We start from the raw sequence: 72,089 nt of genomic DNA on the forward strand, positions 1-72,089 counted from the left end.
TTTTTAAAGGCAACTGAAAGATATGTTGTGAAGACAGGCGATTCACTGGCTCGCAAGATGGAAATTAGACAGGGAAAGACTTGCTGCCTGTAGGAGATTAGCGAGCGACTAAACTGTTTGGAAGAAAGAGGTAGTTGGAAAGATGAGCTGATGGGGAAGAAGTCGCTGTCAAAAGTCATCACAGGGTGTTTGCCTACTGACTTTTACTCTCCCTGTAGCCAGAACTTAGACTTTTATTCAACTTTTCTGTACTCATAGCTGCTGGTTTTGGGGAAAAGAAAAATAAACCGACACATTAGTGTCAAAATGGGTTTAACAAATCTTTGAAAATAGAAAGAATCCTGCAAGGGTTCTAGCAAGAACAGCTGAAGCTTAGGCTACTTTTGATTATTTATTTTGGTGTGAATAGTTTTGAAGATGAGCACATTTCTGCTGTTATGAATGATGTACTCATACAAACAGTACATGAGATCACAGGAAAGCCTGATGCATAGAATAAACACAGAACTGTTTTATACGAGGATGAAAATCCCACCACAGCATCCTTGCTTTCACTTTAAAATGGAACATTGTCTACCTTTTTTTTAATAAGCTTTTATATATTTATTAATATTTATTACTAATTAGAAACATAGACAATAACTTAAGGATCACAATACTTTCATAAACATACTTTTGAGGGGTGTTTTTGTAATGAGATAATTTTTCTATTATGTAGTAGGTATGGGGACATGACTAGCCAGGGTACATAGGCTGGTTTAGGTAGTAGACAGGAAAATATTTCACTTTCTATGGTCTGGCAGTTAGAATAGCTTTATTCATATGAGTTAAGCATATGCATAATTTGATACCTTGAACAGTTTTAAAACACAGTGCTATACAAGTAACATCAAGACAGTACCTAGTATCAAATCAAATACTGGATAAAATACAGTGTTGGGGGGGGTCTCACTAACTCCTTCCTCTCAAGCTATCTTTCGGACCATTATGGAAAGCTCACTCAGAAATGTGCCCTTCAAGAAATCTCAAACAATGCCACTTTTTAATTTATAAATTTCAATAACTTCTAATGTAGCCTGAATTTAGAACAATTGCACAGCTACACACATTTGCCAAACCCAGAAAATGTTGTAGGTCTGTCTTCTCAGGGAAGCATGCTCAATAACTCTCCAGATATACCTGGCAAGCATTTCTGCATGAAGGAATGGAGAAACACCGATGTCTTTAGGGTACAACCTTCCTATTAAATACCTGTAGAACTCAGCAGCTACAGTGATACCTAGAAAAGCCAAGTTGTGCTTTGCTGGTGCAGTGCTGTGCATCGTAACAATTTCATTCATATCCCCTTTTAAAATGAATGATCTGTGAAGACAGAATATTTTACTTTAGGCAGTACATCTTGTACTACATGGAGGTTTGCAAAAGTAAAAGCCTAGGAGTTGCACTTAGGGATCACTAGTGGACTGCAGATCTCTATATTAATTTTGAATAATGTCCTAAGAATGTCAGAAGTACCACTTTTTTAACCTCACCTGATGAGAACTGGCTTATGTTTCCTGGCGGGGGTGTGATAAAAAAGACACAATACTTTCCAGTATTCAAAGGAGTTTCTGTATTTCACTGCTGAACTAAAGGCTTTTTTTTTTTTCTTTTCATTACAGAAATATCTGTCAAGATCAAATAACAGAAAAATGTAGTATGTTGAAATAATTATTAAAAAATTAAAGCAATAGTTGTGAATCTATGAGAAAAGTATAAACATAAGCTGGAAAAAATACCACAGACAATCATTCAATATTAAAATAGATATATTCCTTTTTATTGTGCCCTTGAAATACAAAATTCCTTTAAGATGTTAGATTACTAAAATAATGAAATTTCTATTTTCTTGCTCAGAAGTACCTTAGTTGATCTAGGAGCCTGAACAACGGATATTAACTGTTAAAATAGAACCTAGCTATTGTTCATCTATATACAAATTGTGAGTTTGCAAAATTAAGAGCACTTCACAATCTCTTGAATGACCGTTCAATAATGACAAAATAAAAGATCATGTAACATTCTACAAGAAAAATTCACAGACCAGTAATTATTCATAAAAACAGCAATGCCAAAAACAGTGACATGCAGCTGGCTTAAAAGCATAAAGAACAACTTTTTCATGGTTTTATATTATTACATTAGCTCATACAGATAGAGATATTAAAATCTAATTTGCAAACAGGTACACATATACTAGATGGTTTCCTAAATACTGGAACATTTTAAAAAGTTTACAATAGCATCTAGCAGTACTAAGTGCCAACATGAAAATGGAGAACATTCAATCTGTAAATTAAAATAAGAAGAATAATTAAAAAACTGTGTTTTAGCATTCACATTAGTTCATGATAAATTAACTTTCTTCTTGGGTGCTCTAAAGGGCCAGACTGACTTAAACCTATTTTTTTTTAATGAGAAAAAAGGTGCTTATGTTTTTTAATAGCAGAAGATACTACTGATACAGCCGCAGACATCAACAACTTACAGTCAGAGGCTGGTAGTGACCAGACGAGTCACATCTCAAACTGATGGGTGAGTGCACCAATTCATCAAGGAACAGCAGAGGAATTCAGGGGGTACCACGTGCTCCTCCTGCCTGATCCTGCACCTGCCAGGTCTGTGGATGCCCCCAGAAGGTACTGCTGGGCTGGAAGGGCAGACCCCTCTGCTGAAGTAGAGAGGTGGGAGAGGGAAGCCCAGGTCTGCCGCCTCCCAGCCTGCGCTGCAGCCAGCACCTGAATGCTGGCAAAGAGCACTGCTCTTTCTGCTTAGATGATTTTGCCTTTTGTGCTCCAGTGACAGACACCCAGAGCTGCACAATCCTGCCTCCTGCAGCAGAGGAGGTCATCAAAAAGGAAACATGCTCTTCTTGACACCCTGAAGCTAGCTTGGTTCCAGCTGGGACTTTTGGGGATGCTACACCCTGTTGTGCTGTCTCAGCTTATTAACCAGGAATACCAACACCACAGGCCTTTCAGTCCCGCTCCATGGAGACTGAGTCACTCCTGGTCCGAACAGCCAGTATGTCCCCTCCTCAGCTGCTGAATACATGGACCAGAAGGGCTTAACCTCCCTGTCCAACTCCGGCTCTCATGGCTTTACATGTGGGTGTGGTTTACTTCCTCAGCATTCGAGGTGTGCCAAAGTAGTGATGCAGTTCTTACCAGCTAAACTAATCTACCAGGAGCCTGGGTTACCAGGGACACAATTCCAGGCCAGGCTGAGCAGACCCTGCTTTGCATTTCATTATTTTGGTTCTTGAGCAAAACGAGCAAGCAACTTTTATCTCATCAGAATGCTGGCCTCTTGCGTGGTGCTCTCTAACTTTGATGCAAGGTCTACAAGCAGCTTCATAGAGGTTTCATCCAACTCCTGGGAAAGATTCTGACCCTTTTCTCTTTTCTTTTTTTTTTTTTTTTTTTTTTTTTTAAATGGAGCATATGATACAGATTTATGTTGCTACTTTGGAGACAATCTAGTTCTTCTTTTAATTTCAGAATAGATACTATACAAATTGATCAGCAGTTAATCTGAAACTACTAATGATTTGCATGTACTTTTGGCACAGTCCTATTATGCCCTATCAAATTACGCAGCAGCCAGTGATACTCTAATTCAAAACCCTAAAAATAGAAGACAATTATAAGAAAGAGGCTTCTGTTTAAAACAAATACCCAGTGTTTTTTTCGCAGTTGCTTCAGGTTTGTTTTAAAGTTGGATGCCAAAGAAGGAATCATCATAACTGTAGCATGAGACATTTTACAGCTTACATATAAGCAATAATGGAATACAGTCAACAGTGTAATGATATCAACATTCCCTCTCTCAATAAACCAGGCTCTAATGTCTAAACTGGATTGTGAGCTGCAGCTGAGTACAGAATAGCTTCTACAGAGTAACCACAGGAGTAAGTAACCTGAGTACAAGAATGTCTCCATAAAACCCAATTTTACTCTGTGGCACAAAGCAATAATCAGCATTTGCTGTTGATTAAATGTTGAAGTAAAGTTAAAGCATTTAATCAACCATAAAGTTCATTTAATGTAAGTGTACTCCAAATCTGTAGACATTATTGATACTATATATTAAGAGAAAATGTTTATCTAATATATCTCACAAAACCACAATTTCCTTCTTGGAGGACTTGGAATGTGGCTGTATCAATCTCTGAAAGTCTTCCTACTGATGCTGATGCTTATTTAGAGTATGTGCTATACACAAATGACTGAACAGACTTATACAAAAATAACAATACATAATTATTAGTATTTAGATATTAGTTTTCATCCATAGGCCATCAAGTGCCATATAGATTAGTAGAATTTCTGATTTTGAAAGACTTACTCTGGCACATCCCAAAGAGAGATGTTTTTTTAGGAACACAAGGCAAGGCCCACAGATGTGGCTATTCTGCCATTACAATTATCATCTTGGCAAATTGAGACTGGACAGCCATGGGAATCCTCATCAATCTCTGAAGTGATGGCTGGGAAGAGAGACAGGGTCTAAAATCTCAGATTTTTTGCACTAGGAAATTAATTTTCCAAACAAGAGCTGGGCACCCAGTGAGCAGGTTGGGCAGCCAGTATAAACTTCTGTGGCTGCCCAGGGTTTTCACTTGCTCAAATTTTGGCCCCAGGGAAGAGCCTATTTTCCAATCTGCAGATGGACAAGTCTGTTTCCAAACACAGGTCACACTACTCTGCCCATGCACAACTTAGGCAAGGTAAAACAATGTTAAAAAGCATTTTTAGATACCACACTTGCCCTTGAAACCCTCTTCCTCTTTTGCCTTTTCGGAGAAATGAACAAACATAAGAAACAGTCAAAATAAATGCACGAGCATGTTACTCAGAAACAGTGAGAGAAAGAGAAGCTAATTTTTGTGGTGATAGAATAATTTAAAATGGGAATATATTTTCTCCCTGAACAATATGCTTGGGGGGGGGGGGGGGGGGCTCAAAAGCCAAAATAGATAATTAGGCTTGATCAAGAGCCTATTAAAACTATTCAACAGAACTTCTCTTCTGACTTTAAATGATTGCAGGAAAGAAATCACATATTTTAAATTTTTGCACTCACTGCACCAAAAAAAAAAAAGAAAAAAAAAGGAAAAGGAGTAAGAAAGCAAAGCATTCACCCTCAGTACATAAACCTGAAGTTAGAAATGTGTCAGCAGTAAGACATTCTTGCAAATCACCCTCCACCACCCCACACAACTTCCATCACACCTCCCAAAAAAAGGGCGAAGACTCTCAAGACCATGAAAGAAATAAAGTAAATATAAAGTTAGGATAATAATCACAAGAAGCTCCTCCTTTCTTGTTATTATGCTTTTATGAGCAGATGCTGATATTCATGTAAGTGGCCTGGATTCATCTTTCCTGTAAATCCTGCTCATCTCACAGCCAAGAGTATGGGGATGCACCTTGTAGAGATGCTGGGCTATTTACTTGGCCAGACTCTTGTCACGTCACCTCACTTCTCGCAATGCAAGCAGGACAAATTGAGGTTGGACATCCCTGCATCTGGTCTCTACCTCCAGCCCAACAGCTTTTCTCCTTAGAAACAAAGAGGAAGGAGGTAAAAGCAGAGAGGGAAAAGCAATTGTTTCCAAAAATATAAGGCTGAGTGATGAAACAGAGCAAACATGGAGATTAGTGGAAGGCATATAGGCAGCTGCTCAATTTCTTAAGGACCTTAGCTTGTAACGAAAGGCAATATCAACGTCTGGCAGGAGGATACCAAGGCCCATGCGACTGTTATCAAGTCTGACAGCTTTGTTTTCTGCTAGTTCTACATCAAAATGAGACAATAGTATGAAAAGAAACATCTTCATCTCATTCATTGCAAGGAACCTCCCTGGACACATGCTGATCCCAGAGCCAAAGGGCATTAGGAAATACTTCAGTTTTCTTCCTGCCTTGTAGAATGTGGTTTTCTTCTTGCCATTCTCTATGTATCGATCGAACTTATACTCCTGAAAATGAAAGAGAAAGAGAGAGACAGCGTGATATCTAACAAGGCAGTTACATGAGCTGCTTTTTTGCACAATGGTAACGCGTCTGAAACCCAGAAAATAAGATAAAGAGGAAGACAAGGAGCTGACAGCTTCTTCTTTTTAGTTGGTTCCCTCAAGTTTCATTAACTCACATTATCTTCCCTGCAAAGAACACTCTTTAAATCCACTTATTTAGCTTAGTCCTTTTACATCAAGCTCCTTCAACTTCCTCATCTCATCCACTGAGTGTCTGGCCTATATTGATTGTAATTAGATTTTGACCGCTTTGTAGCAGGGACAATGAACCTTAGTGGAAGGACAATTTTCTTGTAAAGCATCATACACACTCAGTGTGGTACATACATCATGAATAAGGATAATCTGCCAAATTCTGCAAATGCCTATGAATAAATTAATGCATTGCACCAATTTTGGTCTTGCAAGCCAGAGCAAACCCTCTTTTGCACCGAATGGTGCAGATTATTCGAAAATTCCAGTGCTTTGCAGTCAGTTTTCCTTTCAGTTGGAGATGGTCGCTGCTTAATTTGCCACATCTTATCTTCAAATATTTTGCTGCAGAAGCTGTGAGCAAAGGAGGACAATGCCAGTGACTGGCCATTACAAAGAGGGTGTTTTCAAGTAAGGCTTGAGGTCACACTTGTAACCTACATTCCATAAATTGAACATATTTCTGACTATTTTTGAGTAGCAGGATCCCTGTCTAGAAATAATTTGTGTTTTTGAATGAAGGAGATCTGGCATCCTCACTCAGTCAATGGCAAATTAACCACTTACAAAACCCTCCTGCATGCTTTGAATAAAAATGACAGGCACTTCTTGCTTATGGTCACTCATTAGCATTTGTCCTGCTTTGCATACATCTGCTATAGCAGCAGCCATTTGGAGCTGGCTGGGAACAAGTCAGTCAGACAGAAACCGACCTCAACTGATTAAAAAAACCCCACACCACCATTAAAAATACACTGATACTGATCTACCCATAAAGGCTCTGAAAATCATGCACTCCAGATCTTGCTGCTGAGAAAAAAATGCCAGGGGAGGTGGTCAGTGAGAAAGGGAGCAAATACTAGGTGCACTGGAGGGGATGTAACTTTGGGTGCTGAAGAGCAAGAGCTTATTTCACTAAATGGCAGAGGCCTGGATTTTCCACAAATATAAAGGTGATTCTATGTCTGCTTCCACTGACAGGTAATTCTTTTCAGTCTCTTCGTACACCCCAGCCAAAGGGAAGCACGCCTTTATTTTTTTCTACCAGGAAGTTATTGCTTCATTTGGTGCAGCACAGTAACAAATGCAAGTCCAGAATACCATAAGATTTACTTCCTGAATTCTAAATCCTACTGGTTTTAAAAAGCACTGCTAAATATGAACTGCAATAGCTTAAAAACCCAACCCAGAGCTCTTCACTTCGCTCAAACATTTTCACAAGGTGCACTTCTGGTGTCTGGAGGAATTAAGAACTGTGTTATTGAACATACAGACACACTGGATCAAACCTTATGCTTTCTTTGTCATATTAAGAGCTTTCTGAGACTTGCAATTGCTTTTAACAAAAAATAAATTGCTGTCTAAGGAACAGGGAAAACAGAAAACAAGTGTGAGACAGGAATGCAGCCAATGACAGTAACATCAAACTCAGGGCTGCTGAAGCCCCTTGGGTTGAGTAGTGTTTCCTTAAAAGCTAGTTCACTGACTAAAAAAAGACTAATTTTTTTAAAAATGAAGGAATTTTCAGCCTTGCACAAGGTCTCCTGAAAGAGACATGGTGGCTGACAGCAAGGGAAAGGTCAGGATGCTGAGCGAAAGCAGGCAGTTAAGTTCTGTGTGGATGAGCTGCTCCAAGTATTATGAAAACCGAGCAATCTCCTGTGATTGATCTAAGTCTCCTTCTGTCACATACTGTATTTAGCTTTGTTTGGGAAGTCACCATAGAGGGTTTCCTGCAGGGTTTCCTGATACTTACTCTATGGGTTTTGCAGAGTTCATTTACTGAGCTCTATAACTAGCTGAGTTAGAATTTAGGGTTTCACTTATACACTTTATAGAAAACTGACTAATTTATTTAGGCCTTAATGGGTGGAGAAAGAGGTCAGAAATATATGCTTACACTTACACGATATGGTGCCAAAGCATAAGATAGCTTGAACTTAAATTTATGTATCCAGGAGAAAAAGCATTGCTACAAAATTATCTCATCAAGCTGCCTGTTTTCCCAGGAAAAGTTTTCCCTAAATACATGACAAGCTCAAGACTGCACCTTTCAAAAAATTCATTCTCCATCTCTATCTGATCCTCAGTAGTTATTGTTGAAAGCACACTGCATATTTTAAGAACCAAACAGAACAGTGATTTCCCCACTTTTCGAGAGGGGCCCATGTGCTGAAATCAATGTACTGCAATGTGTGGATTGCTCATTCACTATCAAAAAGATAAAATATATGAACTAAAGCTGTACTGTGAAAGCTGAGCAGAGCTGATACTAAGCAGATATATTCAAGCAATAGAAATATGGTAATATATTCTGCAATTATTGGATAAGGGAGGAGATCAGTTTCCACACTGATGCTTTTGGTCTAGGACCTAAACAAACAGATGGACTTTTGACAAATCAATAACGTTCTCCAAAATAAAGTGTTAAGGATAAAATAATAAAAAAAAGCTTATTTGTTAGCTGTTATCTATCCTTTTTAAGGATAAAAATATTAATCAACTATTTGCCAATAGATGAATTATTTTTAAAATCCTGATTTTCTCTGCAGGCTTTATCTTGCTTTTTGGGTGGGGATAGCCAGCAGAGCTCCCCTGAATATAATTTTCATTCTCATGGCTCCAATGTTCATCCCAGTGACTATACCTTACTCCTGCTGACTCCAACATGCTCCACACCTCCTCTCACTGAGACTGGCAGAGCTCCTACACAACGAAATGCTGTCCTGCACCAACGAGGCACTTGGATCTCATCTTTTCTTTGCAAGCTCTCATCTTTAAATTCCTGAAAGGGAGAGCTTCACGGAGCAACGTCTCTAACACGGGTTTTCTATAAACATGTAAAAAAATCCAGTTCCTTTCTTCTTTGGCTCAAATGCCAAGGATGGAAATCAGCATGGCTGGGAGACAGCCATTTGCTTAGGAAAATAGGGGTGAGGAATGGACGAGGTACAAGCTCTCGCCTCTCTTATCAGACGAGCCATTTAACAGCCTCAGCGTGCACCCTTGCTCCTTCTTGCTCTTCCTCTGTGGCACCCTGGGCTGGGGACAGCAATCCGGGGAGCAACCTAGCCGACAGGAGGACTATTCAATTTGCATGCAGGTGGTGAACTTCTGAAGCTGTATTACAGCTGAGGCAGGGTGGATTAATTTTGAGTCTTTGATATTCATTAACTTGAGCGTCAGAGAAAAATACAAGGAGATGACACAATTACCCTCCGAGCTTCGCTGCAGAGCAACAGCTTTACAGTCTCAAGTTCACAACACTCTAATTGATCAAGAAGGGGTGAATCCCTACGAAGGGAGGTGAAAAAGCATAAGGCTCAAGTAAGACACTGCTATTATAGGGCTTCAGAGAGTCAATGATGCTTTGCGGGCACTTAGCTAAATGGCCCACATTATTTGCTATTTAAACCACCTTCTATTATTCAGCCCTCCTTGGGTATCAAATGATCCACTGCCAAACAAAGCCCACATTTAGCCTAAAGTTTATGGTAGTCAATGTGCAATTGTCAATTCCTTTGAAAGCAGTGCAGGCAGTCTCATCACCATATTTCTCTCTTCAGGCCATGAATCCTTTGACCTGCAGGGCCCTAGAAAATACATCTGAAACTAGGAAGATTTGTTCCACAAGAAGGAACAGCAGTAAAAACAAAAAAACAAACAAAAAAAAAAACAACAAAAAAAAACCCAAAAAAAAAAACAAAAAAAAAAAAAAAAAAAAAAAAAAAGGCAAAACAACCCACAGATCACAAAAGGCTTGGCTGCTTCGATGTGCCTGGAGTGTAGGAAGAGTAGCACCAGCTGAATGTTTACCTTAGGATCTTCATAGACCTCAGGGTCCATGTGCAAAATCTGCGGGTAAAGGGCTATCCAGTCTCCTTTCCTCAAAACGACTTCTTGATTTCCTTCAAGCTTGAGAACAAAATCCTCTTGGCTGATGCGGATGTTCATGGAGGACGAGCACATTCTTAAACTCTCGTTTAAGGCACTCTCTGCGATTAAACAAAAGGGGGGAGGGGGGAAACATCAGAAATATGGGAGATGACTGGAAGTTATACATGGCTACAGCTGCTGATTCTCCATGAGTTTAGTAGGGCAGGCTAAAGGAAAGAAAAAAATGGAAAAAAACCACACAAGCCAAACCAAACATAAAGCAGAGACCAGGAGGAGGCAATACACAACCCCCCAGTGTTGGGGTGGGGCAGTTCAGGGGTGCTGAACCTCCCGAAGTGATTCTCCCTGATGGTGATGAGAAATCCTGTCAGTTGTAAGCAGCACCAGGTTTTGGGTGGAAAGTCATTATTCAGGCATCGTGTTGAAAACAACGCAATCAAAAGACATGAACGCTTTATGCATTTACATATATTTTGGCGGTTGCAAACAAGTACCAGCGAAAGCATCCATGGAGCTGTTCAGCTTGCCTTTTGAAAGATGTTGGATTTAATGGTAGGACTATACATTAGAAATCATTCTGCTTGTTAATTCTCTAGTCATTCTGAGAATTTTTAAATGCATTTTCTTTTCAATGCAGTATGCTGCCAAATTATAGTGTCTGTTGTGGTCAGAGTGAATGAAAGCAATTCATTATTTGCCTAGTAATTTTAAGAGAAAAAGACACTTCTAATTGGCCTAGAGGAAACAAAACATAGTCCTTTCAGGTTTGGGGAAAGCAAGATTTCTGTCTCCACCATCACATCCTGGAAGGCTCCAGAAGCTGAATGTCCTTGCTTTCCCAGTGGCCTTCACCTTTTGCTCCTAGCACGACAGATTTTATGGCTAATTTCCGGCAATTTATCCTGGCAGTTTGAGGAGGAATTCCTTTGGGAATAATATGCATAATTTGCATAAATCATTCTGATAGCATGTATATCAGCATGTAGCTCCTGTCTAGGGCTGCATCTCTCACTTTGTAATCAAAACTGACTATTTTTCCACCAGTGTGTATGGGCACTGTTATATGTGACTTGATTCCTTCTAATCATTAGTGTGAAAAATAGCCTAAAATAGGGTTTCATTTGCATGTAATAATCCATTTGTGTCTGCCTTTATGTTTTGTGATATCAAATAAGCCTTCTCTAAGTGTTCACCAAGGCACTGCAATTGCTGCACCCAAAAGGTTAGTTTATTAGAGACAGTAGCTACCCAGTGTAGATGTCTCTGAAAAGAATAATAACAAACGTTCTTTCACTAAAAATTAAATCTGGTGCAGCATGCATAGCAAATAAAGTGGCCCTGGATGCTTTCTTGCAGGAGGTTTTTCCTTAAGCATGCATTTGTCTAAAGAAATGAGGCTGCGGTCAGCTTTGTGTGGCCAGTGCCGTGATTCAATGTGACGTACAGTGAGTCTGTGCATATTCTTTTGGACTGCCTTCGTTACTATAATCAGGCAGAGTCAAATCGGCTTGTTGGTGACGAAGCCAGAAAAGAACCCTGGTTCCAGAAGATGGCCTCTACTGCGGATAGCCACAAGGCACCTGACACGATAGATTTCAACTGGCAGCGCTCTGGCAACAAAACTTTATGCGGTACAAAGGAAGGGTCCAGCCTCGGCTCCAGACTGCCTTCAACCTGCAGAAAATGAAGCTGGTAGCTTTGTACCAGTCCACCGTTTGGAAATGGTGGTGACATACATAGAGACAGCAGAAGTCAAATGAGGAAGAGGGAAGGAGGGGGAAAAAAAAAAGAGAAATAATTATAAAGTGCCGCGGCAAAATAGCAGCACGTTTAACCACCCAAGCAATGCGGTCACATCCTATCGGCGGACATCCTCCCAGAAAGCGCGGCTGTCCCTGCCCGCTGCCGGATCTCAAATGACAATTGGGCAGCATATCTTATGCAGAAGTTAATCACAATAATGGAGCACAAAGTGTGGCTTAGCGGTCAGATCGTAAATGACAAATCTGTTTTACCTTCCAGTACCAGTTATGTGTGGAAGGCGAGCTTGGCTCTCGCTCTGAGCGATCATGCCGATAATCATTAGATGACAAAAGTAATGAGTCACATTATGATCAACAAAGGAGAATGGAGCTTATATGGCTTTGCAGGCTCACATTAAAAAAATAGACAGTCAGCTTTCCACAAATGCCAGAGCTATACATTGAGAGGAATGACAACTGCACAATAAAACTGCAGCCTTTACTTGCAGTTGTCATAGTTCAGCAGACACCAGCCATCGCTGCTGACAGACCAGCTGGGTAGCTTGGGAGGCCTTCCATTCTGCACCGTGAGGTACAGTAAATTATCCAGCACGGTAGAGCAACATCTGTTTCTGTGCTTGTGCCGAACAAACAAGGCAATTTAAAGCATACCAAGGGATAACCAAGCAGCAAATGAACATGACCCTCATTTTTTTCCCCCCTTCTTACACACATGAGATGCTAAACTTCACTGTGCAAGCGCTACATAAAGAAGCCAGGCTGTTGTTTGATAAGGTGTTGTCAGAGAGATTTTACATCTTTTCTAGAGAGAGAAGGAGGGGGGAAGACAGAGATATATCTCATAGTATTGTTATTCTTAGAATCCTCCCACTTCTCTCTTCATTTCTCTTATACTAAAGCTAGCACTCAGCTTCCAATTCATTCTAGACTTTTTTTTTTTAAAAACTGTTTCAATATACTTATAAATATTCAGTCTTTAAACCCTAATTTGCTATACTTAGTTCACATGCCTTCAAGCATTTGTCTTCCAATTTCCACTGAATAAATGCGTACTAATGAGAAATAGAGCAAGCTGCTGAGGCAAAGCTGGGTGACTTGAGCCTGGCCTGCCACCAGCTTGTGATAGGCAGGCAAATTGAGTTAAAATGAAAAGTCTTGTCAGCTGAAATACAACATGGTAGCCAAACAGCAAGCTGTCAATCATCCAGCCAAAACAAGGGACTGCAGGTAATAAAAGGTCATTGCGAATCATAAGTGCATTTGGCTTTCGTAGGCAAGTTAATTTTAATTAAACATGATCTCTATCTGTAAATGTTTTATAAAACTTATTGTGCAGTAATGGATTGTTAATTTTACACTAACACAGAGCAGGTAATAGGGTGCAATAATTATTAGCGTGTATTGTAGGAAAATAGCTTTCGAGTATGCAAATATTTGGGGGGTCATTTACCCATGGGCATCACGGTGTGCCAACACAAACGATGATCTGAAACAAGTACATTTGCATCTTACCCAGAACTAAATGGTACTGCCCAGCCCATTCCAGAAAAATATATTTATTCCTTTCAATTCAACCACTGATTTTAATGCCTAGCATTTGTGTTACGACTACACACTCTGTATTAGCTCCTTTTGGGTCCCTACCCTTTCTTGTGTACAAAACAATTTTTCAAGCTGTGCTCTTTTTGCAGGAATATCTGGGATTCAGCAATGACCTGGGGCAAGAATACTTCACCATATAAATGAATGGACTAATATTAAATAAACGAACTGACTAAACATGCCTAGCATTGAAAATGCACTAAGTACATCTCTGCTTTACCCTTGGCATTTCCATTATAACCAGTTTAACTGACAGACCATTTTCATGTGTCCTTTACCGTATTACAGCTCTGTTATGAGCCACAATGTCTAATAATGTATGTTACTCTGTGCACACAAATACACACGTTTGGATTTTGGGATTGTATTGTGTTATGCAGACAATACAAAGGGTTCTGCCCCGGAAATGCCATCAGAAGAAGATAATCAGGGCCAAAATTTGCTAGTTTGATTTTGGGTTTAATGTGTTTTACATTTTGGTTTAGTTGATTGGTTGTTGTTTTAAAAAATAAAATAATCATCTACCTGAGCTTAGAATTCAGGAGTAAATCAGGCCATATTGTTCCCTAGACCCAACAATGTGACCATAATAACAATGCTCTTCTGAAGAAAGACATTTAGCAATATGTGCTTCTTCTCCATAGCATGAAGAATCAAAAAGACTCTTGTTATAGTAGGCCAAAAAGAGGACGGAGAATCAGAGCACATAAAACAGGAGAATGAGATGACAAGGTGATGAACATGCAAGCATCCCACCTGGTCTGCCTCATTTGAGAGCAGGGACACAATCCCAGTTTCCTATGCTCCGGCTTGGCACAGAGGGAACAGAAAGAGGAAAAGCTCAGTCTTGGAGGTTTGGGGTCAGTGGCCTTCCTGCAAGAGGGGAGGTCTTGGTGTGCAAGCAGTGCAATTTGGGACCTTTGTCCCTCCTACACATTTATTAGCAAAACATCCCTTTCCCCTTTCCACTGAAGCATGACTCTAATTCTCTTATGGTACAGATTTTTTTCTATATTATTATTTTATGGGACAGTATCCAGCCCTTTATGACTTAAGTGCCACAAGAATTGAAATCTAGCTTCTGTTCATATCACATTATGTTTAACATGATTATGAAATTTAACAAAAGTGTTACAAGAATACTACAAAGTAGGATGTGGCACTTCCCTCTCAACACATAAATCAAATGCTACCAAGGTACTTCAAGATTTCAAGAAGCAGAGGAATGACACAGTTAATGTTTTTAAACTGTTCATACTGTTTTGCACCAGATGGTTTTAGTGAACTACATGGTTTTATTTTCCTTATTCCTACACTTTTGGGGAGCCTTTTTTTTCTCCCCCTTTTTTTTAATTGGCCATTCCCATCTCAGTCTATAAATATAAACTAAGTTCTCTTTTGATCTTCTTGATGCTTGGTGACTTATTTATTAGTGTATGCTAGCTCTGATGTGAAGTGGTTTTACTGGTGCTCCTTAGAAATCCATTAAATGCTTACAAAGTCATGTTACTCACCAGAACTGTCATCCAATACCTGCTGTACTTCAAAAACATTCTCCATTGGTTAGAGATAAATCTGCATCAAAACAGCCATGACTCCGGAAATAACCAGCTTCGTAGACTCATGGTATGTAAGATTAATATTAATGCTCTAACACAAAGGAAATGCATCGGACTCAATTTTATACTTGTACTAATCAAATCAAGTTTGCACACAGATTCTTGAAATGTGCCACATTGGATGATCTTGGAGAATGGCAGCTATTACAAGGATCCAAACCAGGCACAGAATGCACTGCTCCACCACCATGCCTTGGCACAGCTTTGTTTAAGAGTAGAGCATCAGTTCAGGTCATGAGCTACCAAGACCTATGGACATTAGCTTGTTTTGAACACGGGATTGGTTTTGATATTTAAAAACAGAGGATTATTGAACCTTTAATCTTTTGTTCAGCTGTTGTCTGCCCTTGTAGCACTACTTGTGGAGATTCATAGGTGATTAAAAGTTAGGTACCTACCTGCTACACCATCTTTCATCCCTTGGGCTATCTTCACCATTTCTCTTGCCAGTGTCTATTCACTACCAAATGACGTGAAACCAAAAGCTGATGCTCTGAAGGCCTATACAGCTCCTGATTCAAACAAATTCCAGTGACCACTGGCAAGGGTCTCCCTCTGAACCCTGAATCCAGAACTCGAAGATGTATAGTTCCCTTAAAACTCCCTCTTTTGAATAAAGTACTAAAACCACCGTTTGTCCTCTGCTAATTTTTATCTTCTTATATTTTATGTGGAGGCATTGCCCAACAGAAGCCTGTTTTAGAAGCCTTTTTTGTTTTGTTAAAGAGAGAAAGAAAGAAAATGCTTGCAGATAAAATATATTTGCAGTTTAAATATACAATCCCACTTTAATTTCAGAAAAGGGTCTTTCTTGGCAGTGCCGTACAGGAGTATTTGAAATGCATTAACACTTCGGCAGATGCTCAGAATCAAACAACTTAATAGGCATCAACTTTTTTTCAAATAATTGCAAAGCTTCGATTTAGCCTTTTGCATACCTTGCATAGTTAATTACCTAGGCTTTAATGTTTACATGCAATGAGAGTATCTACAGCTATAAACTACATAATTTATAATTGATGTAAATGGGTGTTATTATGTCAATTAGGCAGCTGTGTCCTCCACCTTCTCAGTAAACAGAAATGAGTGATAAACCGAGTTTGCCGGGAGAGCCCCTCTCCTCTTCCTAACAGATAAAAATAAATTACCTAGGTAGACCAGGTTGTCCAATTGTTCTCTGGTGAGGTGGATGTTATATGTGGGCCCTCTCTTTTGACCTGTTGACTGCAGCAAATGGTCAATCTCGTCACGCACCGCTGCAAGAGCTTCTGGGTGCCGCAGAAGATAATACATGGCCCAGAATGTAGCTGGAATCGTGTTTCCCACAGAGGCCCACAGGAAGGCAAAATGATGTGCTGGGAGAAAATAAGTGAAAAGGAAGATTAATAGCGTTTATTACACTGATTAGATTTGCAGTGTGCTAATTAAAAGATGTTAGGACACAGACCCAGCCAAGGATCAGTGAATGCTAATGAGGACCAATAGGCTTCTGAAGTCTAATTTTCTGCTTAATGAGAATAGTTTGAAATGTAATGTCGGGGGGGTGGGGGGAATAAGGGGAGGAAATGCAGCTCAGTTATAATCTTTCTCATTATCACCATTAAGTATCTTGTTTTACCACCTCAGCACAAAAAAAAAAAATCAATTATCATAGAGGGTTGTTTCAGAGTAAAACATTTTATCATTAGCCAATTAGAAAGAACATAAAAAAATTTCAAGGTCGCCATTTTGCCTTTTTATTTCAAAGGTCTATAGTAAATTATTTTATTTTAGACAAGCAATCATTCATAAGTTTCCTACCTGCTTTGTCATAATCTCCAAGCAGCTCATATTTCTCAAATATATCTTGTCTGGCTTGGACCACTTTTGACCCTCCCAGCCATTTTGTCATGTTCTGAAGTAAAAAATGATGTATAAGCTCCTTCCGAACCTTCTTGGTAGCTCCTAGCAACTCAATTGGTATGTTTGCAGCTAAATAGGGAAAGCTGGCATCAAACTTGATAAATTTGTCTCTGATTTCACTAATAACTTTGTGGCCATCTGCAGCAGGAACTCTTCCATATAGTGTTACAAAACTGGCTTCAAACATTACAGAGCAGCAGAATTTGTACATTTTTTCTGTTTCCCAATCTGTTGCTTGTGAGCATTTCCATTCAAATATATCCTGGAGATTTTTCATCATGTGGTCAGAAATTATATCCAAAGGCTTGCCTTGTAGATACTGGTAGATTCTGTGCAGGTTTTCCTTGAGTTCAGGGAATTTTCCTTTTGACAAGGCTGGGTAGTCAAAAGTTTTGGATGCCATTTTATTAGCGAATTCATGAAATTCAAGTTGCTTGCTATTTCGGATGACATAGACATATTGAAATGGGTCCATGATAAAGGTAATATATCTACCTGAATAGAAGAACAGAAAATAATTATTGACATGTGCACTTTTATAAACCTGGTGACACTTCCAGAAGCAATAACTGAAAATAAGCCGAAGTCTGTGAAAAAAGCATGCAGGGAAAAAAACCCAAAGCAAAGATATGTGAATAAATCTGCAAAGAAAAATAATTATGAAACAAATATTATTCAGATTTTCTTTGTCAGGATGCAGATTCCACCAGTGTACACTTTGCAGGTTCTTCTAAAATCCTTGTGAAGCCATTTTCATGTAGACAGATCTACTGTTTTTGCCAATAGTTGTGTGTGATCTCTTCAAATGTGGTGCTCTGAAATAAATAATTTTCTACTCAGGTCTAATTCATGAAAATACAGTGTGGAGTCATAGCAACATTTGGAAACTGTAGGTTTTCACTAGCAGAAAGCAAGAAACACACACATTTCACCTGCACAGAGGAAAGTGAATGACAGGGGCTGGAGTAGAAAACGTGCCTAGGCAGCTTTTTCCAAGCAGATGACACAGGAACTCATAATCTGTCAATTCCAGCTTTAACTGCATGCTGCAAACCCCCAACATTTAAAGCTTTTCTCACATCTGGCTCTTTTTCCTTGAAGCTTTGCTAACTCTTTGTTAGGAATTTGCTTAGTACCCATAACATGACTATCTTAGTTTATGAATGCAAAGTCACAGCCTATGACGTAGCAGGCACCATTTTTAGCACGGGCTCCACTTTGGGATACACACTGTCCCAGTGTTAGGATCCATTGTGTCAGAGTGCACCACCAACCTCCCACCCTTCCCAGGGTCCTTAATGAGGTGACACAGTGGTGCCTTCAGCTCCTTGTACAGTGGGATGGGATGGCATCAAGTTAAATGCTTTTTCAAATTGTCCCTGCCAGAGAAGTCCTGCAATTTCTCCCTAAAATTCAAGACAACTGCTGAAAAAAAGCATTTGGAGAAGCTACTATGAATCAAAATGCTAACACTCCCAAAGCTCAATTAAATCTTAGCTCTTTATAGATGGTTCTGAATTCAGAGTTCCTGATTCTTACCTTGAATGAAGAGGTGCATTCGGGAAAAAGGGTACCTATTAAAAAGTACACTTTCCCTCTGAAATATCCCAGTCACAAACTCAGAGAAAGAGCAAAGCTTCCAGCACTTACAGTCTAATTCTGTCTCACTACAGGGACAAATCTCCTTTGATTTTAATGGGAACACTACATGCTTAACTGCGGACCAAATTTGGCTCTGTGACAGATGTCCAGAGATAAAGTAGTCACTACCACTAAAAATGTCAAGTATCCATGGTTACCATATAGTGATATCTGAATTATCATAGTTATTTCATATTCTGATTTATATACACACACAGTGCTCTATGGTATCTGGGTACACTCTGGAGTTCCTCTACAATTACCAGCTGCCGTAATTCCCCTCCCAATTACATCAACTGCAATCCCAGTGAACTAGTAAGGAAATGTAAAGGATATATCAGGACAGAATTTGAACCCTTTTTCTTTTTTGTCAACAGTGTGTGAACGTTTTTAAGATACACATGGATTTTGTTTTACTGTAACATAATCAACCATAGCTGTAAATTTAATTTTAAAGAACAGGTGTATTGAGAAACTAGCATGAAGGAGAGATCCTGAATTTTCAGTCCCCTTTTTTGACCTTTGACTACAGAGGCTAACAGGAATTTTTAGTCTTTACTTGATTTTAGTCTTGCAGGATCTTTGTTAATGAGTCCTAGAACTACCCTTTCTTTCCAGCTTTCACCTACTTTCATGCTCTTTATTGAGGCTACCATCTTTGTGATCAAAGCTTGGAAAGAATGTCCATTGGAGCAATTTTTAATAAATAGATTTAGAGTGTTATTAACCCTAAAGATGAAAGCTGGCTTCTTAACTTTGCATTTACAGGGTAAACAATTTAAGTTAAGATTTTTAATTAATATTAATTTAAACCATCTGTCCACCATCTGCTTATTTCTGATGCAAAATATGAGTTTCTTTGTGATCTTTAATCAGACACTTAGCAAACGCACATCAATTCTTATCATTTTTAAGTAAGAAAATGATTTTCAGCAAATGAGTTTTCAGACAAACAATTTTAGTAATAATTTTAAATCAAAACTCACTCACCACTAGCACATACTTTGAAAAAAAAAGTCCTTGAGAAAAAGCATATTACAGATCCTGGTTTTATTATTCTCATCAGGTTCCTGGTAGCAAAAAGTAAGTATGTAACAAAATATAATTCATTTTGTAGAATCAATTCAGGCTCCAGACCACATCACTGCAAGTCAACAACGTATATAAACACATAAACCAAAATATTTCTTGTTGCTACATTTAGTAAGGGTCTAGATAATCAGAAAAGTGGAACCCCCCTATAACAAAGGCAGCTTGTTTATGTATGCCATCGAGAATCTAATTTTAGATCTCTTAATTAGAAAAGTACTAAAACCTAGGGCTAATTAATGGCAGTTAGAAAGTTGTGAGAGTGGGTATGGGAACCTTTAACAATTACAGTCATCCTTGCACACAGATGCACTACATGGCTACACTGCTTAGCCCGGTCTCATCCATGCAGGAACAGATTGCTAATTACAAATCGTGCCCCAACACCTCCTCTACACCCGGAACAGAAAACATCCAAAGTGGAACAAACTTTCTCACCTCAAGTTATGATTTTAAATTTTTTAAGTGCCAATATGGTCCTTAGTTTTGCTTTTAAAATCCTGTCCTTGTCCCCAGTGAGGTGTCTTCCCACTGATTGTCCCTGGTGGTGTCAGAGACCAATAAATTAAAACCTTTCATAAAGTTTTCAGTTATTATTTGGTATTTTAAAATGAAGTTTCCCCCTCTACTCCCATGTCTTTCCACTGCAGCTAATGCCAAGATAATCTTTGGAAAGTAACCTTTTCTGAAATCAATTCAAAATCTTGATACTTATGGATTTCCATCAGAGTACTAAAAAATGTAATGCCAAATCAGCCAAAAATGAAGGCATACTACTGTCTCCACCAATCAAGTAGCCTTAAATATTAAAGGCATTCATATAGAAACCACTAGAGACTAAGCCTTTCCCTGTTAGTTTGTAAAAAACCCCTTCAACACCAAAAACTAAGTAGACATGTACATATAGAAATGTCACACTCCAATTCACAATAGTTTAAGCCACTGAGCTATTTTATTTAATACAGAAAAACAAGTCAAAACAAGAGATGTATCCTTATTTCTGCAAAAAACCCTCTGATTTTTTATTTTTAATGGCTACAGAGAATTTATACTTCACTATCCAATTCTTCAGTCCGCATTACACCCATGCTGCAAATAGCCTGGTTATCTCCATTTAGTTTCTTCAATCTCCTAGAAATAGAAGATTGATGTGGAAAATATGAAAATTGTCAACTTCGGTAAATCTGAGCACAGAAGCCAGTATTTGTATGATAGTTAAGAAATTAGTCTAATAATGCATTCTGGACCTTTTTAATGCTAATGATGAAAGACAAGCATTTCAGATGGCATCTAATGATGGATGTTATTTCAGTAATGCTTGGAGCAGGCTTCAGCCTGGTAAGGAGTTAATGTAAATTACCTTTTGCCTATGAGAGAAAAATGTGATACGCTACTGTAGGTGTATCATGCTTTAAAGAAAATAATGACTTAGCAGCAGTATTCAAAAAGGCAACTGTGCTTAGCAAAAACCAGGAAGATTATTTTATTAAAGGTGAGTTAGTCTCCGAGAGAATGTTGCAGGGTTCATTATCACTCCTATCAACTTGATAGGAAAAGGACACAGAGTGTAATCCCGAGAAACAATGACAAAACTGTTTCAAGCTCTTTAAGTTCTTACCTAGCCGTCTGCCTATGCTGCTGACCCTTAACAAGCAGAGGCGCTTGGGAAGTATGATCATCTCAATGCCACAGACTCTCTCTCTGCTTCCCCTTCTTATTATTTTCTTTTCTGATCTTTTCTTTTTTTTTTTTTTTCCCCCCAAGACTATCGCATTTACGTAATCGTCCTCTTATTAGGGAGATTCTGCTGAACTGCTGACAATGATGTACAGTGGTGCTGCGCTGGCATGACGTTTGGGGAAAACGATTCTGCTGCACCACCACACAAAAGCAATTAGAGAACTATTTTCTGCGACAGGTCAGGAATTTACATTGTTTCTCATAGAAAGATGTGCTTTTTAATTTCTTTATTAAGATGACATCCATGTCCCTTGCGACTTTTAGGGATGACAATCATTTGCTCATCACATGGGAAAGTACAATCAGCAAAATCGCGTTACCAGTACGGGGCAACGCCAGAAACTCCAAGCATCGTTCTGCATTTTCCAAATGAACTAGTTTGAGAACCAATAATTATAAAAATATATATTGATAAAATTTTTTGACAGGACCTTTAGACATCCACCAGGGGGGTAAAGTAATGATAGTCCACATACAGCTGGCTACGCTATGTTTACCGAGCACAGAAACATCATCCTTGTCAAATCAGTAAGACATACAGAAATCCTGTATGCCTTTGGAACAGGACATGATAGAAGGCACTAACTAGCTTTGGTTTCCTCCCTGACTTGAGGACGACAAACTATTTCTCTTTAGTGAAGTCCTGATGGTCAGCACTTTTATACCGAAAAAGAGAACCTAAAGTGGTGTCTCTGTTACGATGAATTCACAAAATCAAACATTTCCCTGCACAAGACTGAAATGATATCCAGAACTAACTCCATTTACCTCAGTCTTTATTAAGGGAGGCTTGGCTCAAATCACTTGAACATGGGGGATTATCTGAGATGGAATTTGGTTTATCATGGAAATAGAAATTTCTGAAACTAAATTACACTCACAGATTGGTTAAACACAAACATCTTGCATAAAATAATAAAGAGGCAAAAAAAAATTTGATTAAACACTTTTAAGATTTTGAAGTATGACTGTATCCGGTTTTATGAATGTACTAGTATCTGAATTATAGCTATTAATCAGTATTTGTAAGAAGCCAAAACTGTATTATTGGGTGAATTCAAATTAACAATAAAAAAGACTGTATTTCAACAAGAGTTGGTGTTGTACTGTGCCAAACTCACTTTCAAGTTGCAAAAGATCTGATTATACCAGTTTTCAAAAAAAAAAATCCTGAATGAAATTTTAAAAAATAACATATTTAATACAATAAAAATTCTCTTCCAAGGGGACAAAAGGACAGATTTTTTAAAGGGAGGAAACTTTTTATTAATTAAACAAAGCTTGCAATTAAATTAATTGACTTAAAAAAAATTAATTCCAAAATATTGCTTCTATAGAAATATAAAGCTAACGCTACTACCCTAGGAAAAAAAATAGCAAACTTTACATTTTACACTGAACATTTTTGTTTCAAACTCCCTAAAACTACAGGAATAACTAAAAATTATATAGACTAAAATTGATCATTTGAACAGGGATATCAGCATGTAAAGGTGCAGAAGATGATTATAAACATCTATATTAATAAGAGCTTGCCTTTCTGAACAGAAGAAAATACTGGATTTTATACTGACTTTAGTAAAAAGTAGATCTCTATAGATAGATGTAAATTTATATATTTAACTTTCATTCAGGATTTTAGTTTTATTCTATGTTTTTCTTCCACAGATAAGTGCCTATGTGAAATCACTCAAATGTTTGTATTCAAACTGGCTTAGTAATACAGTTATAAATACAGGAAACAGCAAGGTTATATCATACTTTATTATATTGTTATTTTCAGCAAGCATGATCAGAGTAAGAGGCTGGCAACGGGAAGTTTCTGTGTTCCAGTCCCGATTGTATCACTGAGTCAATGTGTCATTCATTCCCTTGTGTTCCTGTCAACCAGTTGTAAAATGTGTGAGAACAAATTCTGCACTTTTTTTCTTAAGTGTTTTCTAAATTTAATCTAATATTTTTCTGTGCAGTGTCAAGATTATGTTAGTTCTCCTTTCTTTAGGAAAAAACCCACCAATACACAATTTAATATGCTGGCAAAATCTATGTTCATACAGTACATACCTACAAAATCTGTCAAAATACATATATACTTAGAGATGTAAATAAATCCACACATTGATAGTGATATTTTATAGATAACTATTATGCTTACAATATATGTAAATCTGAGGGATTTTTATGGGTCTATGCTAGAGAAAAATGTTTTGGGTTAAGGAAGATTCTAAACTAAACATTTGTATTAGTATTTAACTTCACTGATGGAAAAAAAATCAAGATACATACTAAAATATTTCTCACCAGCAATATGTACAGTGAAAATATCTCCAAATTTCTTTTGCTGATCCAGTAAGAATTTGTAAGCATCTTTTCTAAAAATCAGAGCTTTCCCAAGGTAAGGAATCCAGCCATTTATTAGTGGGGGCTCTCCAGTCTTTCTGTTAAAAGCAGAAAAAAAAAAAATAAACAGGAGTTAACTTTGGCATGAGAGCAACTCATCTTTATATCTATTTATATATCACACTTAGACCCACCATTTACATCTATAATTCCTGCAATGTATAATATGTTGTACAGAAAGTTCTTCAGATATGATGGCAGGTTAAATCTAATCACACCTCTGAGCACTGAAGGCTCCATGTGGTGATTAGGAAAAATAAGTGAGAGAAATTGAGACGCATTTAACTACAGGTCGTCCAGCTATTACCATCAAGTTATGAACACAGAAAAATGACATTCAGTAGAAAAACTCCCAGCAAAGAGCCATCTCATTTTCAATATTTGGTGTGTCAGAGGAAGATGTATTGGAAGGCAATTATGACAGATTTAGGTAAATAGGACGCCGACACACCACACAAAACAAGTATCCTCACAGATAACATTTTCATAATTTCAGCTTACCAGCACAGAGAACAGCCATTCTAACTAAATATCTCTAAAATACAGGATAATAATACAGGCTGAACATTAACTGTAATAAATCTTAGTCTCTTTATATTTATAGTCTAAGATAGAAATGTATCTGGACAGTTTAAGAAGAAAATCCAGGTACTGATGTTTGCATCCCAGTTTAAAAAAGCAGCCATGGTGTGTTAGTTATCTTTACGGAACAGTAAAAATACCTTTTAAGAATCTACTAAGTTACATTTTCTTTTAAAAGGAAAAAACGTCTGTCCTACTCCTGACTGCAAGTAAATATCTTTCCTTCATGCTGGTCTTTAGTTGCTTGAATCTGATTTACAACAAAGAAACATAAAGCATGCTTGTTCTGGAAGGGATTAAAACAAATATTCACAAACAACTCTGCTGCTACATCCCATCTGTGAAGGTGACTTACACTACATGCAGAACAACTCATTCTGATTAAACACAAGATATTTACTAGCTTGGATCTAATCAAAGATCAAGGGATCACAAGCTTTACTACTATCATACACAGCATGGATTTTTATGTAGCTGGATTAACCCTATCATAGTCACATTCCCCCTTGAACTGCCGTAACACAAATGAAAAAAAAATTACAATAACCATGATATGCTGTATTTACTTTTAATTTTACTTTCATAATTAAAACTTTTTGGGCAGGAAAATACAAGTCAAAGATTTGCTCCCTTACTTAAAAAAAGTTATTATAATTTACAGATAAACAGATGTGGCTAAACCAAGCTGCATATTTTGATCTCTTTCAGTTTAACTAACTTCAAATTTAAGTTTCCAAGAACATAATTTTGTCCTCTGGAAAACCAGTACATCTTCTTGTCTGACAGTCTCACAGCCAACAGTTTGCTGTACCTTCTTCACTTCCTTGAGTTTTGTGGCTTTGCCATTTTGTTTGGTTGTTTTGTAGTGTGTTTTTTATATTGAAGAGAAGGTGAAGTTCCTCTTTCTTCAATACCTCCCAGAAACCACTGCATTAATCATCCTCTTGTGGTCAAATAACAACATTATTTACTCAAATGGTCCAGAAAACTTTGTAATGTTTATTTTGTATTAAGTGAATAAAAGCAAAGAACTAATCTGAGATTACATGAGAGGGATCACTAGCCCAGGAAGCATAGCAGCCAACTTGATACCCTCAATTATCCCTTCCAAGACTGTAAAGAATCTGGATGATTTACCCATTTTTTTTTCCCCCCAGACTATTAAGTCCTGAGAGTGTCCGCCTTTCACTTCCCTGGCTGGATACTATGTCCTGTAAGTAGCATCCTGACAAATATTTAGATAGGCTTTTTGTCATCTTCTAATTGAATGCATCTAATTTCACCCTCCATGTTCTGTCATTCGGTCAGAAGCTGTATTCTTCACGAGCTCTCTGGCGGGTAGAAAGAAGGCAGCTCAGAAATCCAGGGGAAAATTAACTTAATGCTCCAAGTCTTTGGGATCACATCAGGGAGACATTTTGCTATTGCAAAGACGTGAGGGTCATCGTTCACTTCAGACATGTTTAGCTCAGCAGCAATAAGCTTAACACTGTTAAACACTGTGTCAAGGCTACGTGGCTTTCAGAGGAAAATATAACACCAGTTCAACTTACGACCCACAGCAGACTGATAACAGAAATGTGTCTTCATTTCTAGCTTTCTGTCTCTTTGGGAGATGGAGGTCATCTCCACGACTTATCAATGTCTGCTAACACACGGCACAGAAAAGAGCGGCCGCTCGTATTTCAGTGCCTCCCCAAATCCAGTGCCTTTCTGCACAAACTTTCAAGCAGAGCAGTGCAGCCAACCCCATTTCCTGAGGGACTTTAACCTGCATCCCGCGTATCTCCAGAAGTCTTCATCAACTTCGGATGCTAAACGGAACCATTAACAAAACCCACAGAAACTTTTACTGCTTAATTAATTTGCTCATGAACTTTAACTCTGGACTCACACTTCACAGAAGTTGTAAAATTTGATAATTAGGGAAAATATTACAAGCATTATATTAATAAGAGTTATATTTTACTCATGACAAATATTTTGTTGTACCAAATGCAAAATACAGCTAAGTAATATAAAAGATCACTATGAAGTGTTTTGATGGAAATTTAGGACTGCAACTTTTTTAATTTAAACATTCAGAATGTCTTACAGATTATGTTTTATTCAAGTCTAGTCTAACTGCTTAAATTCTAATGCATTTAACAAACCTCACAATATTCCCAGGTCTTTTCACTCCACATATTGGGCTGGTTTTGCTTATATAGAGGAATATCTTTACTTGTCTGAGAAGCCTCTGTAAAGTCAGTAAGACTTAATGAACAAATTTCTCACATATGTGACTGAATTTTACAAATAAAGCATCAGCAACATGTCCAATGCAATCTATAAGTAGACGGATCAGTTACAAAGTGGAGGGAGAGCAACACAGTTGTATCATCCATCATTGTTAAATGGATAATTTCAAATGGCATTATGCAAAAATCAGCTGGCTACAAATACAGCCCATAAATAGAACGAACAGATTTTGATAACTGTAATTTTTCACTGCTTTCACAGAGAAAAGATACTTTCTTGTTAGCAAGTAATAAAGTTGCAACATCTACTACACCATAAAAGAAAAGTTTTGGAGTTTGTTTACAGTTTCCTTAAGGGAATATTTTTCAGCTCACCTAAAACACAGAAGGCAGTGACTCAGGTGTGATTATTTAGCTACTAAGGCAATACTAAAATATGTGGATGCTGTCTCTATGTCTCACTTATGCTAAGCAGCAGTGATGCAATAAAGAAGGAGAGAAATGAGCTTCAACATAAGTATTTTGGAAAATGTTCAATAAAAAAATTAAATTCAATGCCTCTAAACTTTATGCTTTCACGTAGTGAAAGGGAATTATTTTGGAAACCCCAGTAAGGTAATTTGTAAAGGTCTCTGAACATGACATCTTTTTTTTAAAATTTTTAATTTTTTTTTTAGTTATAAAGAAAATACCCTAAGGATTCACAAGCAAACAGACTTTGCCAACATGATCTCATAGAAATATTATTGCTTTATAAAAGCACACACAACTATTCTTTTCTTGGTTACACCATTTTAACATCACTGCAGTGTGAGGCGTTGAACCCGTGTAAATGAGAGGAGAATCTTTCACATCTCACTAGTTATTTGTATTCCAAAGGAGCAGATGCCTTTCAAATTATGCAAAAACCCACAGCGCATCTTGTACTATAGCAGATGAACAGGTTAATTTTTCTTTTTGCACATAATAAATCATAAGTGCTTTAACACCCATAGTCGCATTTCATGAACATAAACCTTCTGTTTAATAATGTCTGTTTACAACTAGAATCAGACATACAGTAATCTTTTGCCTGGGATAAACATTAATCCAGATCTGTCTAGAAAAATTATACAATTCATTACCATAAGTAATCTCTATTGTGCCCCATGCTTAACCTTCATCTTTTTTTCCTGTCCTATAATCTTGCAAATCCACTGGTGGTGTATGATTGGCATCTGGTGTTAAGGCAGCCTTCACTGCACACAGCACAGCTGAAGAAGCCCGACACGAACACGTCACTCTGCAGGGTAACGCCGGTTCAGCTGACCGCTTTCCACAGCAACTTCCACCAGAGGCGGAAAAAACCCACAAGCCCAGGAGAAAAAGGTCTAACGATACCTTTTGCCACAGAGGGGTCATTTTCACTTTCCACATCATCACCACCACTCACAAAAGTTAAAGTTAGTGCTCTGAATTTTCCATAGCATCTTTGGACAAACCATCATAATACCATGTCCAAGCTGGAACACACCATGTCAGGGGACTTTAAGGAATGGAAATGGATTGCCACAGAGTAGAACAAAAGCTATTATGAACATGTCAAAGCAGTTAGAGATTATTCACAGGCTCGATCACAATATTTAAGCAACAAGACATGACAGACAGTGTCTTTCCAGGGGCTTATGAACACTCTAACTGTGAGGAAAAGAATGAGGCCAAAGGCTTCAACCCCAAGAAAGGTAATCCCCAGAAATGTGGTGTCTGGAATGTCTTCTTGTATTATGAGAGAGAGAGAACACTTAGGACAGGAGGAAGGCAGTGCGTCTTTCTATTTTTATTTTTTTAATTTAGCAGTTACAGTTTTCCCCTAGACCTACTTATAGGTGTTCTAGATATATGAGGACAGAAAATAAAATTTTCTTTCAAATATTTGGCCACAATACAATTCTTGACATTTATAAAAATATGCGTTATTAAATTCTCACCCAAATTATCTGACTCAGTGATCTCCTGGAACTCTAAATCTTCCAGGTTGAATACATGCAGTACAAAAAAGCATTCCCTGCAGAACAAGCCAGAAGAGAGTTTTAGCAATATACAATCTTTTACCCTTGAATTCTCAGCTTACATACTTCCTGTGCGGGTAAAGGCATTGCTCCTATCTGGTCACTGCTTTCAGGTTTGTGGGGAGTAAATGGATGCATCACCTTGAGAGAGACATGGATTGACTCGATGAGGAAGTGTGAGTCCTGGACAGAAAAACCTCACACTGCTACTGCCTATACCATGCCTAGGTAAAGTGGTTTCATACTGCAGTATTGATCACCATCACTTTTTCTTTAGGATAAAAATCACTCATAAAAGAAAAGGACAAAGACTCAGAAAAAAAGTAGCAAATACAATTTTGAGCATTCCAAGGAGATAAGAGTTTATCTGTGCTCCCAAAAAGAGCAGTACGGCAAAACAGACTCTAGTAGTAATGTCAGACAAACTGGGAGAAATGCTGACAGAAGCAAATCAACCAACCAGTGAATTTTTTTAGTGATTTTTTTCCCCCAAGAAAAACGCAATAATTTTGTTGAAAATTTTTCATGTCAAAAATTTCTGGGATTTTAATAAAAGTACATTTTTTCTCCTTTAAAACCATACAAGGTTTTATTGCTAAGATCTCCAACTGTAATCTGTTCACCACATGAGCATCTTTTCTCTCTCTTCTAGCAATTTAATTTAGGTAATCCCCAAATACCCAAAAAACACCAAGACTCAGTAATTCATTCAGTAACTCTGAAATATCACTCTCTAAGAAAACTTATTCCTTTGCAGTTTAGGCTAAATTATATCAAGAATTGTATGTTGACATTGTACATAGCAATGCTTCACACTGCACACTGTGTTGAAGGACACATCTATAAATACTACCTCTATTTCTAGTTACCAGTTGGGACATTGCCTAAAAAGCCAATAGGCAAGTAAATACCATTGTGGGAAAGTAATCTGAACAGTTTTAAAATGGAAACCCATGAAGAAAGAGCTTGTGGCTCAGGCTTTATCAGAGGCTGAAAATTCTGAGAAATTTTACAATACCAAATGTAATGTAAAGTTTCATAACAGCCAGGATAGGAGTCATGGTAAAGACAAGACCTGGCCAATGCGACAATAATTCATCAGTATTAAAAATTAATACAAATTTAATGCTCATAGCCTTCATTTTGCAATCCCACTTTGCTTCTGCTCTGGGTGAAGGCTGTGAGAGCAGCCATGACGACTCAACACTTGCCCTGACCAAGCCCAAGGTTATTCTATTACATTTTACATTTGAGGTTATTTGTCCAGTTCAGGACTTTTCCTTTCTTAATTCAGCTTTAATCAAAGGAAAATAGGCTAGGCAGAGATGATGAGAGATTACTGATCCTACCAGGTAGGGTGCTGTGCACCGGTATCTTTATATTTTTCCATGCCCTTCTTGAAGACAGTCAGTGACAGAATCTTTTCAGTCTCCCCAAGCAATCTGCTTCTCCTCACATCTAACCTTTATCTTCATGTACCTCAAGCCCACTACTTCTCATTCTGTCTGCAAAGGATAAGAGAATAAATTATTCCTTTCACTTCTGCAAGAACACTTAATGCATTTAAAGGTACTTACTATGTTCTCATTTAGTCTTCTTTAGGTTAAACAACCTCAATTTCTTCCAGTATTTCCTCATAACTATTTTCTAGACCTCTACATACTTATATCACTTTTTTCTTGATTTTCACACCTTCCTCTATGGCAGTGTCCTGCACTGAGCACAGCAGTGCAATTACTTATTCCTTCTCAAGGGTGACACCCTTTGCTTCCCAGCACAACCTCAGCTTTCTGTGCAAAATCACCGCCATGTTGATAAAAATCCAACTTGGGAACCATTACAGCCCTCAGCCTTTTCCCAGAGAAAAGATTGTGCTCCCATCCAGATGCTGCTGATTAGTCCTCTGTGTTTTCCAGTTCACCATTTGGAATGCTAATCCCTCCTTTGCAGGCTCGCAGACACTCCTCTTTATATATTATCCACAAACACAAACACTTTTTTCCCTCATATTCATGTGAGAAGGATGGGATCAGAAGATCCACCTGTATTTCCTTTTACTCCTATTAGGAATATATTTATGCTGCACATGAACTGACTTTACCAAAGACAACTCAATGACTTTTTTTGTGAAATCCCTCTCTTCCTTAATTCATTTCTGCACTTCAATATACTGCTTTGCTGCAACACATGTTAAAACTGTATGCAGTAAGTAGCTCATAGTAGGAAATCATATTAACCGTCTGGCCTGGAAGTGACAAGTGAAGTGTGGATAAGAATGTCAGCACTCCCCACAGAAATATATTCAAACAGGCAAAAATCATTCCTTACGTAATAAAGAGCAAACAAATAAATTCAGGAAATCTCAGAAACAGTGGTGGGACATTATCACATTTTAAAAATCCTGGTAACAAGGAAAGAGAGGAGAATGCTAGATGGAAAAATATTTCTGCTTCTGTATGCAGGAACAGTGTTGGAGAATGTAGTATATAATTTCAGAACTAAAAAAAAAATAATTACTGCAAAAATCAAGTATTGTTTTCTATAAAACTGCATGCTAAATAATGCAGGATGATCATTAGGACAGAAAGGGTGATGAAAATAGACCCTTCATTTAATGTAACTGAGCCATCCAGAAGTTTGGAATCTTGGTTAACCAGACATCCCTATAATCACCAGAGAGAAAAGGAGCTTTTTGGAAGTATTGGTCTTAATGATACATTACTAAGGTCATCAAGGTAGATTTCCTTTAATTCTGTCTTGTCTTTTCTCATATTTGTTTTTTTGATGTCACTTTTCCTGACCCACTCATATGAAAATATTTTTCTCCTACTCCTGATTCCTCTGCATACATCCACCCTCTTGGGATGCCTCCATGGACCTGCCATGACCATTCAGCCCCTTTCCCACCCGCTGTTAACTTTCTTCTCAAACCAAGCTCCTGTTCAGATCTGGGGAGCCTTTGCTCTCATCTCTTGCAATGTGTTTTTAGTCCAGGTATTGTCCACCTGCTTTCACTTCCAGTTCACCCTCAGCCAAACCCCTTCTTGAATCCTGCCCACCACTGTGAGCCATACACACTGCAGTGGCACAGAGAAGAAGCAAGGCTGTTGGTGAGTCTTGTCCAGTTTCCCCACTGTGCTCTCCTGTCTTCCCACACCCATCTGCTGTCTCCTGTCTTAGGCTGAGACAGGAACAGCCTTTCTACAGTGCATGTCTGCATTGTTCACTGCAAAACTGATCCTCAGTTCTGAGATCAACCAGTACCAATAAAATCACTCTCTCTCTCCATCTCTCCTTTCAGGGAGTATCAGCCATTTTCAAGAAGCAAATACAATTCATTCAGGATGCATGTGTGTGTGTACACATGTATTTATCAATTATGTGTATATATCAAACAGATGATGAATATCAATACAGATTATGTGTATATAAGCATACTTCTATATGCACACACATACGCATTAACGCAAACAAAGATCACATCATAGGAAAAACTGAGTGGTGCCTTTTTTTTTTTTTTTTTTTTTTTTTTTTTTTTTTAGCAGTAACACAAACACTTTCCATGTTGTAGCACAAACAGTTTTATTGCAATATTTTGGGGTTTAGCAGTAAGCTTCTGATGTTATAGCCATGGTGGCACTGTGAGTATCAATACCCCCCTTTGGACCTGAGTGCATTATATACCATTATTGACCAGCAACAGACCACTGCAGAAAACTGCTCTGTCCCTCACTCTGTCTACCATGCACAGAATTTTCAAATACCAGCAACCCACTCCTGATTTATTGAGGTAATTAACTAGAAAACAGGGCCACTTAGTCTGTCTAAAAAAACTCCATGTGCATAGCTTTAGAAGAAGAAAAGATTTTGCATTTTATCTTTTTAAAAAAGATTAAATACAGCTAAGAAGATTTTTAATTAACAATTTCATGACTCCCACAGTTATGGCCATGCATTCCCCAAGTGGAAGCACAGAAGCACACGGCGATCTGCAAGCAATTTCCCTCCTCTCCCCCATGAGCTTCAGATGTCAGACATTTCACAAATTGTATTACAGAATTAACAGTCAGGACATATTTTGCTCAAAAATGTATTGAAAAACTCCAAAGTATAGTCTCAACAGTTGGATAAACACAAAAATACCCCAGGCACCTTATTTAGTTCACTTATTTGCAAATAAACTCAAAGTTGACATAATGAGAGAAGGTAACTATTCCTGTCAGCCAGGCATGTATCACAGGAAAACAGCAATTGAATACTGCACTTAGGTGAACGTTTCAAAAGCTTTAAAGTCTGTAAGATGAACACAGTATTAGTAGGTCTTCTCTTTCAAAGATCATTCAATTATTCATATTTTCTTTCCAGATATTTCTTTTCCCTCTTTTCCTTCCAGTGCTACAAGTCTATTGCACATAGTCTTGTATGTTAAGAGAAACAGTCTTGTAGTGGGATTTCCCACAAACATTAATTTTCTCCTGTTTCATCTCCTTCTGCCACCAGCCTAGATTAACATCTCAGTTTCTCCTTCTGAACTGATTTTACTTCTCTCAGCAGAAACTTCAGGTGATCTATTTCAGCAGAACGCATGCAGCGACCTGCACTCTTTATCTTTGGCTTTTCACTAGCTGCAACAAGTCTCTCCTCTTTTTCCCCTTCCTAGATGTGCTTCTACGTTCTTTACTCTTCTTCCAAAACTTCTTTTCCACTTTGCTTGTACCTTTCCCTCCTTCTCTCACCCTGAGCTCTGCTCCATCTCTGCTCCAGCATTCAAGAGCATATGGGTCTTTTTCAAATCAGACTTTCTCATAGTTCACATTGGATAAGTCCTATCCCTGCCTTAACAAGCTGCCACAATTAGGGAGCCTCAAATCCAATTACTTGCAAATGCATTTTCCTAGGTCTGTGTAGTGACACTTTTCACATAAATGTACATCTGAGCAGCACCTTTTTATAATTCATACCGTGCACTATGAAACAGCAATCTGATGGACTCTTGGGTCTGAAGTGAGTGGATATGAAAAGTGCAGTCTTTTACTAAGCAATTTTGGGTAGGACTAGATTAAGACTAGACCTCTTATTATGAGGGGAATTCTGAAGTATCTTAAAACATTTTTATTTTTAAATTAAAAAAAAATACCCCTTAAATATATTTCCCACAAAACAGCTGCTCCTCAATTTTATTTAGCAAATATCAAAATGAAGCCAGTCACAGCCTTCTCAGCTTGCCCACAGCTTTTCCTAGGATGCTGAAAGGACTTAAAAACAGGGATGGTGGTGCCCTGTCCTCCTGGGGCGGATTTGCAGAGCAGCTTGCAGCCACGCTCAGCCACAAAGACTCTGAGAGCGTGGGTCGTGTGTCTCACGGGCAATCTCTGCCCGACCTCCCCCTGGGGTGCTCTCATCTGCTTTTCCCTCTCCTGAGCCTAAAACTCTGCTAAGCCCATAACAGATTTAATATGTATTAATTTAGGAGCATCAGTGCATTGCCTGAAAACAATGGTTTGATGCTTGGAAAATATATTCCTTTAATTGGTCTGTGGCTGCCCTTAAATATTTATGTAAACTGTATTGTATTCAAGGACATAAGGGTTAAACCTAAATGAAGCCTTGTATTTGTGTGAGTTCTCTCAAATGTAATCTTTGTTGGTTTTAGGCAAACTAACTAATTGCAGTTTTAGGTAAATCAAGAATATATTTTCATTCTGCAGTCACAGAAAGTAAGATATTATTACTTACTGAAGATTGTAAGACAGAACAGGGACTGGGACACTGTAGGTCTGAACATGTTTTAAATCCCTCTGCTAAGAAAAAGGAGTAGAAAACATAAATAAAATTCTCAATTTTTTCAATTAAAGTGAGCAAATGTCAACTTGGGGACTGGAATCAGAGACATTAGAATTTCAAATTAATACTTGTTTCATTTTTTTCCTCATTTGATTCCTCTACAAAATAATATTAACATTATACAGGATCATCTTTCTGAAAAATCCAAGATGGCTATATATGAAAATATATTATCCTTTTATTTTCTTTTTTCAAAACCAAGTACCCTCCTACTGAGTAATTTCACAGAATACTGGAGTCATTTAGGTTGGAAAAGACCTTTAAGATCATCACACCCAACCACTGCTCTAGCACTGACAAGTCCACCACCAAACCATGTCCCCGAAGTGTTACTTCCACACAGTCTTTCCAGGGACTGGGACTCAGCCACTTTCCTGGGCAGCCTGTTCCAATGCTTGACCACCCTTTTGATGAAGAAATTTTCCTGACATCCAATCTATACCTCCCTGTGTGCAACTTGAGGCCATTTCCTCTTGTCCTACCTACTGGTACTCAGGAGAATAGACTGACCCAGTTTCAGGGAGTTCTAGAGTGATTAGGTCACTCCTGAGCCTCCTTTTCTCCACCACAGCTCCTTCAGCCACTCCTCATAGGATTTGTGCTCCAGAACCTTCACCTTCTACCTTCCCCTTCTCCAGGCATGCTCCAGTGCCTCCCTGTCTTTAAACTCAATATTAGAACCCAAAATTCAGCCAACCCATGATGAAAAATAGGGTGAACACTAAGGTTGGAATCAGGTATTGAACTGCTGGCTCTTCCTATTTTCCCCCATCATTCCCTGCAAATAGAGGAGAACACTACTTGTGCAACTGATCCTTTAGCCAGTTTCCCAAGCCCTGAGGTCTCTCTTGACTGCCCTCAGACTTCTTGTTGGGACTTTCATACTGCCACCTGAAAAATCAATAATGGGTGATAACCTGAAAGCCGTAACAGGGTGGGAAAGTTTCTCTTCACATCTTTAAGCTGGACCCAGGACGCAGCAGACTTCCCAAACAGGTGTGACCAGTCTGCATGTTAGGGCTTCTGTTCCCATCAGAAGAGAGTTTCCTATGACAGTGACCTCTCTTCTTGCTTTCAGGAAGTGGCTTTGACAGAGGGTGTGGTCTGACTTGACCCTGGTGACGCCTCCATGCTAGAGGAGCCCTAGCTCTCACCATTGTCCAGCTACACTCACAGAGCCTCACCCCTGTGATGCCAGGCACCTGGGAGGTGGGGCAGTCACACAGGTGATGCTCCTGCTGCACTGGGCAGGAGTTTATCCCCATTGCTCCCTATCCTGTAAATCACTGTGTTCAAGAAGAGATGGAATCCTCCATAAATCATGGGCTGTTGTCTGTTGTGCCTGTCTCGGGGAAGACAGGATGAGATTCCAGTAGCCTGTCTGTCTGTCTGTTTATCATATTCCCTGATGCTCCTCAATCTGCACATCCTCATCTCATTCAAATTTGAAATTTTATTAATAAAGTGTTCAATATTTTTCAACCAGCTACTTCAACTGGGTACCATTGCAATTGCTTTGGAGCCCCACATAATTAAACGCTGATTCCCAAACAGCAGATGAGGCAGCTGTCTATACACAGGACACAAAATTCACAGAAGTGTCAAACTTCATGAAATCTTAAAACTTTAAAAGATTTATGTTGAAGAGATAATGAGCTTTACAGGTTCTAACAAAAATAATGTGGATACAGAGAAGAAGACTAAGATTTAGAACACCTCATCCATGTTAATCCAGGGATGCAAGCTCAGGACTACAGGCTGGTGACTGACCCAATCATCACTCCCTTTGCTTAAAAGATTTCAAGACTGGCTGCACAGCACTTATCTAGCACAGAAGTCTGTAGGTGTGGGTGTTTTGACTACACTCAAGGATGGACTCTCATGTGTCTTGCTATGTGACCTAGAAGCCAGACCATTAGCACCCCAAACTCTGTCATATGACCGGTGCCGAACACAAAAAACAACACGGATTTCTTCCTAGAAAGGACCTCAATAGTGCTTGCCAGAAGACAGTTGGATCTGTAAGAAATGGGAAAATCCTCCAGATCAGGTTGTCAGTAAAGCTGATATGAGATGCTGGGTCTTGTGGATGCTCTGGGCATCAAACCCTGCTGGGATGAGCCACCTCTGACTGCCACATATAGATGCAGCATGCAATCTTATTTCCATCTGTATGTCTGAATCCCAAAACATGCATTCCCATTGTCCCAGTGTTTAAATATTTGCAATTTTGTCCGATTCTGCAATTTTTGTTTGTTCTGACTGAAAGAACAATTGTGTGTTAAAAGTACAATGTAAAAACTTCCTTTATTCCAAAGGATAAGTGGGTATCAATAGCATCATAAACAGCTGAAGAAATATGGACTCACTGAAGTCAATACTGAACTGAATATTCAGACTGATTGTGGATAGATTTCATACCCTGTGCTGCACCAGGAAGTCAGGCATAGGGTGAGGCCTGAATTTCATAATATACATGCTATCCCACGGCTCATAAACAACTGGTGACATCATAGGGGTGATGAGGAGTGCATCAAAGGCATGGCCAAAGGGAGCACTGAATTTTGTATTGAGGGTAGGCATAAATCCTAAGTTTTCCTAGCTATAGCTCTACTCTGGTTATAAACTTGAGTTCTCTACCACCAATAACTGTTCCATATATATGCTGTATTATGTACCTTTGCTATTTTTCAATTATGAAAAAAATACAAGAAAATGAAAATTAGAAACAAAAGGTTACCAGTAAAAATTTTAAACATTTCAATTCCAAAGATTTGCACCATTCTGATACAATGTAGCCTTCTGTTAATGATGCATCTGTCATTTTATTGACACCCCTAAACAGCTTTATTCTCTCTTCCAATTAAGAGACAAAGCTGATTATGTCAATCTATGAACTGGCATCTGAGTGCTTTTGTTAAAATGTAAGAAGCAATGAATATGACTATTGTTATGCTAAAACAAAAAACTTGGGAATTTTTACTGGAAAACCCAAGATAGCGTAATATATAATGGCTAAATTAGAACAGATTCTTCATATCCATGCAGATGCACATGCAATTGTATTATATAATTAAATGAAGATACTGTGTGAAAAATTAATTCCCAGTAATAGAAAACATAAAGCAACAGTGATACATAATATGCCTAACTAAAATATGTGAGGAGAAATCATCAGATCATAAAATATCAAACAAATAAATGACAGACTAAACTATCAATCCTCAAGGAAATATTAAGTTATTAAATAATCCAAAATGCTTGCATGCCAGGACATGATTTCAGCTCCATCCTGCTTCTAAATCAGAGATACCTACTCAGTAGGCTCTTTTAAGACAATACTGTGGATGGGATGAAAAGCTTACCATTGTAGGTAGGTCTTTGTGTTTGGATTGTCACAGGTGAAACAATCTCCCACACAGCAGCATGAATTGCTGCAATCTATCCTCACCTAAAAAGGCCAGGGAGAAGACAGCAACAGGCAAATCCCAGAGAGTCAGATGATCTTCAGTATTTTGGGATGTTTAGCAGTTTTCAGACTCAACACAAAACAGTCTTCCCCTCAGTTTTGATTAAAGGCAGCAGACAGAGGTTATGTGTCTCTTCTGGCAGCATTAGATCTTCAAGACCAGTAGTGGTGCTGAGCTCCTGGCAGGAAAGCACTGAATCCTTTCCAAGGAACTCAACTGATTCCATGTTTGCAGTTCCTGCTGATGGTACTGGGTGTCCTCAGGACAGAGCTTAAAGTACTGCAGTCTGACACAGCTCTCCTGGCATCAACTGAGCTAAAAAGAATTTACACCCTGAAGATTTAGTCTTCAGCTGCTGACTGTGTCAACCAGTGTTGACATACATCCAACGAACACATACATCTTCCCTCTTTCTCTTTAAAAATTTCTGTTCTAAATTATCAGAAAAAGCCAAGACATTACAAGCTATCGTATCAACGACATTAAATTTAGTTATAGCTTCTGTGCTCCCTCACATGCACACAACACCTGCGGTTGCAAAATACCATGCTTCTACCATTTGCTCATCAAAGGATCATAGACTTTTGTCGCAGATAAACTACAGACAGCAAATGGAATGTCCATGACCTTCTACTTTGACCTTCATGGAGGTTTAGTCCACAGGGGAAGGTAGCTCCTCACACTTTTGCTAAAAAAGAAAAAAAAAAAAAAGATCTGCAAGTACAAACTATAGCCTTTGCACTGTGTATGTGCAGGTTAAGAATATGTCTCTGGATAACTTATGGAGATGTCCATTACTTATAAGACCAGTGGTCTTGCTCAGTACTTCAAAACATCACTCTACTTCTGTTGCACATCATGAAATACCCAGCTGACTGAAAACAAAGTTTTGAGAATGGTTTTAAGGAATTATTAAAAGGGGTAATAATTTTTCCTCTGCTCCAGGATCTCCTCTAACAGTCCACTCAATAACCTGCTGTGAGTTTGGTAAATTTCCATTTTGACTACCCACTAGTAAGGCTGGGCTGTTCACTGTTTAGTGAGAGAAAGGGAAGGTTTCAGCCCTTTGGCTTGAAAAGGGTCTTCTTTAAGAATGTCATGGCCTTCTTTTAAGCCACAAACACTTTGCTCACACTTAAGTAGCAAGTTTGAGGTATTAATCTCAATATTTTATATAATTATAATTCTGTTCTAATATAATATTCTTAATATTATTCAGAATTTTCATCCTAAAATAACAAAAAAGGAAGTAAGCAAATTCAATCACAGCCTCATGTTCTTACAAATTGGGGGATGTTTATAATTTATAAGAGCGGGTAAATAAAAACCATATTAAAATCAGTGATATAAATCCACATAGCAGTATTAACTTAAATACTGCTGTTGTTAGGCCAGATAGTACTTGGTAGAGATAATATCTCATTAACAGTGGTAACTAACAAAAATGACAATGGTGGTCACAGAATACAAACACCTGCACATGTGTAGGACTTACAAACCAGTCATTAACAGATAAGATTCCCAGGGAAAAGGGACTCTATATGATCTGAAGAGCTCTCAAAAAATGCCTTTGAAAATCAGATTAATAAAATCAAACCCTACCATTGCACCTGTCCACGGCCCAGCCACAGAATTCTTCTTGCCTGTGCTGGCATCAGTTCCGACCACAGCCAGCCACTGGACCTCTGCCAGCCACAGCAGAAGCCCGGGTCTTCCAGCAGAACAGGCATCACAGCCACTTCCAGGCTTTTCCCTTTCTTGTCCCCTGACTCCCCCTCACCCCCCTCCCAACAGCTCCTCTGGATGGGCCAGAGGACATGGCCAAAGGAAGGGAAGTGCAGCCAAGACTTTGCTATGCCCCAGCAGCCCCTCTCTGCTGTTGCAGGGTCACTGGCAGCCAGAATGATTTAGAGCAGCCTTCAGGCTATTCTAACTTACAGTGAGGGACTTGACTGACTCATTGCTGCTCCAGGACTGTGGGAACATAAAGCTACCTTAAAGCCATTTCAGTTATCCCTGCTTCTGAGCTGTGCTATTTTATCCTTGCCTGTGACTGAAAAAAACCGGAGAGTGCGGGTTGTTGACACATCTTGCAGCTGCAGCAAGTGGTGCTTTCCTTTGCCTTTCTTCTGGCTTTATTTGTTGGGGGTTTTTTGTGTCTATTTTGGCTTTACAGACGGCTCTGGTAGTGTTCATAGCCCTGCACTCCATCTGAGACTGTGATTTATGGCAGTCTCTGCTCTATTGATTGGTCTTCCAAAGCTGAGGCTCCCGTCAGCTGCAAGGCTGTGGGAAGGCATGCTGTGCTGGAGTTTGCTGTCTGTAACCAGGACAAGCAACATTCTTGAGGTTCCCATGCATGCCATGCCCATCAAGAATAATTTTGTACTTTAGCATCTTAATTTTTACAGAATCAAATGCTAGTGACAAGCTCAGCTGAAGAGAGATCAACTGTTTCATTTCATTGCTTATCAGCTTTGCTTACATTTTAACTCTGATGGTACTTTGGATTAAATTTCTGCATCGATAATCTGTTTTGTTAGGCACAGAAAATATCAAACTACATTTATTCTACTAATTCCTGTAGCACTCATGCACTTATATATACCTTCAATATTCTCTTTCTTTTTATATTTGCCATTTTAATTTAATGCTCTTCATTGCAAATTTTTCACACTTACCCTCTTTGTCCTTTTCTTCTATAACACCTTTATTAAATTAAATCTTGTTTTTAAAAAAGTACTTCCATTTTTTAATATTATTGCTTCTTCTCCATCACTATCCAGATTTAACATTTCATTGAGCAGACAGTTTTAATTTTCCATTTCTCCAACTGTTCTTTCATTAGACTATTTCTTAAGTCTTCCATTTTATTTTTCTCTTCTGTAATTTGCTTTTAACCTGCCTAATGGACTTGTCTCTTTTGTAATTTGCTTTTATTCCCTGTTACTCTCCTTGTGACTTCTCTTTGTTGCTCAGTGCTGACAAGTGTTCTTCCCCATCCCCTGTGAGTGACAGTGACAGCATTTGAGTGGTAGCTGGCAGATTTAGGAACAGTAAGTATCTGTCTGAAAAAATTTTATTTGGTTTTATTTTTATTTTGACTGTAAAATCAGACCTCTCGAATCCTAGAGCACCAGGGGGCATTGTTTCATTTAGAAAATAAAAATTGTCGTGATAGCTATTAACTTCCCAACAAGTCCACTGCAATACCAAACAGAGCCAAAGGGAAAAAAAAAAAAAAGGAGGTATTAAGGCAAATGCAGCAACCAAGGAAGGTTACAGGTCAAATGTTTTAGTGCTTAAAACCGGGTATTATTCTGGAAAGCTGCTCTACAGTGAATCAGAAGTGTTGTACCCCTGATCTCCATGCCTCTATGCCTCAATGTTCAGCTATAGCATTGAGGGGAAAATAAGGAATTGGGAGTTACACTGACAGCTCCTGAGCAGAAACATGAATTTAACCAACAGTGGAAAATATTGACTGAAGTATCTACAAGAAGCAGGCAGTGACAGCCAAGGGAAATTACATATAAATGTAAAGAAACTGCCTGAACTGCCATTAAAATGAATGGAAAAGTAAAGCAACAGGAGAAAGTGGAATGTCCCACAGGTCCAGCAGCCACATTTTAGTGAAATAATTAATAGGCTGCATTTCATAATGAATTGCAGGGTAATAACAAACATAAGTGCAGCTTCACAGCTGACTAAACTCACAATAGCAACAGGCAACCCTATTACCACTACTGAAACAATCCTGTTTGCCAAAGAAAAAGAGAAAAACAAGGCAGCAAAACTCTCTATAATTATGAGGGAAATCATCTATGTAACAACTTAACTAATGCCCAGAAGCTGAATGACTCACAGCACTAAGAAAATTAAAAAGGGTGCTCAGTAGTATTATATAATTCAGGGCACGTACATTAGAATACCATGGTCTTACCACACCAGCAACAAATTTAAGCACTATGCAGTGCAGGGCTCCAAACCCTGCAGATCACAAGCAAATTCAAACCACAGAGCAGAATTAAGTGTGTAGCTATATACAGATTATGGATCTACATGTCCAAAGATGGATTTTTGTTATTTGGATGAGAAGCATTTTTTGTTTGCTTGTTTGTGGGGTTTTGTTTTGTTTGGGGGCGAGTTGTTGTTTGTTTTAGTTTTATTTTCATGAGATTTGATGCTTGTGTAGCTTCAAGAGCTCCTGCTCTAAGTGTGTTTATAAGGAAAATGACATGAAATGTAGCCCCCTCTGAATTGCCAGCTGCAGGTGAGGACCTCCTGATGGAACTGATGGACAGCACTGTCTGAACATAAACTCTGCTCACACTGCCCAGTCTTGCTACAGCTCTTTTAGCTCAAGTCATCTTGACTCAAGCCCAGGGCCAGGTCACATACAGACCAGAAATACAAACAAAGAATAATTAGCTGTGATTTACCTAACCCACTAATTTCTAAATAAGTAAATTTGGATTAAAAGTGACCCCCTTTTTAGTTTGGGCCCCATTTATACAAGAAGAATCACAGGTGCCCTTGAGCAATACCTGCTGAAAACCAAAGGAGCTCCTGCAAGTTCATATTTCTCCTAGGCACAGGGAGAACCCAGGAGATACTGCAGATGCCCCAAGGTGAAGTCAGCTGGAAGACAGCAGAAATCAGATATCAAGTTCAAACTTGTACAGCAAAGTTTTTACTGAGCAACCATTTCATAAATCTCCTTTATGTTGTCTTCAGCTTCTGAGCCCCTGCTGCTCTGCATCCCAACAACAGGGCACCACCTGGCACACTGTGCTGCTTCTCTGAACAACAAATTGATTCACCATAAAAATGAGAATCACATGTCAGAACTTCATGGTTTGCTGTAGAGACTTCTAAAGATTAGAGAAATATATGTCTATGTTTATATAAATACAAATAAAACAACAGCCAAAGCATCAAACACAAAAACTTCCTTTTATCCCTCTATATGTCACTATTTAAGTTTTTTCCACTATTTGCAACAGATACATTTTTTTTTACTAATAAAGATCATGTTGACCCCTCTCCTTTACAATGAATAAACAACAAAGCATACATTCATATTACAAATAACACATTATTACACACACCTATACTGAGCTAATTAAATTCCTGTAATTTCCTTACTAGCAGTGTTGTATTTTACCTACTTGTACATTATCATTTTACTGTGGCAACTCATATGACTCTAAATGCTCATTTTCTTGTTACATTATAAGCAACCTGTTGGTGTCTAATTGAATACCAGATAAGTAATTTAATCTTGAGCTTCTACTGCCATCTGTAATATTAGGAAAATACTGTATGTAAATCATCACCATATACCCAACTGGTTAAGAGTTTACAGTCCTTCAAGAAAACATTCAGCAAAACAGCTTGCAGTAACTCTGTATTATTTTCCATATATACTATCAACAATATCTTTTATTTATTTTCTTATACATTAGCATTTTAAAAATAAGTGTTTATGTTTATTGTTTCCTTCATTAAGGTTTGTTTTGGAAATAATATGGCTAGTTTGAAATACAACATTTATTATTAACAAAACTCCATGTTCAGTGAATGCTTACCTGTGGAGCTAATGTATTCAAAACACAGGTTAAAGCTCAAAAGCAGGTGGACACAGCATAAATAACCCATCATCTAGATACAAATCCACCTGTGAAATTAGGAGGCCTTTGGAAGCATTTTATATGCAAAGCCTTTGAATACATTTATGGTAAGTCTTAACATTTCTATCTGAAACACCTTTTAGGATATTTAGAGAAAGATCTTCTGTGAACAGATCTGCATTTTCAAGAACTGCTCTGAAGTCTCAACCTAGGCAACTCTCAAGGGATGCAGTTATGTTACATCTGCTGTGTGCTAGACTGCAATGACAAAGAGGATGTTATTGTTCATTTCAATTTAATGTGTGGATAATACTGTCCCTAGGCACCAAATTTCTACCAAGGAGGTTAGATTATTGTAATATCCACATAATTAATTGCATTATCAATTTTCTTACTTTTTAAACATTTGCTTTTGGTTAGAGAAGATTATTGTACTGCTTCTAAAAATGTCTTTACAATTAATTATCTTTCACTGCAGCAAGCAACAAGGAAATGGATATTAATTATATAAGACTTTCTCAAATTGCTGGGATTATCTCATTTTTAATTACAAGTGGCATAAACAGTTTGTGCAAGAAATGTGGCAAAACACCTATAGCTTCTGTAATATGCTTTTTTGCACCAAAATCAGCCGTCTTTCTTATTTACATAAAATATTCCAGTCTGCCTTGGAAAGGCTCTTCAGCCTTCAATACTGTCTGTGGGAAGTTTCATCACGGAAAACAAACATCAGCAATCAGTTCAAATCTGCCTTGCAGCCAGTGAGTCAGGGATGTCCTCCTAGGGGCTTTAAACCAGTTGTGCTCCCAGACAACACAGAACAATGCCAGCATCTCATTTTCAAGACGTAACTGACACATTAAAGGCCCATGATCCTTAATTAGAAGCACTTATTGACTCAAAAATGAAGTCTATAATCCCACTAAAACGCCTGTTTTCTAAGCACCAGAACACTGGTCCACCAGAGACATGCTTGCACTGGCTCACTCCACAGCATGCCTGCAACACCCTGTGCTCATCCAGTGGGTCCTATCTCCACTGAGGGAGAGCACAGCCGACATTCCCAGCCAGCCAGCTGGGCTCAGCTGCCTGAGCTAAGTTCCTGGAGAGGGAAGAAGGTAAAAGGAGAAAGAGAAGGGAGAAGAGGATCAAGAACAAAACAGAAGAATGTTGAGCTGAAAAAGATAGGAATAGATTTAGAAGTCACCCAAAGACCTTGGAAGACAGAAAACAAGAGTAAGAAAAATGCTGAACTCCAGCGAACAAGGCAGCAGTATCTTAACCAAGTTGGTCCTGACCACGTAGATTTTAAAGAGATGGCCTGTAACTACAGCCTGGCAGGGTACCCATGGAAACTAATGTAGAAATTAAGTTTGAAGTGTTAACCATGCAGCAAAATCCACCAATGGGAAGTTTAAAATTATAAAAATACTGCTCAAAGGCCAGAAAACCTGAGTCTCTGATTCTCAGAAAGCGCAAGAGGCAAAAGGCACGTGTCTGTGCAAACTTCTCCTGCCATGCACTCCCTGGCACACACCTGCTGCTGGCCATAGAGCCAACAGGAAATCCAGCTCTGGGAGCTGTTAGCCTCACCTTGTATTCTTTTCTTTAAACATAAAATGACAACCACAAAATATTAATAAAACATATTTCTGATTTGGGGAGTGGAGGAAGGAAGCCAGAAGCAGACACAAGAGAATACAGCATTCATTCATATGTACTCCCAGACGAAAAGATTGTTCATTCTGTATTAATAATTATTTAAAATCCACTTGTGAAAGAAAAACAGTAGATGAGAAAGCACAAGCTAATATAAGCTTTTCTGCAACTAGTGAAGTAGAGGTCTGATCTTGCACCCGTGGTGCTGAAATGATACTGCTTTCATGTGTGTGCTTACTGCATTGCTCACAATGTGATTATTTCCATAAACTCATTCCTATCTAGCTTTTTACTTTATCAGTTCAAGTTTTGACTGAAGTTTTAACCTTATTTGAGCCTTACACAAGGAACTGAATTTACCCAATTCTTCTCTTTCTTTCAGGTTTTTGTATTCCTGGACAGCTTCTGTGCAATTACTTACTTGTTCATCTTAAATCTAAGCAATTGTGGGTTATATAAAGACTCTTCCACCTATTACCATCTTTTGTTCAATTAGCACTGACATGTAGCCTTCCCACTGCTGAAACCTGCACCACCTCCAAGAATGACTCTCCACAACTCACCTCAGAAGGCACAGCAAGGTTTCTCTTGTGCAAACCTGCATTATTTTTCTCAGAAAATGCCTATGTCTCTCTCAGCATCGGATGAACCTTCTGATTCTTGCAGGTGACACCATCTGCAGCTGCTCTAAAAAACTTTATGAGGAGAATTCCCACTGAACAGCCTTTGCTCTCTTATGGCATCTCCTTCAGCTATTTCCTGAGCCAACCTGCTGTAGGTAAGGCTTGTTTTCACTGATTCAGATCTTCAACAATGAGCTTTTCTTCAAGCAGACAAAGAGAATAGATAAAATATTGCTGCAAAGGAAAGGGGAGCTATAGGAGGAAGGATGATGGGGATTGAGCAGTTAAAAGCAGTAAGGCACATGAAAAAGAGTATGGCTCATACTTTCAAATGAACTTGAAAGATTACATAGAAAGCAAAACTCTAAAGAAAGCATCTTGACATAAAGTACAAGATAGGTGCACTGTAGGATTGTGCAATGGATCCATTTCACAAGGCTGCTCTAACAAAAAGCAAGATCCTGGTCAGAATTACTCTGAAGTATCGATCCAAAACAGTTTGTACACTATTAAATGTGCTAGCTGGAATTTAAATTCAAAGCCTACATCTCTTTCACAGTTACTATGGAAGCGCCTACCCTCTGTATATTTCAGATCTACAGTCTCAGACTTGGCCTTCTTTGCATATTAGATTATAACAAAATGTTGTCACTTCTTCCCAAAAATATCTCTAAAGACTGACCTTTCCCTTCTTTCCTACATCAAGAAATGTTGTCAAGTGGCCATGTCATCTTGCCCCTTGCAGCCACTGGACATGGTTTACTGGAGGGTGCTTCTTCATTCTGAGCACCCCTGAGGTGGGATGTTCTAGTGGGGAAGAAGGCCATACCTGCTTTTTGGTTTCTTCTCTCCTCTGTGTTGGGTGCAAACTTAGCTTCTCCACTAATATTCTTTATGACTGTCCTGTATTCTTGTGGAAAACAGAGTTTTCAGCTAAAGCTCCAATCTGCCAGCAGTACCACTCCTCATTGCTCAGGCCCTTTCTTGTTACACTACGAGCAGTTGAGAGGAGACTGCTCCAAGCTCCCAAGGCCCTGGATGGTTACACCTCATAGAACAGTGGGGATGTAGCACTCTCACTTGGGCCACACCATATGTTTCATTTTATAAAGCTAGACAGAGCCCAACTAAGATCAGTCTGCTGCTGATTTCTGCATAAGGTTATAGTCTCAGCTGATAATGGTCAAAAATTTTAGTGACCTATTGGTTATCATTAGCCAAGACAAAATTAATTTGCAGCTTATTTTTATCTAAGAGATGGATATACATCCATAGACCCACCACCACAGAATGGAGGTGACTCTTCATGGCAGATGTACAGGACTATGTCCTTTATGTGCAAATTTAATAAGGCTCTGAGGAAGAGACCTCCTTCTGCTGAACTTGAGTAGCTGTGAATAACTGACACCAAGCTGTAGCAGTTCTGTGGAGTAACAAAGGACTCTGGGGCTGTCTGCATAATTTGCCACAAACTCTGGAGGTGCATAAACAAAAATTACCTTCACATACCCGTAATTTTATCTGTTCACATTACAATTGTGTGTGTCCATGGGTTACACATCAAGGAAAGTGTCTTTGCTGAGGGTAGGACCATACAATTCCATAAGACATGTAACCCAAGATGTTTTCCATTATGGTACAAACCAGACTTCTGTGGTGCTCATAAATATGATCGGTCTAACATTGTCAAAGATTATCAAATGTTTTTTTTAAAGCAAAAGACGCAGGGCAAAGAGAACTTTATAGAAAAAAGCAAGAAATTCCAAATTGTTTGGCAACAGGACACCTAAAAATTCACTGGAAGTTAATAAAAGGAAACATGGAAGCTATGATATTTCCACATCCCCAATGGTTATTTATAGGAAAACTATCTAAACATATAAAAGCATACATAAACATTTATGAAATAGGTAGCTCTTTGTAGGAGTACACAGGACATAGTAAAGGGAGTTAGATAACACGTTACTCAAAATAGACTAGAGCTAAATATGCCGGCTCTGTTCACTTTCCAAACTTTTTTTTTAAATGCTGACCAAGCTCAGCTGGGCAAGTGTTGCAGGCAAGACCTGCTTAGAGCAGTCATTTTCACATTCCCACTGAACATATCAGCTCTGACAATATTTTTTTTTTTAATCTCAACAGCAGAAAGTAATACAAAATTCCCTCTAACTCAGCCAAGAAAACAAAAATCAAATGTAAAAAATTAAAAATGCAGATACAGTATTACGTGAAATTGCACCAAATTTTACGATGGTCTGATGTTCCTGGTATTTTTATCTTAACACATCAAGGGTGATAGAAGCTTCTTTTTGCTGTCAAAGTGATCAAAGAGAGGTTGAGAAAGAATCTATAAACAGATGCTGCCCAGTGACAAACCTTAAAGAACAAGACTGTGGGGCCAGATGTTTGAGTGACCTTCGGACTACAGAACATGTTGGCATGGTGTTGATTTAGATAGCTGTTGGCAGGGGCTTTCGATCCAGCAGCTGAAAAAAAATCTAAATTATGGAAATATTTTTTCTCATCTTTCCCCTAACTATAAAAACTGAAACTACTGGTCAGTGGGGCTGATGGCTGTCAAAGAAGTTGAATTCACCACACAACCCTGCCAGTAGGTATCACATCAAAAAGGAGTTAGCTGAATGAACAAGAACATCTTCAGGCTGTGCCATTTTGCATCCCCCTCAACTTTCAACAGCTGTTTCTTGAGTGAATACAGATGCAGAATAATTATATGAAATGTTTTACATTTTCAATATACTACATCATGTAAATATGTAATCTATTATTACCTATGGGTGATATAATATAAACCACCATCAAGAAAGGGTTTGGAATGATGTGGGGAAGGATGTGGAATAGGAAATAGAATAATTAATCATAATGGTGACTTTCCTAGATTATGTTCTTCATACATGCTAGATTTGTAGAATTAAAATGATATTACAAAAAAACCCCCACAAAACCCAACAAAGTAACAACAACAAATGCAGAGATAATTGATCACATACATGTTGTTTTTGTCAAATACTAGAAGACCCTGGAAATTATTATTACATGTAACTTTAGCTGTGCTGCAATTTTCTAGATCTGTCTCAGCAAGCGCTTCCATTTTTTAATCCGATTGAAGAAATTAGTCACGTACTAGGAAATACAAAAGGAAAAGAGAAAGTCATCAATCCAAAATTCCAGCAGATACTCAAGTCTGAGCCACTGCACATTACTAGAACAAATGGAGAAAGCAGAAAAAGTCTTGCTTTGTAACATTAAATGTGATTGAAGACTGTACAGTTCTTCTTACGCTTTTAGACGTTTTGTCACTTTACCTGGAGAAATATACACTGCTTATTCTGAATTGCTGCTGATGTCCAGCACTTGTCAAAACCGCTATCTGTCAAGCACTTCACAAAGTGTTGCAAAATGACAGATCAGGATGTCTGAATAGATGGAGCCCCAGGAAAAACAGAACAGATAGAAAATTCATGACTCTAAACTACATCAAAGCGACTTCTGTCAACATCATGTCAAAAGAAGGAAAAAAAGAACTGTTCATTTTAGAGGGTTTTTTTCATTATATAAACACTTTTTTCACGTATGAGCTAAGTGTAAGGAAAAATTAACTTGGTGTACAGTATGATCACTTGAATGTGCCAAAAATATTCTTTAAATAATCCAGGAATAAGGAAACTTCTAACAGTAGATACTGTCTGGCAGTTAAAACCAATGACATCCAAAAGAAATGCATGAAGAATCTATCAGCTTAAAATAGGACAAACCATCTGGCTCCAAAGAAATAAAAGTATTCTGCTGTGCGTGTTTGTTGGGTTCACAGAATCCTACAACTGGATTAATTTTGTATTTCCTCTCCAATCAGTTTTGATCATCTCTACTTAGTCTGTCAATTGCACAATCCTAATTCACTGTTATATTGCAGGCAGCAGATTTAGTAATATCAAGACAATACTGTAATTTAAAAAAAGGAGCACCATCAGCATAATCAGACCTTCCATTACAGAGAAATATTTTAAATCATGCCTCAAAGGTTCCAGAAAATAAGCAGGTTATGATACATGACTATATACATTTAAATTATACATAATCAAATTTTGAGGAAGAATCACACACAGAATATTAGGGGTAGTACAGAGCTAGAGATGCTTTCTGTCTCATATACCTTTCACCATAGGCCCCTGCCATCAGTACTAAATCCAATGATGTTTACTAATGCTGTATTGACCTCTAGCAATCAAGAGGCTAAATGACCCTGTACAATGGGCTCGGTGGCTTTTAGAGCATTGGGAAATACAAAGCACACACACTCATCAACTTGGGAAATGGAAAGTGGCGCTTTGTGCGTGATCAAGTGAGCATTAGCAAAGTACAGAACCTGCAGCAAGTTTGGAAATCTGCATTGTCCACATTTGCTGTCTCAGTGTCATCTTTGCTTGCCGGTCTGGCTTGTGGAACTGCATGGAATGGGATGGGTTGGAAGGGACCTTTCAAATGCTTTCTGGTCCAAGCCCCCATCCTGGGTAGGGACATCATTCTTCCATCCACTTTTTCAAAGAGCTTGTAAAGCTACTGCTGGCTCTGACATGAGTGACAACTGATCGAGAAACTGGCACTTGCTCACTGGCACGAACATGCTCCAATTTTCCTTGGAGAAGATGCCCATTAACCACTGGCCAGCAAAGTTTCACTAGCTTCAAAACATTTGCAAGATATGAATGAGCATAAAGAGGAGTAGCACCTTCTGGTTCAGGAAGGTGCTTCGGGACATCCTGTTGAATGTGTACACGGCTGGGAATTGCCATCTATTAACACTGGAGTACAGTGGAAGGCACGTCTGCTGCCTACTGTATGCAGAACTCAATATATCTTGCTTTCTACTTACAAAAAGATGTTTATTACCTGTAACTGTACAGAGGTGTGTGCTTCACAGCAGCAGTGATTGGTAATAAGCCTCCTTTTCTCATTTACATTGATAGCAAGCATTAGTGAAGATATATGCATTTCATTTCATGGTTCAGAAAGAACAAAGTATATGTATATGTGATAGCAGTGGGTGGTTAATGAAATGGTCTGACAAACATAAGCTAATACATAATCATACCAGAATGTGGACTGGAACACCTGTTCCTGCTTCACAGGCTTACAATTCTTAAAGAAAAGTTACTATTCTCAAGAACTGAAATCACTACTATTTAGACATCAATATGCTCCGAGGAAATTTTAGTCATTTTTTTGCAAACACTAAAGGGGGGAATTTTAATGATATCAAATCTCTTTTGCTTGTGTCCTAAGAGTAATGAAAACTTCACACATGCATGAAGCTCCAGTAATTATTTTAAACTGCCTTCTGTTGTCCCCCTGAGGAACACGGTGGTATTTGTTTGATGCAGTTTAATTAGTGTCAGGGTAATTAATGCTATGCTATCTACATGAGATCAAACCCCTTTCTTTGTAACACTCTGGTAACTAAGAACTAAGAAAAGGAAGTGGTTTGAAAATGTGGAAGCTTGGTAGGCTAGATTCAGAAACAAACCAAATTGCTCAAATCTGCATTTACGTACCCAAAATATTAAACACATCCAGCCAAGTCAGAACTTAGGAGAGTGAGATCGGGATCATAATGCATTAGAACGGTGCTGTAAGACAGGAGACCCACTGCTACCCATGTAAGTTAAATGCTTTTTCTATGGATATAATCAAATTAAGTGAAACATTCATGGACACCATGCACCTTGTAAGGAGTTTAAATCCTTTAATAATGAAATTATATACTTTTGCACAACCAGATCACCATAGTTATTTATAAGCAGCATGTGGTGCTACCATGTGCTGATATATTTTCCTAAATAAAAGCATCATTTGAGTTTAATGAATGAATGTGATTCTGCTTTAATGCCTGAATAAAATTTGCATTTAATTGAATGTTCAGTCTACACTTCAAAATAGTGTCCTCTACAAAAAGGACCAAGGAGGCACCAGAGTGCAGAAGTTGGAACATACAGAAATTCCAGACACACACACTGCACACACTACATAAATCCTTTTTAACTGTTTTTTTGGTAATAAGGAACTGCAGTATAAATCTCACAACACACAAACTCGGGGTGATTACAGGCTTAAGGATATAGCTCCAGTTATCTTGACTGGATAAATTGTTATATCCTAGCGGTTATTCTGTTTTTCTAATAAAGGGAAGGAAGGAAGGAAGGAAGGAAGGAAGGAAGGAAGGAAGGAAGAGACAAAGCTTCTGAATTTTTTCTTTGCAACCCAAGAAATCGTGGGCTTGCCATGATACCTTTGACACTATTATTTTTAAGAATAGAAAAAAAAATGTTAGAGGCACACACATAGTCTGGAAAGCATATTTTATGCAATAATACAGAGTTTCTGTGAGGCTTCTTGCAGAAAAGAAAATACTGATTTGAAGACAAACAAAGTGGCTTGGTCTTTAACATGCAAAAAATAAGAGCTCTGTTCAGAACTTGCAAATGTTCTACCACAAAGCACAAGCAGTAGCCCTACAGCAGTCTGCAGATTGTGCTGGTATCTGTTACCATTCAATTAATGTTTGTCTTTATCACAAGGGATTTCACTAGCTTATGCTGGTGGCACAGCAGGGTCTGAGGGTCTCTGCAACACGCTGCTTTTGAGGTCATCCATGACCCAACATACCCATGGACCAGCTGACCAGCAAAATATGCCCCTTCCTCTTTCCAGCCCTGCTTCCTGCCACTTGCTTGTTTATCAATTAAAGCCATAAATACAAATTTCTTTAACAAGGCGGGTGATATAGTAAAGTAACCTGCCTAAAGTTTGCCATAAGGAGCACCCACAAAGTTCAACAACTGTGAAAGAACTATTAAAAAGGACACACAAACAAGTGACCTTGACTGACAAGCGCACTTCATCCCAGCAATAAACAGCGGCGGGGCTGATAAGTGTTCATTGGCGCAGAGAGTAATTACCTATCTGTCAGCGTTGCTGGTGTGTGCGAAATAGTATAAATGAAACATACATAATGTACAGCAATAATATCGGGCATGCAGAACCTAATGCATTATCATCATTCTCAGGGCTCAGGTTTATGTGGCTGCCACCACTGAGTAAATGCCTTCTAGCCATGATAATTTCATTCTAATCTCTGTTCCATATTATAATTTTCACAGCTAAAAGATACTGAGGAGCAATACGTTTCAATCAAGGGCTAAATAGAACACAACCTGTAACTGGGTATTTTATACACCTATATATATTTTTTTCTTTCAAAAAAAAATTTAGTCAATTTATGAATAGACTGAAATAAGCTGTAAATTTATGGATGACAAACTCTGTCTGCAGCAATGTCACAATGTCTGGAGACAGGCTTTACGTATCCTCTACAAGGGATGCCAGCTTTGTCTATCATATCTCACAAAAGAATCCAACCCTCTGGAAGAATAAAGGTTTCTGTACCACTTCCTAGCATGTTACCAAACAAGGTTAACACTTAAATGAATGAAAAAGGGTCCTATGGAGTTAAAAATAATAACAAAACAAGCTGTTAAACAATTTATGCAATTATTTTAAATGCTGTTTAAAATTTCATTTTATTTCATAACCTCCACAGCTAAACCACAACTGTGATGAACAAATACGCCTGCTTCCTCATGAATATCTATTTTACAATAAACCTTTTGTGTATTTTGAAATTATTTGAGGGATCCTTATGAAGAAAAAACACAATGATTTAAAGATACACTCAGGCCCCCCTTCCCTCCCTCCCCTCTCCATCTCATGAGGAAAAGGGAGAGAGAACATCACTCACTGCTTTATCAAAATCCATTTGACTGCATGTTAGTATTGGGGGAAAAGTGCAGTGAAACATGCACTGGAGGCCCTGTGGCACCAACTGGAGCCTGTGTGGCACCAGTGGCCCTAGTCTTACAAACTGTTGCACTGCCAGCCTCCTTCCCTTCCTCCCCAAAGCCAGAGGGATGTACGCATCTGACACTTCATGCTCAAGAAGCCTCAAAACGGGGCTAGAGCTGAATAGTGTGCTCCATCCAGCTGCATCCAAGGCAGCAAGATGGTGTTCCTGGGGAGCACTTTAGGGTGAGGGTGACTCCCCAGGGCAGAGGTGGTGTGCTGGGAGCAATCCTGTGCAGGCTAGAGGAGAGGGAAGGAGATGGATGCTCAAATCAGGGGCAGACCATGGCTCCTATCCCAGTGGGCTCTCACCCTACCTCTGGAGGGATTTCCACACACCTACTCTACTCTTGCCCTGGCCAGCCCCCACACATGCTGGTACTCATTACACCAACACCCATCCTCATTAGATAAGCGATGCATGTCTGGGAAGATAGGCAAATGTGAGAGCTCAGTGATTAAAACGAGCAGGGGTGGGAGGTTTATGCAAACCTTCATTTCAATTTCCATTACCAGCCCGTCTCATCATTTGCTTTTTTGACCTTCCACCTGCGAGAAACTCAATTCTCTGCCGAGGCTCACCCAGACCCAGCCCTGGCTTGCCCAAGCCTTCCAGCAGTGTCCATAGTGGGAGGCAGAGCCTCTTTTGGAAAGCAGCCACCTTCACCATCAGATTTCATGAGCAACCTCTTTGACAAACACCGATGAAGCTTAAAGTGGTACAGAAACCTGAAAGCCGGCATGTTTTGCCTAGCTGGGAGTTTCACTAGAGAAATTTCACATGGTTCTAAATATAACTCAACAGCAGTATTTATTTTATTTAAATGTCTCAGAACATTGCATTTGACAGAAGACAACAGACTGGAAAATTGCTTATACAAAATGCAAGAGGTAGTTGCAGTATTTTCTGGCATGTGGTATTGCTTTGCACTTCGCTGACATCCGTATGGCTGCAGCCACCCCTCACCTTGTCCCACCACCCCCTCACTCTCTGCTTTCTGACATGACTCTTTCAACCATCATATTTCAATATCCTGGACCCAGGAGATCAGCAGACATGGGGCAGCATTTGGGCTGCTGAAAGTTGCATTTTTACCATATGCTGATGGCCCAAAGTCAGGAGGGTGAAACTCTCTGCTGAAGTCAGTGTTTGATCCAAGGATGGACTTATCAGAAATATATAATGAACTCACCCACAAACATAATGCTGGCGATCTGCCTTATAAATTTAGCAGCAGATTACCAATACAGAAATATTACACATTTCTTGTGAAGTCAAAAACCAAAAAATAATATCTAAGGCAGGTTTGTGTGTCCACCGTACAGTAATAAAACCATGGCCCAAAACACTGCTCCTCCTGGATTTACAATCAGGATGAGGTTTAGAGAAACAAGAATTTAGAAACAAAGGAATTATTTTTGTCTGTTTTCAACAAAATAAAACAGTTTATTGGAGAGAGAGAGAAAATAATAATGGGGAAATTTTTTCTCTGAGAACTGAGGTGAAAATGAAAATGTTTTTTAACCTAGCTCAGCATGCTGGAGGGAGCAAAACAAACCTGGAGCTACTCTGTCCCACTTGCATTATCTGCAAAGCCAAAACAGCATCCTAACTGGAATACAACCCCCTTCTCTGCAATGCTTGCTGACATCCAGACGGTATACAAAATTTAGTGCCTTGCTCCCGAGTACTGCTTGCAGGTGCAATAAAAAGGAAATACAGCGTGGTTAAAGGCAGACAGAGGCAGGGTCCCCAGGAGCCACCACCCCAGCAGAGCCCTCTTCTTTGTAGATTGTGTATCAATCCCGTGAGCAGCCAAATCAGTCAGAAAGCAAAACCATCCGGGGTTCAATACACCCTGTCCCAGGCTGCTGGGGTCTCTCCCCTGACTGTCCTGCACTCCTGCTTTGTTTCTTTGTCAATCCTGCTAGATAGGGCACTGCTCAAACGTGATGTGCATACCCCTGTAATAGCTGGTGCCTAAAGGATAAAAGGCTTATTATGCTTTCAGCTAAAGTTGTTAATCCCCTAACAAGCTGAAACAGCATGTGCCATAGTCTCGGAGGCTGGGGTTGGAAGGGCAATCATCACCTACATGGGAAGTTGTTGCTACAATAGCAAGCAGCGTGCTTCCTTTGGGCCCTCTGAGAATATAAGGGAAACAAAAAAACCCAAGGAATGACACTTTAAATCTGAAATTAAAGACACCTTGTTTTATCTAGCATAAAATTGGGAAGTATCAGAATTAAAGATGTCCATTGTCAGTGTATCCCTTTCACTTTCTTTTCATGTTAGGATCCTGCCATCACCTGCAGGCTTGTTTTCTTCTTCCACAGCCTCAGTGTATAGTAGTAGATTTTTCAGGGGGCAAATTGAGACTGTGTAGTAAGTGAGAGTGTTTTCAGCAAGGCTTCTGCCTCTAAATAGTTCTCAGGGTCAGATTTTCCAGCAACAGAGAGATAAAAGAAATTGTGTTAGAGAAGGAGAGAAGCAATGGTGTGGTCAAAGGAAATGAATGGCACACCAAAAACAGTCCTGCACTTCATGGTCTCCCAGAATTCTTATGTCATGTGTGACAAGGCTATTAAATTAAATTTTTGGCAGACATCTTAACAATAGGTCTCATTCACTGGATACAGAATTTGTGACACCTGGAGCTTGAACTTAAGGAGACTTAAGGCACTAACAACGGGCATAGGTATAAAAAGAGTTTAGAAATGCAGTAGTCCAGCAGTAAAACAACATGGCTTGCAGCTGAGGAAGAAGCCAAGGTACCAGTGAGGAAGTGTTCTGCTGTCGTCCTTGCTCCACCAGTGGTTCACCACATAGAAGTGAGTTACCTGAAACTATCTCAGTTTCCCCATCTGTAAAACAGGACTAATAAAAATCCTCCAACTCCCAGAGGAATCATAAGGATTAATTAATTTCACATTTAATGATCTCTAAAATACTCTACTGAAAAATATGAAAAAACCTCTGCTAAGTCTGGGTTGGTTTCAGTTGCTAATGCAGTGAGGCATGTTTCCAAGAAGTTCTTAAATCATCCTCACCTCTTCTATCAAAAACCAACCAATTACCTGAAAATAAGAAATCAGACAGCTGTCACGTGGCAATAAAAAGCTCATTATTGCTTTGCATCAAACCTTCAGGACTACCTGGCTTGAACTGAAGAGAGTCAGAAGAGCCCTGGGAGGTCACAATGCCCTTTGACCTGTTAGCCCTGCCTTTAACATGATATGAAAGGGGAGGCAGCACCCATGATGGTGTATTTTAGCAAGGGTAACTTGAAAGCCCAAACAGGTAAAGCTGTAAAGGTAGTCTACCCTGTATCCTTACTGGAAAGGTACACCAAGATTTCGACTGGTTCTTTATATTTAAAGCAGAATATTCAAACGGCAGCGTATTTTTTTTTTATTGAGGTAAAAAGAAATAGTCTTAGCTGTCCCATTCCCTAAAGTCAGCATGTGAAAAAACAAGAAAATGCAATGGAGAAGAAGGATACTGCTACCCTTTCATGTTCCTCTTTGCAAAGTCACACTCTTCCCAGTGTACAGCCCAAGCAGAATATACGACTCATTGTTAAAATAATGCAGTGCATTAATACCGCCCCCTAAGCTGAATGATGTCAGAAGGATTTCACTGTTTTTATTTAATTACTAATAAATTCTCCAACAGTTAGTATTGCAGAAGCAAAGAAAAGTCCAATTAAAATTTGGAGTCCCTTGTAGTAGGTGCCTGCATACCTGCCTCTCATGTCCTTTTGTGTTACTGTCAAACACTGAATTTCCCCCAGTATAAATTTTCCTCTTGGAAACCACTGGCATCCTCCCTCCTAAACAGCCTTGTCAGAGAGTGGACTAAGGCAAATTACATTGAAGCCAAGAATATGCCTATTCTGGCTATATACTTATTTAAAGTCAAGGACATTTTAAAGAGCAGCTCCGAGCTACTGTAGAGATGCCAGCCCATGATATTTTGTGAAGTATGTCTATGAAGTAAATAAAAATAATAATCATAAAAAAGCCTAGCACATAAATAATCTTTAATCAGAGCCATTACTCATTATACAATACAACTGAAAATTGCTGTATATGCTAGCTCTTAGTCTGAAAATAGAATATAATACACTACAATTAAAATGTTTGAATATGCATTTTCCATCCTCAGAGATGAATTATTTAGGAAATTAAAAAATTCACCAGGTGCTTTATACTGTCACAGGAATAGTTCCTTCTCCTGAAGTGAACAGAATTACTCTAGTGAGTAAGAATGGCACATTTAGGCTATACATTTGGGTTTTTTATTAACAAACATCTACGCTTCTCTAATTCTCTAAAAGGTAATTTTCTTGATAAAAGCTGTCTTATGCAGCTTCCAAAACTGTAAGAATTCCCAACTGACTAGTGTGATATTATTTTTCCTCCAGGAGAGAACGATTAATAAAATATTGCCTCAGCAATGAGAGATTACAATACATTTCCAAAATAAAATAAATACATAAAATAATATTTATTTCACACAGTTTGAGATACCCACTGAAAGTTGTATCTCATCTTGTCTAGGATATAGGTGTTCTGTCACCTATACCATGCACCAGATCATAATCGCAACAATGAAAAATACCAGAGCTTTTCTCCCAATTTTTATATAACATTATTCAGATCTTTGTAAATTTCTGATAGAAGAAGACCGTATGGCACAACCAAACATATCTGCAAAATGTCTGAGTTATGGAGCGTGAGAGAAACATAAACATGGAGCTGTTCCACTTGTATGAATTTATCACTTGGTATCATTTGAATGTATGCTTTATGGTTGGATCTTTGAAAAAGGCCTCGCATGATCTCTCATTTCACCTCCACAGCTTAACAGTGTTAAATTCAAATCTGTACCCATAGTATGTGGAGAAGTAGGGTTATCTTATCAATATAGCTGGCTGTGCTTTTGAGCATATGTTGTACTGAACATCCAAATGACATTAGCTACATCCAAGCCTAACTACTATGTAAAAAGGAAAGATTAAGGGTTTAAGGTTTTTAAAAACAGACAATTCCCTTCCCTAGTATTTTTATTATTTTTAAAAAATGACTATGAGTATATGCATACACACATTAACTCTTCATATATAAATAAGAGAATAAAGAGCTTCCATATTCCTGTGAGAATGCTCATATAAAACAGTTGCATTAATTTCAATTGCTGCATTTTGAAATAGTTTAATTTAATCAGGACAAAGCTATTCCTTTAAATATCATAATTAACGTTGAAAATACATCAGTTTTCTAAATTTTACAAAGCAATAATCCCACACTCTGACATTTAATAGAACAGAAACACTTTCCAGCTGAGGAGAGGTATACACAAGAAACCATGGCCATGCCCTAGTAAGGACACAGTTTAAATCACTCATTTGTTATCAGCCTGCAGCTTGGCATGAGTTTGAACCCAGTGGCTGGAGGTGAAAGATCTCTGCACAAATTTACTACACCACTGAAATGCCTTCTAGTCTGCCTTCTGTGACTCCAAATTAATTTGAATCTGTCTTTGTAATTTTTTTCTCTTATCCCAGCATATTCAACAACAGGTTTTACTAACAGTGAAGATCTCTGTTCTTCCTCTGTAAACAAAATGGATCTGAATGGTTGTCAACATCAGCTGTATTCCTGGGATAACAGGGAATTTCATCCTCTGTATCCAAATCTAGGGTGGCGCAGCAGCTCCCATCTGCAGTTATGCAGGTTACCAGGAGCACCTTGCCTTCAAGTCTTTATATACAGTTTGCATTTACTCCATGTTTTCAAAACCTTTGAGAGACTTGCATAGTGTTCACAGAAGACAGCCTCCTCTCCTTTAAATGTCAATGACTCCTGACAGCTGTGCCCCTCAGGACTTCTGAATCCTGAAGGATGAATCCTATGCTCTCAGAACTAGGCTCCTTCAGTAACCAGCTTCCTCCAACACAAGCCTAACATACAACCTGTGAGCATTAACATTAAAGCAAAAAAAAATAAAGTGGAGCCTACTTCTTTAGAGACAACTATCAGGGTAATTTTTCCTTAAGATGCAAACCATCTTATGTTTTTTCTTTTGCTTAAAAAAGTACGTATAGAGCTTTATAAATATATATGTACATAGTATACATATATATATATATATATATATAAATCAATATATAATATATATATACACAATGAGTTTTAATACCACAGTATGGAAATGTGGAGGCATGTTTTGTGTTTCTCCCCAAGCTTTATGGTGATTTCTGATGACAAGTTTTCTTCTGCTCAGTTCCAATAAATCATTATATCTGTTCAAGAAGTTCCTAACCTTGTAAAAACAAGGAGTAGTAGAAACATCCTGCAGCACGCTATAGATTTGCAGCAAACATTTCACCTGGTCTATTTTCAGTACACCTTCTTCCTTAAACCATCATCTGTGGTTTGTTTTGATACCCGATTTTATTTTCTTATTGTATGATAAGATGACTGAATTCCTTTGGGGACATCTGGGCCGTACTGAAGCCAAAACAAACACCTTCAAAAAGGGTGCAATCTCTTGGTTTCTACAGGACAAATGGCACTGGAAACAGTCTATGAGATGTTACTGCACAAAGATAAGAGCCACCTGAGATGACAGTTTTGTGGACTTTCAGTTTATTCCAACACAGTCACTCCTCTGAGCAGGTAAGCCCCTGAAGTGGTGGAGAAAGACAATTTCAGCCCAGAGGGTTTTTGCCAAACAGTTGGAGATGGACAGAAGCTGGGATTCCCAGACTAATCCCAGACTTGGGACTAACCCCCTTCTGCATGGGGAGAAAGAAAGAGCCATCCAGTTCATTAGCAGAAAGGAAAAGAGTGGTATATGCAAATTGAGGCAGGATGGGCCGGGTCGGCAGGGATGATCTGTGGATTCTTGATGTCAAAGGAGCTCAGCTAATTTTCAGTAACAGAGGTCCCGTTCCATTTATCTGAAAGCTTACTGCATCTGAATTTTGCACACACTTATCTCAGCTGCACATCCATGTGAAAGTGTGAATGGGTCTAAGGTAATCTCTTTACATGTACATTTATTCAATGTGCATGCCTTACACAAGCACACACATCAGCAGAGAAGTGACACACATGCTACAGCTCATCATCTTACTAAGTCTCCCCAAAAAGTAACCAGTGGTTTCAAAAAAACACAGCACACTCATCAGATTTAGGAAATTTAAGAGCTTTGCAGGTAATACGCATGTTCTCTTTCCTCTTACTAGATCTTAAGAATCCCCCCACCCTCTATTTGACCATTTGCAGCACAAAATTATGATGACACAGTGAGGACCATCAGAAGCATCATCATCTTGATTTAGGTAAAAAACACATCATATCCAGCAGCCCATTACTAAGGTCATTCTGATAAAGAAAGAAATTGGGCCTCCACACAGGGCATACAGTGTCTGCCTAATCTTTCTTCCTCTGTTGCCGTGTCAAGAGGCAGATCTTTCCAACACACAGATCCTCACTGGACTCAAAGCTACTGCAGGGAGCTTTAAAACGAGATATATGGGGCATTCTCCTCAGCTCCTCTGAAGTCTTTAGGGCCTTGTGTGCCTGCCAGATTACAATTTGCCTCTGGCAAAGAGGCCACTATTTTTTGAGTTAAAACTAAAATCTGTGTATAAGAAACTATGAACTCATTTTCTAGGTAACTATTCTGGTGATGCCTATCTTGTCAAAGTCTGGAGTATCAAACAGAAAAAGTCCAAACCAACAATAAATGAATTTTGGATTTCTCTTTGTTATCCATATGAGATTGTTCAAAGAGGAGTAATCTTTACATTCAGTCAATTAAGAACATAATTTAAAATCAGTTTCATGCAGATCTGCCCTCAAGACAATTTACCAATTCTGTAGCTTTGCAATCAGATTTGTGTATTTTTCTTAAAAAAATACACCCAACCTTCCTTCTGTATAAGGCACAAATAAACAAAAGCTAAATCTGACTAATGCTTCACTAGCTTCAACAGGCTTTGAATTCATTCTCACCATTTTCTTCAGGGAAACAGTCTAACAGTTTTTATATAAACAAAGTACTACAAAACATAAGCACATGGAGAAAAAATATTTTCCTTTTCTCCAAGACAGTAAACTGCCTTGAAATAACAACAGAAATGCAGTCTATATTGCCGGTGTTCTTTATTTTTGTGTTCAGTAGTCCTGAATATTTATGGAAGGTTTTAGGTAGGGATACTGCTACTTTATAAGCTCAGAATGATTTGTTCTGACTTTGAAATTTACAGGACTTTAAAAGGTACTGCTTGCAAGTGAAAACTATAAAAAGGACAAGACATAAACCTATAGGTTTATACCTATTAGAGGTAATCACTAGAACAAACTAGTTGTACTTTATTATTTTTGGAACTATGTCTATAACCTAAATCATGGATCAGAAACCCATTGCATTAGGTACTGCACACAACCAAAGCAAATGAAAAAGACATTTACTTCTCAAAGATCTTAGTTTAGACAGCAGCTGTTTAAGGACAGAAGGAATTAGCACAGGAAAAGCATTTAGTTAACATCAGTTAGCAGACATCTTGGCACATAAACTAAAAGCAGATAAACTATTTTCTGTGTAGTCACAAGGAAATGTAAGTTCTGAAAGTAATTTCTCAAGGGCAATATCCTCAATATCCTCAAAGATGAACTGGCATTCTGGGCTGATAAGGAAGAGTGTGTAAATACTTGGATACTGTATGAAAGGTTAGTTGAATAAGTGAGAAGCCAGGCCATGAGAGACTCCAAAAATGCAACTAAGCATGTTGCATTTGATGGATTCATCCCCAGTGGTCATATGCTGAGGTGCATAACTAAGGCATAACAGAGCAGGGAACCAACAAGCATGTGAGATACACAGACGGAGAAGAAGGGTGGTCTCTTAAAGACATTATGCAAAATAATCTGTGAGATCTGGCATAGTCTGGCTAGAAGACGAGAACAGATGATAATCATGGGTTCATCATACACCTGATTCAGCAGAAGACTGGTGGCAGGGGGTACAGCAATGGAGAAAACAGCAACAAGAACAGCGTGGTTGGAAGGAAGGCTAGATGAATGTAAACCTTCTTTGTATAACAAGGGCAGAAATCAGAAAATTATATATACCAATTAAAACCAGGCATGTGCATATTCATGCCTTTAAATAAAAAAGTTCTATGGCTGGTGTTTACATAGTGAGGCGCTGTATTTGCTTACATAACCTAGACAATTTAGTAATGCAAGTTTTTGGAAAAGGTAACTCTTTTCTGTCAAAAAAACACTGGTTGCTCATCGTAAGGGCAACAGCAATAAGCAGTGAAGCACCAAGTTCTTATTCCACGGCAAGTAACCTTGCAGCGAACTTGGAAAACCAAATTCATACAAGATGCCTCCTAATGCACAAAATGCCACATCCATGTTTTGTGTCCAAGGGATCAGACAAGGGACAGTTTCTCATCCAAGGCAATGTCATTTATCTTAAACAACACTGGCATATCTGGGCCCAGTTTCTGAACCACCCTTACGATTCCCATTCTTTACCTGCTATAAACCATGTCAGAGACTATAAGAGACAGTGTACACTAAAGTGGATGCAACAACCATGTGGGGTGTGCTCTGACTTAAATAAGGATAAACTATATCAGATAAAGAGAAATGAATATTATTATAGCAGCAAAAACAACACAGATATTTATGTTAACAGTGTCCATTTTAATTCTACTTTCAGTTCATCCCAATTATCACTTTCCTTTTGAAATTTCCTGATCTTGATTTCTGTCTGAACATACTTTTAAAGGAAAGTTTGAGCATCAATATCTCAGCCATCCATGAGAAGTGAAAGCAAGTCTTGCCATAATGAAAAAAAATCATTGCATCCTTGCTTTAAATAGCTCCCTAGTCAAGATGGCCACAGTTGGAGAGCCAGCATTTGGCAAGAAAATTTCTCTCAGTGGGAAGATAACTTGGCTTCTTTGAAGGAAAACTTGCTTTGATTTGGTATCTTCCTTTCAGTACATACTGAAAGTTCATGATATCAGGTCTGCTGAAGAGAAATCTTGTCACTGAGTTTGGTTTTGTACCAAGTGCCAGTAACTGAGAAGCTATTTGGTATGTGAGGCCACTTGTGTACTCTCAAACATGCACAGAAAAATGTGGATAAGTCACTGTTGTGAAACAGCAGGGACACCAAAGCTTGAAGAAAGAGCTCCTACAGCTCTTAGAAGTGCTCCTGTCACCCTCCATGATTGAAGGAGCTGTAACAGCTGAAAGAATGGCTCCATGGATGCTCAGTTACAACATTACACTGAGGGCTTGCATTTTAAGTATTATCTTACCTACAACCAAATGAATTTATTTTAACATCTCAGGAAACATCTGTCTGTCTGCTCAAAAATTAGAGAAATCCCACCAACCCCCCTCCCCTATTTTAACATGTGTGGTTTTGCTGCTGTTGAATTGAAGAACGCAAAACCCCTTGTATTGATTTCCACTGAGCCAAATCTTGTACACTACATTTTGGGTGACACAAACTATCCCCCCTTTAAAAAGAAAGTTGTATTTTAAAAGCAGAGGGTCCAAAATAAAAGCTGAGATATATCTATATCATCTATATCTATCTTAAACAATACTGCCACGCTTATATTTTGAACCCTTGTAGTTTGCTAAGCTTCAAACTTCTCTGCGCCTTTGTCCTCTTGCATATCAGCTATGCAACTGTGGCATTGGAACTGATAATGAGTGGTTGCTTCCCTACATAAAAATCCATTCTTCTCAAAGCTCCACTGCTGAGGCCTCTGTATGCGCATCTTCAATTCTGCTGTGAGCACAAAACCATTGCAGAGCAACTAAAACCGTGCTGCACGGTGTTGGGGCACGAATCACAGCACTGGAAGGGTGCCAGGAGCCAAGAGAAAACTGCCTTCCTGACACCAATCATTTTACCTGTCAGTCTCTGAAATGAGACACTGCCTAGATGAAATTAAGGCTTAAAAGGATGCTCAAAGCCTTGCTTGCTTCTGGAAGACAAACATAATGTAACTCCTTCCACTGTAGCCTTATCATTCCTCATCAAAGCATTTTTAATTTCCACACAGAAAATCTGATGGGCAGGTTGTTTTGCCCATAAATAACATTTTCATAGAGGAACTAAGTCCTTCTTTTTAAGGGAAGAAAACACAGGAAATGCGGGATTTGCCCTGAACTTTGAGGAATATCTCCTTTCCATCACTGGATCAGTGAATGTGTATGACTATCCTAATCTCATACCCTGTTTTTGTGTTTGGTCTCCCTATAGCATATCCTACCTTTTACTTCCTTAGACCTTTCAAGCTGACAAAGAATTGTTTTGAGGTGAAAAGTCACCACAATTATCTTTCCAAGGAAATATTTTTCTATTTTTCCTTGGCACTAACTATAATTCACACCCTAACAAGCATTCTAAATAAAAGGTGTACTTACAAATCTTTTGATAACATAAAAACATTTGGATCTAATGGGGTATAAATCAGCAAGTTTTTAAAAATCCAGATCTTGGTACAGAAACCAAGCTACCATGCCCAGGAACACTTTCCTTACAATTAATTTAATGCTGAAATGGTGCTACCACACTCAACCAGAATGGCAAATGTGCAGTAATGTTTTTGAAATGTTAAAATGTATCAGTATTTGTTTCTGCAATAGCTTGCAATGAAATCCAGACCATAGAAGAAACTGTTATTTCTAAAAAGCACACCTTAGAGCTGAGTGGGAGGGGAGAAAGCAGAACGTATTGCTCCCCTTTAAGCAGCATACTAAAACCAGTGGCATAGAGGTACTGGAGCTAAGCTCCCTATTAACAGGCTATCCATCAGGCCACAATCAACAGTTTGAATGGAATACACAAATGTGGAGTTCAGGATGTCAACACACACTGGTCTGATGGACACTGGACCATACAAATTCAAACATGATCTTACCAATGACTACTTACCACCATAAAGGCAATTTAAAATATACACCCCAGACTTGCAGTTGACAGGAACACAATGCTCAGAAACCAAGGTATTGTGACCAATGCATCTGACCTACAACCACTGCATGAAATTTAGACTTTGCTGATGGCAAAACCAAGCACTTACCTAGTCAGAAGTGCAGCTATGTATTTACATTGAAGATGTCTAAAATGCACTTTTCCTGAGAAAGTCAATGATAAAAATCTGTGTCTCTAACAGAGGAGTGTCTAGCACAGGAGCTGATGTGCTGTGACGTGGGGACACATGTTAGATGTCCTCTGCTGAGATAAGCTGGGGGACAGGAGGAGAACGGGGTGGGTAAGGAGGAACTAGAGAAGTTCCAGCTTTAATCAGCATGGTTCCTTGTTTCCCTCATGTGCATATGCACAAATGGGGACAATAACCAACCTTGTCTGGTAGGAAAACAAGGCTTATCAGGAACATTTATATCACAGGTCCAGACAAAGCCTGCAGATGCAGTCTGCCATGGGAAGGGTTTACTGTCCATACTACAGCCTGTCATTGTAAGTGACTATATAGGTGCTCCACAGTGATAAATTAACTAAAAGACAATCAGCCATGCTTAGGATGCTTAATTTCAGAGATACATTATCACGGCTGTAAAATGCTTCTGAACATAAAGCTCAGAATTGGTCTGTGCCTTAAGGCACTTCTACTCTGCTTGAGCCCTACTTAACTAAGACACCAAAATGTACTTTGTGACAGTCCAGATCAGTTAATGTTTCTGTGCTAGTCACTCCCTGATTTTAAGGCTGACAGCTCTGCATTTTCAATTCTTTTTAATGAAGAGTCAGGACTGTGGTAAACTGAGAAACTGTTGGCATTATCTTTTATAAATATTATGAGAGCAGCCATTTGCCTGCCCAGGTTTGCTCTGATGCCTGTTAATCTGTGTGATTGTGCTCAGAATCAAAGGAACTGCAACAGCAAATAAATAAAGGAAAGCTTAAAAAAATAATGACATCTACAGCTACAGAACTTCTAAGGAGGGAAAAATAACCACAGCTAGTTTTTTTTAAAGCTGTAAACTTCCAGAGATCAAGCCTGGGATGGACAGAAACCTGACATCTTCAGAGGTCTGAGAAGGGAGAGGGATTTTTCTAGGCATGCCAGAAAAATCACAGGATACGTCAATGAAGCAGCCAAGAATCTGGAAAAGCTGAACACCAGAAGTATGCTGTGGGCGGAACAGGCCCTTGCAGAGGTACCTGCACAAGCTGGATTGGTGGGCTGAGGTCCATCAGTATGAGGTTCAGTAAGGTCAACTGACAGGTCCTGCACTTGGGTCACAACAACCCCATGGGTCTAGAGAGCAAGTCCTAGGAGGAGCTGAGGGAGCTGGAGTTGATTAGCCGGGAGAAAAGGAGGCTCAGAGGGGACCTGATTGCTCTCTACAACTGCCTGAAAGGAGGGCGTAACCATGCGGGTGTCAGGCTCTTCCCTCAGGCCACAAGTGACAGGAGGAAATGGATTCAAGCTGCACCAGAGGAAGCTCAGGTTGGATATCTGGGAGAATTTTTTCACTGAAAGGGTGGTTAAGCACTGGAACTGGCTGCCCAGGGAGGTGGTGGAATCACCATCTTTGGAAGTGTTCAAGGACCAAGTGGATGTGGCACTTAGTGGTTTAAACATGGTGGTGTTTAGATGTGGTCAAAGGTTGGACTCAACAGTCTTGGAGGTCTTTTCCAATCTTAATGAGTCTATAATTCTAAAAGTAATGTAATATAGCTCCTTATTTAATAAACGGCATCACTGGAACTAGCAATTGTCCATAATAATCCATATATACAGCATGCTCATGCAGATGAGGAGGCCAAAATAGCAACAGAGATTTGAAAAACAAGAAAGGCATTCTATTTTACCTTCACAAAATAAAGAAAAATATACATAATTGGTACTGGACACTATCTTGATGGGCTGCTTGGAAGTCTCTGAAGAATATAACCTGTTAAGGCTATGCCACAGACTAAACTATTAAAAGACTGCCATTTACTAAAATAATTCTTTAAGTGTATGCTAGCTCCAGACTGTATCATGAGAAAGTCACCCACTTAAAAGAATGGAGTTTTCTATGACTTCTGCCTAACAAAATTTTGATTGAAATCTAAAGTGTCAGCACTGAGAACACAGGGTTGACATAACAAATGCCATAGCCAATTTGAACAATTATGAGCCCAAATCTGCCATCATTTACATATACATATGATTCCAGCTGGTGAGCTCAAATTATGTATGCACAACCAACAGAGAATATTTTTTTATATATCTCCAAGTTTCATCACAAAAAATACAATGGATATTCAAGTAACATCATTTAAGCAAAACCAAAGATGCTTTAAGGAATATGCTGATCACTGTTCTCGGGGTATCTGTCCCAAATACTGCAAGTTTGATAGTGATGTATGGTTTTATATGCAAATTTGCACTGTAAATACAAAATGAATGCAAAAGGATGCACTAAGGATGTGAAATGCAGCAACAAGTCAATGTTTTTTTTGTATCTCAGCTGCTGTATTGCTGTTTGTTTCATTATTGCTCTCCTCTAGGGGTACCCAGCTCAAACTGGTCACTGCAAGGCTTCCCAAAAAAGAGCACAACTTGTGCGAGTCTCTTTGGCGTCCAAAACAGAACAAAATCATTCTTGAATATGAATGATTCAGCCTAGAATCTGAAACAATCAAAGATGATCATGACGTGCTCCTCCTTCCAAATGGGAGATGGAGGAAGTTGTGTTTACTCTCTTGCTTGAGCCAGCTTTGTCCATATGAAGTCTGACAGTCCCATGACAGAACTGCAGCAACGCAGTTTCTGGTGAGCCTGCCTATTCCTCCATAGTTCTCTACAGTCACAGAAATATCAACCACACCTGTAAACACCACCACGACCACTGCACAATCACAAAAGCAGTAGCAGCTCAAACAGTGTGTAAAGTAAGACAACACTGGACTCCAAATGTCAGAAGCTTTCAAATCTCTGCCAATCAATGATTTGCATCTCAGGTGTCCACAATGGTTAACTGAGAAAAGCAAGTCTCTTGCAACCAGGAGATGCCTGCATCCCCAAAGGAAAAAGAAGATAGGTGACTACACATCAAATACTTTGAAATGGTGTAACTGGCTCAGTTTCGCATAGCCAAGTAGGGAAAAGGGCACGAAGATAAAATGGGCCCTTGGAATTTACATGACAATAATATGAGGAAGTTTGTTGTTTTGCTTCACACATTAGTTCTTTGACATATTCCTCAGTAGGAAGAGTTGTTAATGCTATCTATGACTCATCTACAAGTGCCTTCCACTAACTTAGCTGAGAGATCACAACCCTTTCAAAATGAAATGCTTAAACTCATGAAAAAGACTAATCCAAACAACATTCATATAATTTGTTGTTTAGGACTTCTCAAGGCTGAACAAACTCAAGTCTTCTTAGGAGAGATGCTCCAGCCTTCTGATCATCTTTGTGACCTTCATCTGGACTCACTCCAAAAAGACCTAGTCTATTTAATTTAAAAAAAAAACCAAACCAAAACAAAACAAAATATTAAAGGGGAACTCTCTTATACTAATAAGAACATACAGTTTATACAGTTTGAACCTATCTTTTAATTCAAATAATAAATTACAACTTCAGTATCTCATTTAAAATGGATCACTACATTTTTGTTTTATTATGAAAAAGTGTAAATCAGCCAAGTGTAACACACACCTATCTGCAAAACCAAAGCCTATGTGAGCTGATCCTTTCTGAGACCAGTGTCCAAGTCTAGCAAGATGAACCAAATACCATACACTGTTCTCCCATTTATGTTACATCCTTCTTTCATTACTTTTATTGAACACTGTCTCAGCTCCACAGACTTGCAATATAATTGGTCTCCATTTGCTGATCAGCTTATTCGCAAGAAATGGACAAAACAAGCCACGGCCAGAAAATTATCATCCATCTCAAAGAGAAAGTCTGGAGCAGAACACAAAATGGGAAATGGTAGTAAAGAATGGGATTCTGACCTGCTCTGCTACAGCACATCATTTGCTCTTTTGCTAGCATACCTAGAAATATATATATTGAAAGCAAATGGCGCATTTGACCTTACTGACAGTAGCACCAGAGGGAATCCTGTGTTGTTTCAAAACTGGTAAACCTCTTTATATATCATTACTGTGCAATTTGTCCTTATTTTTCTTAAAAAACAACTACCCCAAGCCCCTATATTACAAGCAAGCTAACAATTTCTTTTTCCATAGCATTGTTATTGCAAAACACTATGTGTTCATACATATATGTTGACACTTTCTGGAAAGAAAATGGACTTGCTTGACACCATGAGGGTAAATGAAGTTTATAGATGTAAAAATACAACCCAAAAATTACTATGTCTATGGTGTGATACAATAAAGGAAATCAACCTTTCATTTATTCATGATGAATAAATTTACTGAACTACACTTTTTAACTTATGGGTACACACATTAACCCATGAAAAAAAATTATTCCTTAGCGCTATAATTTTTTGAAGTGAAATCTCAGAAGGACCTACTCCTGTAATCACATAATTTCTAAAGCTGTAAGGCTGGGAAGCTTAAACAGCAGCAAGGGGCACAGAGAAACAAGACTGAGAGATTTTCACCCTTTTGAGTCAACAAGGGAGTGTTCCAGCTGACATATGCAGCCTCTGCTTGCCCTTTGTCATGTCTGTGTTTCACCTCAAAAACTGTCAGTGACTTGTCAGAATCAATCAGAAAAGCTAATGCAATTCTGCAATGATGTACAAGTTTGGACAGCATGACATCAAATTTCTGGTAGTGTGTGTCAAGTACCATATGAAAACAGATGTCCTCATTACTCCACTGCTTTGGTACAAAAGAGTACATCTTACCTTTTTGACCCGTATCTGGCAATTGGGGGATTACAGTAAAGGACAGCCAGCCATTACAGCCTCTAGCCAGTACTTTTATCATATAAAGCGAATTCTAATCCTCTTTATCTTCTGGCAAAAGAAGTTTACTTTACCAGGTACAGTTTTCCTACTGGATGCTGCTTTATGTTCCAAAGACTTAGAAGTCAGACCGTCAGTGCTTCAACGACCTGACAAAACCCATCATCTTGCTTAATGCCACATGGGGTTTCAGACTTCCCGTCAATAACTGCTCCAGTTTGACCAGAAAAGCCAAAACCTGTTACTAAATGGCTGTGCATCTCCCGGATGAAGCTGCAGCTTGGAGCATGATTAGGGACCTGAGATGCAGCCTCAGCAGGGGTTTACATACAGTGCTGTCCTTTCCTACAGCCAGAGTGCTTGCCCCTAATATGTTCCATAGTTCCCAAGTGTCATATCTGCAGGTGAAGCATGCAAAAGCAAGTATGGCTGAAAATTTATCCCAAATATAGCTGGAATTCTAACTGCACATTTTTAATTATCTTATATGATGAATAGCAGTCCTCCAACAACCTTCCCTTTTGTCAAATCAGGACATACAAAGCCCAACTCATGCTACACTTCTCCTTTTTGATACTTGTCACCAAGCTCTACTGATACTGAATCAGAGAAGAGAGCATTTTTTTAGGAAGGAAGTAACTTGGGGTACCAGCAGACTCTAACTGCTGAGGACCTTTTGCCCAATGTGCAACTGTTGAAACTGGTAAAATCCCCAGATGCATTAGTCTATCCAAGGCAAAGCATGGATACAGATGCCCATCCTTCAGAGCATCTTTGTGAAAACAACCTTCAGACTCTCTGATTCCATTAGTAGATTAATTAAAGGAATTCTATAACCTGAGGTATATTAGAAGGCAAAAGAAACTTGATATAAAACTGATTTAAATGTAAAAAGAATAAATTCCTACCACATGTCATTAGAGGGAAAGGATTTTATCTGAGGAAAATGCAAGCACACCTCCCTGTACCAGGTAATATCCAGGAACCTTAAGAAGGAGAATCACTCTCCCTGATCAGAGCGAGCTCGGGAATCTGAAACTTGCCAGAGAATTCTTTGTGCTAACCAGGAATGGCAAAGTGATTCTCTGTTTGTTGGTTGTGCTCTCTCATGCTCAGTGGATTCTTTGGGGTGTCCAGACTGCTCTTATTTCGGATATCTGTACAGTCACAGCCCCTCTCAGGGA

General features: G+C 38.7%; 1 protein-coding gene across 3 annotated transcripts; it reads right to left on the reverse strand.

The window, feature by feature from the left end:
* Positions 1-3,431: 3,431 nt before the first annotated feature.
* On the reverse strand, positions 3,432-38,251 carry LOC121340234 (cytochrome P450 7B1). Of its 3 annotated transcripts, none has more exons than XM_041412860.1 (6): positions 38,090-38,251; positions 23,826-23,962; positions 16,953-17,549; positions 16,301-16,507; positions 10,088-10,266; positions 3,432-6,022 (listed from the first exon to the last, which is right to left on the reverse strand). In XM_041412860.1, exons 3-6 carry the CDS (start codon positions 17,527-17,529, stop codon positions 5,726-5,728), a joined length of 1,260 nt encoding a protein of 419 aa, XP_041268794.1. In that variant the 5' UTR covers positions 17,530-17,549; positions 23,826-23,962; positions 38,090-38,251; the 3' UTR covers positions 3,432-5,725. The 3 variants fall into 3 exon arrangements, with proteins under 3 accessions (XP_041268794.1, XP_041268792.1, XP_041268793.1); XM_041412858.1 differs by having other exon boundaries at positions 38,004-38,251; XM_041412859.1 differs by having other exon boundaries at positions 23,811-23,962; positions 38,004-38,251.
* Positions 38,252-72,089: the final 33,838 nt, after the last annotated feature.

This window comes from Onychostruthus taczanowskii, unplaced genomic scaffold (assembly GCF_017590055.1).
Source record: "Onychostruthus taczanowskii isolate IOZ18803 unplaced genomic scaffold, ASM1759005v1 scaffold4, whole genome shotgun sequence".
Taxonomy (NCBI): domain Eukaryota; kingdom Metazoa; phylum Chordata; class Aves; order Passeriformes; family Passeridae; genus Onychostruthus; species Onychostruthus taczanowskii.

Excerpts from the sequence above, each read along its gene's own strand:
- LOC121340234 (XM_041412860.1), bottom strand. The coding sequence starts at position 17,529 with ATGGACCCATTTCAATATGTCTATGTCATCCGAAATAGCAAGCAACTT. Across the intron at positions 16,508-16,952 it reads TGGAGATTATGACAAAGCAG|CACATCATTTTGCCTTCCTG; the intron begins GTAGGAAACTTA and ends ATTTTCTCCCAG. Across the intron at positions 6,023-10,087 it reads AGGTCTATGAAGATCCTAAG|GAGTATAAGTTCGATCGATA; the intron begins GTAAACATTCAG and ends TTTCATTTTCAG.